General features: G+C 42.1%; 2 protein-coding genes across 4 annotated transcripts; both read left to right on the forward strand.

The window, feature by feature from the left end:
• Nucleotides 1–1,171: 1,171 nt before the first annotated feature.
• LOC306770367 (tyrosine-protein phosphatase non-receptor type 5-like) lies at nucleotides 1,172–13,416 on the forward strand (the record flags this gene model as incomplete). Its single annotated transcript, XM_079259226.1, has 13 exons — nucleotides 1,172–1,283; nucleotides 2,344–2,620; nucleotides 3,201–3,323; nucleotides 3,420–3,515; nucleotides 3,630–3,886; nucleotides 4,067–4,259; nucleotides 4,705–4,789; nucleotides 4,954–5,033; nucleotides 5,188–5,325; nucleotides 5,413–5,523; nucleotides 7,920–8,080; nucleotides 8,300–8,413; nucleotides 13,323–13,416. Exons 2-13 carry the CDS (start codon nucleotides 2,351–2,353, stop codon nucleotides 13,414–13,416), a joined length of 1,722 nt encoding a protein of 573 aa, XP_079115352.1. The 5' UTR covers nucleotides 1,172–1,283; nucleotides 2,344–2,350.
• A 4,782-nt stretch (nucleotides 13,417–18,198) lies between these two features.
• dusp8a (dual specificity phosphatase 8a) lies at nucleotides 18,199–60,438 on the forward strand. 3 transcript variants are annotated; one of them, XM_079252226.1, is made up of 7 exons: nucleotides 18,199–18,409; nucleotides 25,344–25,723; nucleotides 35,834–35,972; nucleotides 56,932–57,098; nucleotides 57,194–57,353; nucleotides 57,660–57,783; nucleotides 58,046–60,438. In XM_079252226.1, exons 2-7 carry the CDS (start codon nucleotides 25,487–25,489, stop codon nucleotides 59,286–59,288), a joined length of 2,070 nt encoding a protein of 689 aa, XP_079108352.1. In that variant the 5' UTR covers nucleotides 18,199–18,409; nucleotides 25,344–25,486; the 3' UTR covers nucleotides 59,289–60,438. The 3 variants fall into 3 exon arrangements, with proteins under 3 accessions (XP_079108352.1, XP_079108353.1, XP_079108354.1); XM_079252227.1 differs by lacking the exon at nucleotides 18,199–18,409 and adding an exon at nucleotides 18,585–18,658; XM_079252228.1 differs by lacking the exons at nucleotides 18,199–18,409; nucleotides 25,344–25,723; nucleotides 35,834–35,972 and adding an exon at nucleotides 51,572–52,220.
• Nucleotides 60,439–72,089: the final 11,651 nt, after the last annotated feature.

Here is a 72,089-nt window from a genome sequence, read left to right on the forward strand (position 1 = left end):
CTCTAAGATGACAGAAATGGATTTCTTTGAGTTTTTATGGTTTGCAAATGGAAGACACTGAAGAGTATTTCTCAAATTCTCCCTTCACTTCTGGTTAAACATACCCAACAATACACTAAACAAACACTCAGCAGCTGAAGCTGGAGGCTGGAAAAGCAGATATTTACCTGCAAAAGAAGCGGAAACCCAGGCAAACGACAACATTGTCACTGCTCTCCCAGTGCAGATGTATATTAATGTTTTTCTCTTCTTTATGCACTCTGCTTGCCAAAGCATGTGCGTGTGTGTGTGTGTGTGTGTGTGCATCTGTGCACTTCATAACGTTGGTTGCCACAGTTACCAAAACGCCAACCTCACAGCGTCATTGCTTCAGACAACCTTCACACACAGAAAAAAGAGTTGCTTTCTCTCCCATTCATCCGCTCATCTACCTGTCCACCTATTGGTTAAAAATGGAAGTCAGTTGAACTTTCTCTTATGCAACGTGATCTACGTCTGTGTGTGAGCGTGTGTGTGTGTACACTTTATATACGTTGCATGCATGCACACTGCCATGGCTACGAGCCGGCCTAACCAGCGTCATCGTTTTCAAAACCACCTTCACAGTAAGCAAAGAGAGGAGGAAAAGGATTCAATCAGCACCCCTCCGTTCCACACCTGCACTCACACGCACACAACTTCTGCTTCTGGTGTGATCTCATATTCCGCTGAGCTCACCCCATCCGCTCAACAGGGTCCAGTGGCGCAGAAGGAGAGACGGAGAAGGAGAGGAGAGCGGAGAAGGCTTGACTTCATGCATACTGATTTGATGGGAGCTATCTGAATGTGTTTCTGAGGGTGTCTGGCTTGAATCATGTCTTCCTCTTAGGGAAGCAAAGGGAAGGAAAGGAAGACGGAGCGGAGAGGAAATATTGACAGTTTACTGTGTCACCTCACATCACCATCCTCCGCTCATGATAGCACAGCTGGGAGCTGCCAAGGGTGCTACTCTGATCCATATTTGGAGAAAACCGGAAACTAAGCCTGTCTCTGTGTGACCGGGTGGATTGGTCACAGGGTGTCTCTACTGTAAATGTTACTGTGGGCCACACTCCAGATTGTGTCGACTATCGCTGCTGTATTGTAAATCTAAAACCACTGGATGTAACATTTGGCTGCTGTCTTGTGCTCTTCAGAACTGCCTCTGCCTTACAATGGCCGACGACAACCGGTTGCCACAGGATACAGGATTCAAACTGATCATGTGATCTGACTCCCTCACACTTCCTTGCCGTCTCTCATCGGTAAGTCATGTGACTGGCTGTGAGGTTATTTTAATGTTTCATGCTCTTTTTACACTGCTTGTTGGTCATTGATATAAAAAACTTTTTTAAAAAAAAGAAAAAATCCAAAGCCAGAAATGAAAACATCAGCGACACACCACCTCTCTCCCGAGCCTTCACCTTCACACGTCTGCACCGATCACGTGGTGGTAATCAGCCAAATGTACAAACACCTTCATTAATGGTTGAAGGACAAAAGTGGAGGGCAGAAAAGGGCTTTGAATACTCTGCTGACTGTCGTGTGTGTGTGTGTGTGTGTGTGTGTGTGTGTGTGTGTGTGTGTGTGTGTGTGTGTGTGTGTGTGTGTGTGTGTGTGTTGTCAGTAGATGATAATGCTCAGGACGGATGAGAGCCACTCTGTTGCCAAGGTGACGGACAGGGCTGTAAACACGCTACCCCTGACTCATCTCTCCACAATAGAGCATCTCTCCCTCACACACACATGTACTCTCTCTCTCTCTCTCTCTTTCTCTCTCTATAACACACACTCTCTCTCACACACACACACACACACACACACACACACAAAACAGTCCAATTTAAGGGAGACAAGAGGATCTGGAGATGAGAGCCACTCCAAGCTGCTTAGCTGTACATCTGAATAGACCTGTGGAATAAAACGCAACCTTTTCTGTCATATACGCGCTTATTTATAAACACACATCCGACACACTCACACCACCTAACACACACACACAGTTACCTTGTGATTGAACCAACAAACAGGAGTCTGTTGGTTTTTGTTCTCAGACTTCATCAAAGTTCAGAAAATACTTAAAAACACAAAGCAAACATCATTCACAATGTTTTTTTCTTTTGTTTGTATTTGCACAAGGCTAAACAAATAGCATTTACAACTTCTAACTGGACATTTTTCCACTCTTACTGGCTCTTTGGCCATCATGTGAGATGCAACACCAAAGACCAAGTGTAAAAAATACTAACAACTCTGAATCCACTTATAATCCAGCTTGTTTTCACTTAGAAAACAGTCAAATATACTAAACGCCTCATTTCACAGGGGGATCATGACCCGGCGGCTGAGTAGCTCCACACGTTCGCACACTGAAGACTCCATCTTTCTGAGGCCAGACGAGGACCCCGTCTGGCTGGACGAGCCCACAAAGACTGACAAAATAGGCGATGGAGCCTTTAAAAAAGATGGGCTCCTTGACTGTAAAGATGGACCCTCAGGGGGACAAAGCCCACAGGGAGAGGAAGTCTTTATTCATAAGGTGTATACGCTGGTGATTGAGATCCACTGCTGGGCTGCGCTGTTCATCATCTCCCAGGTCACGGTATGTGAACAGGTTTAAATCAGAGTGAAATAATCTCTTCAGTGTTTCTACAACACCAAGACTAACCATTCCTTCAGCAGGACGAGGTGTTTTCTCTTCGTGTTCTGTTTATAGAGGACTCTTCCTGTGTAATCGTTGCTTCTTTACATCTCTGTCTTAATTGATTCCATGTTTGATTCATAGTGGGGCGGTATAGGGACAGGTGCAACGGTACAGTAAGACAAAATAAAGATGTCCCTTCCTAATGCTGCCATGATTATTGTACTAGACAGCATGGGGTCCATTTTCATGTTTTCCATTTGCTTTTTACATGATTACCAGCAGAGGTGGTAATTCCTGGTCCAGAAAGTAGAAGTCCTGCCATGTTTTTGGATCTACCTGTACATTTAGAACAGGTGTTTTCACTAACAGGCTCATTTACCTGGCAGATAAACTCTGCTCATTAAATTCAGCTGGTTTGGTGACTGGTCGGAACAGCTGCCGGATTGTTGCTTTCTGGACCAGGAATCGCCGCCTCTGATTACCAGTAGATGAACCGTTGGAGTTGTGACGTCTGTCCTTCCTCTTTCCCTCCTCTCAGGGTTACTGGGTGTTTTTTGTGGTGGAAGGAAATGGACCGCTCTCCTCCATCTACAAAGTCCTGCAGGTCATTGACTTCTACCTTGGCTTCATTTTACCGTGCCAGCCTATATTTGGAATGGACGTAAGTGTCAGTCTTGTGTCTGTACAGATGTTGAACGTGGATATGGCGCTTTCAGCGTCAGCTGTGTGTTACTGTGTGTGTCTCTGCATTGGTCAGTCCATGGTGTTAATGAAGGAGATGGCAAATACCAAACAGCACAACTGGATCGTCCATGGCACTGCCGGCATTGGTGTGGCCATCTGCGTCGTCATGGTAAGTGGATTAACTAAAACTTTGGTTTCTTTGGGGAGTGTTTAGCTCCTGGAATGACTCATTCATCTGTGGAATCTACACGCTGCTTCTTTTCTTATGTTCATCTCCGCTCAGGTCATGCACATGGTTTGTAAGTGGCGTTACGGCACTGGCTTGTGGTCATCGGGAGCAGTGTCGAGGGACACTGGGGACCGTCGGCAGTCTGTGAGTCGCCAGCCCTCCTTCACACTGTCAGAGTGGACAGACGCCCAAGAGGATCTGCTGGACCTGGACCCTGTGCCTCAGACCCCTGTCTTTGACATGGGCGCGGACACCAGGACGGAGGGAGACGCCGCCACCCTCACCGTCACACCAGTGGGGCTTCAGGAGAGGTTAGAAAAGAGCTTTCTGCTCAGAAACACCCAGGTTAAGGGTATTTTTGGAAGTAAATATAAAAATGGTGGAGGGGTTGGGGTATGTGCTGTGTCAGTGGGTTTTAAATCCATATTTTTACATGACAAATGAGCACAAGTACTGGACACGTATACAAACTAACTGACTGAATCCCACAGGAGAGGCTCCAACGTTTCTCTGACCTTGGACATGTGCACACCAGGCTGCACAGAGCCTTACGGCTATGGAGCCCAGCTCTCTCCCAGAGACCAGTCAGCCCAGGAGTACCTCCGACAGGGAACGCATGTCCTGACCCCCGCCATGCTGCACATGAGGGCCATGGATGACCAGAGCCTGCAGGCTGAGTTTTATGTGAGTGCAGCAGCAGCAGCAGCAGCTCAGCCACCTACACTGTAGATTAGCAGAGACTCACTGGAAAAGACCGACACTGACACATATACATAGACGCGGGCACTAATGCTCACACCCACACAGGCGCAAACACCCATCAGAGCTCTGTACACACCCGTAAGCTTTTCCACCGCCTGTCAGTGGGCGAAGGATGGAGGGCTAAAAGTATTTCTGCATATAAAAACTCCCAGAGGACTCCAGTGTCTGCTAGGCGTAAAGATGTGCATTCTGGATCATACAAACATTATCAGAAGCCTTTAAGTCATGTAGAATTACACAGCAAAAGTTTGAGTGAATGACTTCATGCCTGTTTATATTATTTCTTTAGCATTTGGTAAACGGAAGGCCTTGACTTTTCTGCAAGGAGAGGTTTTTCATGCACCGACTGTTCTTTGTCTGCTGGCAGGAAACTCCCATGAACTTTGTGGACCCTAAGGAGTACAATTACCCAGGATTGGTGAGAAAGAACCGCTATAAAACCATTTTACCAAGTGAGTAACGCCGTCTCACGTTATTAACAGTCTATAGCAGAGTAATCCTGCTGCTTCCGTTCAAATAATTTACTTATGAGCTCATGTGTGTACATCATCTTTTATGCAGTATTTATATTAACACTGAGTCTTAATCACCATTTTGTCACATTTTCAATGTGCAGATACACACAGCAGAGTCATCTTAAAGTCACAGGATGAAGAGGATTTTCTCTCCACCTACATCAATGCTAATTACCTCACAGTAAGTAAACATGTGTGTTTTTATGCACATGTTCTTTTCTCAGCAGCTCAGTCACTATTAGGTTAAATGTGCTCACTAGCATTCGTCTTGCTGTTCTCTGGAAATAAATAACTGTCAGGCCCAGTGATGTTTGTGTATTGGTGTGTGCGTGCAGGGTTTTGGGGGCGAGGAGCGAGCTTATATCGCCACCCAGGGTCCCACTGTGAACACAGTGGGGGACTTCTGGAGGATGGTGTGGCAGGAGAGAAGCCCAATCATAGTGATGATCACCAACCTGGAGGAGAAGAACGAGGTCATTGTGTAGACATGAGTGATATCAATGATTATTTACTGAATCCTGGTGGAACTTCTTATCTTGTGTGTCCATTGCATCCTGTAGAAATGTGCCGAGTACTGGCCCGAGGACACTGTGACCCACGAGGGCATAGAGATCACTGTTGTCACGGTAACCCAAGAGGATGACTACAGTCTGAGGGTGTTTACTCTAAAGGTAATCCACAGGACATCTTTAAATATGTCACAATAAGAAATGTGAAAACATCTTAAAGGATTAGCTCAAACAAAAGGTCAAAAATCCATTTCATAATTTACTACCGAAGGGACCAAGGGCCGTAACATATATGACACATATATATATGCGTCCGTACTAGAAGCTTAGTGAAATCTTATTTTGGCACTGAGATGCTTTCAGTTTAGTCTTGGGTTGCTTTTGTTTCTCCACAGTGTTGTTTAAGTGCTTTTTTCTTTTTAACTTTACATGAATTTCCAGTGAGATTTATTTTACCTGTGTATATATGGTACCAATTAAACCCTTCAGTGGATTACTCGTTATTACAACTGACTGTATAACTACAGAAGCAGAGAACCATTTTCTCGTGATAACAGGACAATTTAAATCATGATTATTTAAATGCAGGGTCTGGAGTTGTTCCTGGTCCATCACAGAACCAACACAAGCATTCAGTCAGACTCGCACGCCCCTTGAGGGAATTTAAACACATTCGATCAGCCAAACATGCGTGTGTTTGGACTGTGGGAAGAAGCTGGGAAAGAACCCAAACATACACAGGGGGAGCTCCACACAGGTCTGCCCCCCTCAGAAACCTGCTTGTTGTTAATATACATGCAATATAAAAAAATTAAGTATGTACATTAATTAATTGCAGTGGATTTTATTGAATGTGTTCATAGTCTACTGGGAGCAGTGCTGGTTTCCAGTCTAAAGGTGGGTTTCTGCTTGCGCAGCGTCTGCATGAGGTCAAGTCGGGCCTGCGTAGCTGACGCAGATGGACTGTATGTTTATACTCGAGTGAAGAGTCTGCAGATGGCAGCAGGGCTGGTATCTGCCAGTAAACTCCACAGAGTTTTTTTCAATGGTTTGCTTTAGTTCCAGCAAGTATTTTCTGTTTTAGAACAGCAATTTTTTATATAAATGGCGTCATTTAGCAATGGACTTATATACATACATATGTATGTTATGCAAACAGTTACAAGACCCAACTTTCTGGAAACTCTATCAAACTCATAAAAAAAAACACTAGTAGTTCTGCGTAGCTGTGTTTGTGTAGCTGTGATACACGTCAGGTCCAAAAAGGTGCACATCAATCCTAAGCAGACCAACACAGAGCCTACGCTGGTTGCGGTGCAACCAACCTGGTCGAAGACTCCTGAAGGCAAGGACCTGCAGGCTTTGGATGCAGCAGTCTGTCTCTGAAGGAGCTCTGTTGGGACTATCAGTGCTCAGGAGACGTGATAGGCTTTCCTTCAACATGGATGAGAGCTTTGTTACTGTCTTCTTCTCTCCTAACAGCCCAGTATAGAGCTGTTCTGTAGGCTACTGAGATGTCTCAGTGTCTTCCATCACTAATCAATTCCTCTGATTTAACTTCTACCAAGTCTAAGAAAAGCTGTAATTGCTACGTTATTTATCAAACACTCATTCAGAAAATTACACATATGACACACATGACTGCAGCCCCACCCTGCGATGGACTAGCAAACTGTCTGGGGTGTATCTGGTCTTTCACCCAAAGACTGCTGGGATAGGCTCCAGCTTCCCCGCGACCCTTCACTGGATTAAGCGCTTAGGATAATGAATGAATGAATGAATGACTGTGGCCCCATGCTTCATCTATTAACTTGTTTTGTAAAGATAACAATAACAAACAGAATAGTTTTACAGGTCGACGTTCGGCTTCCGTATGAAACAACCATGTTGGAGAACAAACAATGTCATAATGTTCTGTTTTAGTATCAATCATTCCTTTGCTTTGTTGCCTACAAATCCAGAAGATGTGATACACCTTTTGTAACCACAAACTAAAGTTGTATCTTGGCTTTCTGCAAATGTTTGTATTTGTTGGTGGTTTCCGTTACGTTCTGCTGTGGCTGCTTTTTTTATTTTTTTTATTTATTTATTTTTTATTATTTACTTACTTTTTTAATTGTTGCTCACATTCACGACATTTTGTACCGAAACTGAGGTCATTGTGGCATTGGCGCTCTGTAAACCCACCACGATTCAGCTAATGCAGCCTGCATCTGAGAAGCACCATGGGATTATTATATAAATGTGCTCAGAGTTGAAAGCTTGTTGTTTGTTTATCTTTGGTTATTTTGTGTATTTGCAGCATCAGTAATTACAGACAGATTGACAACTGGGGAATAGTAGAAATGGATTTGATAGTGCAGAGTACTGTCAAGGGTAGAATAGACAGTGAAGGTTTTTTTTCTTCTTTTTTCATGTCTTGTTTTTACATTCACTGTTGTCATGACAACTGGCACCAATGTAACAATGTGGATATACACGCAATTCAACAGGCCGCTCAGAAATAATGTTTTATGTGTCTTCAAGCGGATTTTATTTCTTTTCTGTGTGGGAACCAGAGTGGGGGAGAGGAGCGCAGTCTGCGGCATTACTGGTACACCTCCTGGCCAGATCAAAAGACCCCAGACAAGGCTCCACCTCTGCTGGAGCTGGTTCAGGAAGTGGAACGAGCCAGAGAGGAAGCCCCGCCCTCCAGTGGTCCCATAATTGTCCACTGCAGGTATGCTGCTGCAGGGCCCAAATAAGAGAGAAAACAATCATATTAAAAGCCTTTTTATGCTTTGTGTGTTTTATCGTGGGAACTTAAAATCCATTTGTCAGTTATTATTTGCTCAAGAAGGATTTCCTTTTGATTATCGTGGAATTGTTTCTAATCAGGACCCTTATAAATAACTCTGGGTTACATTTTTCTCTCACGTCCGTCTCTTTTCTTTTACAGTGCTGGAATTGGTCGAACTGGCTGCTTCATTGCCACCTCCATCCTTTCCAGGCAGCTGAGGACCGAGGGTGTGGTTGACATCCTGAGAACCACCTGCCAGCTCCGTCTGGACAGGTGAGATAAGCTGAGCCCTTATTCCTGCACATGCCTGTCTTCAGGTCTGCCAAAAAAAAATTTTTTAAAAAAACAGACGTCACTTGATTTGACTACGCTCCAAATCACGAGACAACGCTCTGTGAGGTTCACCACAGAAAGGAAAATCTTCAATGTTTCTTCACTTTATCACTGTTTATTAAGAGAAATGACTTGTTTTGAGATGTTCCAAGTGTTTAATGGCTGAAAGTAAAGGCATCAAGGAAAATATACTTTTTATATGCAGCATGCATGGGTGTAAGAAAAAACAACTATGGCTCATTTTCAGGTATCACCTCAAAAAAAAGTAATATTCAGAACAGCTTTTAACCTTTATCCAGTCTAACCACACATTACAGACAGCCCTTGTTTTTAGTTACATGTGTGTTTGACGACTGAGACTCATGTCAGAGAATGTGATGCAAAAGCTTCTCCGTGCTGCAGCTGTGATAAGCTAAAAAACTAAATTTAAAAAGTACAAAAATAAGTAAATTAAATATAATGTGATACTTAGTATTACTTGAGTAAAAACAGAACAATGAATTGCAGAAATATAGAACAAACAGAACTTCCCTACTTGATCTTGATAAAAAAATAAATAAATAAAAGAAAGAAGTTGGTTTATATTATACATTATATTAACATATATATATATATATATATATATATATATATATATATATATATATATATATATATATATATATATATATTATACTGGTTTTAACACCAGTAAACCAGTGAAAATATGACCATAAATAACAAGAAAGAGGCAGCTATGAACGTGGAAAATGATTGATATGATATTTTATAAAAATTATACATACAGTCCCATTTCTGTCCTCTCTGAATGTATCCATGTAACAGCATGCCTGTACCTCATTACATGATTTATATCCTCAAATCCCCTTCATGATATGGATTTTAGCTGGGGAGGTAACAATTAACGGCAGCTCAGCAGCCTCCTCTTTCCATTGTTTTGTTGCAGCTGTATTTTATTATCTTAGTCATTTTAATCACATATAATCGGGTTTTAATGGGTCGTGACCCCACTTCTACATAAAATTGTGTGTATGCTGGATTATTTCCGCTTATAGCTTCCTGCTGTCCTTGTTGCTTGTATTTAAAAGGTAAAAAATCTCACATCTTTTTATTCCTATGGACTTAATTCATTAATGCTTTAAATGTTTGGCTCAGAAGTGGTGGGACAGCCCAGATGGTAACGTAGATAAGAAACGATGCGTCAACCTATAGTTAAAAGCTTTTCTGTGCACAAAAACTGGACCAGTCACTTTGCTCCAGCCTTAAACATCTTTACATTGGAGACTTTGCATGCCTATCTGCAGCTCCTGGATGAGTCCTTTCATATCACTGGTTCAGCCTGATTTGTGGTTTTAGTCAGTGTCTCTATTATCAGATGAATTATCAGGAAATTTTGTTATACATCATAAATTTTCATCTAGCACCACCTTCAGGGCAAATTTCTAATATGTCAAATGTATTAGCTTAAGACAAACCTGGTAAAGTCATGCAGCATGGGACATAAATATGTATTTATAAAAGAATTTAAAGCAGGGAATGACATGCAAAGGCTTTGAAAGGGTAAGACATGTATTGATTACAGAAATAAACATGCTTCAAACAGATAATATCTGGGGTGGTATTGAAGAACTACACAAAGTTTTAACAAGAAAAAGACTTTATACAACAGATGAGTAACTGGGAAAAGGTGAAAATGATCACATTGGTGGTAAAATAACAACCACTAGGTGGCGCTGAAGACTCGTTTAATTACTCTAAGTGAGCCCAGTAAACATGCAGCATGTTGTCAAACAAACATTTATTGCTTGTTTGACAGAAATAATATAATGCAACTGTGTGCTGTAACAAACCAGTGATTATAAAGCATATTTAACTGGTCTTGCAACAAAGCAAAACAAATCTATCCATGACTGTTACCTTCAGTCCTCCCTCCTCTGGTACGCCATCGCTTCTGGTTGCGTTTCTGAGGGTCCCTTTACAGCAGTTTAATTAGCCTGAAATCTGGACTGGGTCCTTAGAACGCTTTCACTCCCTCCTTATCCACCATTCTGTTGCTGTGTTTGGGATAAATGTCCTGTTGTATCAAACAATTTTAACTGAGTTTTCAACTAAGTTTCAACCTCAGTAGCTTGCACAGATAAGAAACAATACAACACAATATGATAGGAAACAATAAATATGATGCGACACAATACAATACAATATGGTATGATATAATATGACATATGATATGATATGATATGATATGATGTGATATGATACGAAACGATACAAAACAATACGATACGATATGATACGATACGAAATGATATAATACAATACAAAACTATACGATGCAAAACTATACGATATGATACGATACGATACGATACGATACGATATGATACGATACGATACGATACGATACGATACGATATGATACGATACGATACAATACGATACGAAACTATGATACGACACGATACAATACGATCTGATACAATACGAAACTATATGATACGATACGATACAATACGATCCGATACAATACGAAACTATATGATACGATACGATACAATACGAAACAAAATTTTAAGATCAGTACAAAACTATATGATATATATGATACGATACCATATGATACAATATAATAAAATATAATACGATACAATATTATACAATATGATACGATCAATACAAAACTATATGACAGATATGATACGGTACGATACGGTACGATACAATACGATACGATACAATATAATACAATACGATACAATATAATACAATATAATACAATATAATACAATACGATACAATATAATACGATACAATATAATACAATACGATACAATATGATATGATATGATATGATATGACATATGATATGATATGATATGATATGATATGATGTGATATGATACGAAACGATACAAAACAATACGATACGATATGATACGATACGAAATGATATAATACAATACAAAACTATACGATGCAAAACTATACGATATGATACGATACGATACGATACGATACGATACGATACGATACGATACAATACGATACAATACGATACGAAACTATGATACGACACGATACAATACGATCTGATACAATACGAAACTATATGATACGATACGATACAATACGATCCGATACAATACGAAACTATATGATACGATACGATACAATACGAAACAAAATTTTAAGATCAGTACAAAACTATATGATATATATGATACGATACCATATGATACAATATAATAAAATATAATACGATACAATATTATACAATATGATACGATCAATACAAAACTATATGACAGATATGATACGGTACGATACGGTACGATACAATACGATACGATACAATATAATACAATACGATACAATATAATACAATATAATACAATATAATACAATACGATACAATATAATACGATACAATATAATACAATACGATACAATATGATATGATATGATATGATATGATACAATTTGACACAATACCATACCATACAACACATTTTTATTGTCAGTGTCTGCAATTTTTTTTTATCACGTCAGCAAGATGTTTACACAGAAACATACTAAAACAGTGCACATACAAAAACTGTGTTCACTTATTCACAAATATATCATAGAAAACACACTCAATGAATTCCTCAAAGTTCTGCGTTTATTTTAAAACTAACTTGTAATTTAAGAGACTTTGGAATTTGGCATCTGCTCTTTAATGGTAGAAGCTCATACAGTTCTCTGTGTTCAATACATGATTTAAACCAGATGTTACATTCTTGGTTGGTCTCAGCATGTTTTGTTTAACAAGACCAGGTGAAACTAAAAAGTTTTAAGACATAAAATTATTGACAAAATGGGCAGCAATGAGGCGACCAGCTAAAGAAACCTGGTGTCATTATCAATGAGCAGAAAGCAACGTGAACAGAACCCAGGAGAATGAAGTCAACAAAATAAAACAAGAAAAACTCAAAACAACAGTGAAGCAAGACTGCAATACCCCAAAACCTGCCAATCAGGGATCTGTTCCAGGAAGCAGATTGTGTTGAAACTGAGCCTGATAACCCAGAGTTTCTAGGTGAGATGACGCGTACCCAAAGAGTCAAAGCAGTCTTGGTTCTAGTAAAATTTACTACTGTTTTTTTAAAAGATATCTTTATACCTTCAGTTGCCTTTATGGTTGTGTTCCCCAGCAGGAAAGAATCTAAATAAAATTAAGACTTTATTCTATTCACCCATATTTTAACCTACATGCTGCAGTTTTAAGAAATTTCCTGACTTGATCAGCAGAGCAGTGGATTCTAGTTTCCCGACTGACTTAGATGTTTTCCACCATGTTGCTTCTCTCTCCTTTGTAGTAGCAAGAGAAGAAGCAGTCGAAGTAGAAGCAGCAGCAGTAGAAACAGAAGCAGCAGTAGCAGTAGAAGCAGAAGAATCAATAGAAGCAGAGGCAGCAGTAGCAGCAGCAGAGGCATTAAGAGCAGAAGCAGCTGCATCAGTAGAAGCATTAAAAGCAGATGATGTAATAGTAGCAGTAGAAGTAGCAGAAGTAGCAGTAGAATCAATAGAAGCAGTATCAGTAGCAGAAGAAGCAGTAGCAGTAGAAGCAGATGATGGCTTTTTGCTGTGGTTGCCAACTCTGTAAAGATACTCAGATTTGATCGGAGCAGCTCAAAGCAGCCGATAAGTCAGAGTTTCTCAGTTTCTCAGCTTCATGTTGTTCATCTGAGGTTGAATTCCTCTCATTTGACGTCTTTGTGATTCTCTCCTGATACACTAAACACCAAATATCCAAACAATAACTCATACTAATTCCACATTTCTCCCGTTTTGTTGTTTTTTTTTTTAGGGGTGGGATGATCCAGACGTGTGAGCAGTACCAGTTTGTTCATCATGTCCTCAGCTTGTATGAGAAGCAGCTGTCTCACGCTGCCGAGGAGTAGAGTGAGCCTTACAGCCACACCCAGACCGAGACACACCACTGTATACCGTACCGCCTCCGGTGGTGCGCACCACTGTACCTACCATCATCTCAAACTCACCCTTTAACAACTTCACATCATACCGTCTTCATCCGAAGGCGGGCTCGTTCCGGCAGGACTGAGGGGTTGGCATTAAGTCTGTGCTTATTGTGTCTTTGAGCGGAGTAAAAACAGAACGGTTGGATCAGATGCAGCCCTCCTAAAGTCCTAATCACTCACCGTAATGTCATCAATCCACACTTTCCTGGTGAGTTGCAGCAGCCAGGCCGGACGTGATCCAAGCCGGCGCTCCCAGCAGCATCTCATCCGTGGTGTTGAAGTCGCTCTCATGCTGATGAGTCTCAGTCGTCAAGGCCTTGTTCTGCTCTCGTTCTCTCATATAAACGATTGTACAGTTATCATGATTAAACTGGAACTGCAGCAAACTCGGAGCTCTTGCGGTGGAAAACTAAGTTCAGTCTAAGAAAGTTAGTGTTGATAATAAGGGCCCTTTACAGCATAAGTGCCAGCATAATTTAAATCTACAGAGATAATCAAAATGCCAGCCTAATATTTAACACTATATTGATATAAAAGTTCACATGACGTATAATCTAGCCTTTTTTTCTCTGACTCTTAATGTAAAAAATAATATTAATAAAGAAAAAAAAAACTATTTTCAGAAGGCCTGAGTCACCTCATCTTCAGGTTGCATGGTGCTAAGTGTTCATTAAAGGCATGTGCAATGTTATGGAACATAGGAATGTAACAGTTAGGTTATTGATTAACTAATTAGGATTTGTGTGCAGTCTACAGTATTACAATTTCACCACCACTGCCTGTGCAGTCCTCATGGCCCATGCCGTTTACAGAAATCATCTTCTGTGTTAAGGCCACATAGGTGTTCACTCAGAGGCATCACAGACAGCGGAGACGCTGAGGAGGCGGAGGCCTCAATCAGAAACCTCACCATGCACACAATCTCCAGTGATATACAGAAAATTTACGAGTCGAGTAGGGAAAAAGCATTTTAAGCCCGCTGTAAAAGAAAGTTAGTCATCCTCGTGCTCTGTGATGCCTCTGCTTTCAACAGTAGCTTACACACATCTGTGAAGTAAGAAGCTCATGATTGTTGTATAGACAGGCCAGGCCTAAACTGTATGAAAGCACAATAGACCAACTAAGGTTGTCTCTCTGATGTTCAGCTGTAAAAGTTCTTTTTTTTTTTCCCCTCGTATTGTGTTTTGATTGTGTTGAGTTTAATGGATTGCATGTGCTGTATGGGACTCCGTAGGTCCACAATCAAAGCGACGTGATTGGTTGTCCTGCTTTTTGTTGTGTAAAAGGGTTTAAGCCTATTATTATACTGCTTGCTCCTAGCCAATGCTTTTGATACAGTTTGCTTTTGTGAAATCAACCAGAGATATTTTTAGAACATTTTGATACAATCCTTTCGAGTAGATGCCTTGTGTATATTTCCGTTTACACCATGATGGAATGTAGCTCATACTGTGGATCAAACCATTGGTTTATATTTGCAAGACTTAATGGAACAAAATGTGACAACTACCTAAGTTACCTTACAGTACAGAAGATAAATAGATTACATTCAGTCTTTAGTATTATTACTTTAGGCCTTTAGGCTTTGCTTTAATATGCTTTGCTTTATGTGTAAGTTTTTATTGTTTTCTTGGAGAATTTTACCTCAGACTGAGTTTTTACGCAGTCCCTACATGCGTCTGTGACTCTAGGTCACTGTCAGTTGACAACCCAGTTCAGAAATAATTGCTACGTGTAAGGCAGCTAAAACAGTGGAGATAGTTTTCTATGTAATAAAAGTTTAAAAAATAAATAAATAAATAAAAAAAACTTCTTTGATCATGAGCATTATCAGAGGATTCGTTTAACTGTGTGGACTTGGACCAATTTGTAAACATCAGCTTAAATGATACTGATAAAATTACCTTATATAAAAATAAATAAATTATAATCTATTGTCAGATGATTGACATAATCCTCTGATAATGTCAGTGTACTCGAATGAAACATTTTTATTTCGAGTGCTTGTTGTCAGTGCTTACCAGGTCCTTTTCTGATGATCATGGTGATGACAAAAAACCCAAAATGTCAGACATACAACAACCAGCAACCAGTATTTCTCTCCTCTGCTACAGTATTGCTTTAAGTTGTGAGTTTTTGCATCCAAATAAAAGTAGATTTTCATGAATATGTGTTGCCTTTTTTTTGTTCTGAGCTCCACTTAATAACACAATGCAGATTTTAAAACTCTTTATTATTCACTTGTCAGACGCGTCCAGGTGAAGACAGAATAATCACATAGTGCAGAGGTATAAATTGACCACTAGGTGTCAGTATTTACACACTTTGCTGCTTCTTCTAACACGTCATTCAAAATGTTGAGCCAGCGACACATTTCTGACGGCAGAGCAGCAAAACAAAGGCTTTTGATCAAACAAAAGAATTCATTATACTGACATGAAAACCCAAAACCCACTTATCGTATATATTCTATTCAGTGGCTCCTAAGAATGGGATGTCGAATAAAAAAAAAAAAAATCTGTCAATTGGTATCTTAAATAACTGTAATATTGAATTTCTTTTTGTGTTTTTTTCTTTTTCTGAAAGTCCTTAAACATTTTAACATTAAATAATTTTTCAGCCCTGTGTGAGATATAGATGCACCTAATATTCTTGATCTTTATTTACTCTAGAGTTTGGGTTGATCTAAAGCATATGAATCCCACTTAATACTTCTTGTTATTAAACCTATTTACTTTTCTTGTTTCAACTGAATATTTCAGTAGAATTCTTGAACCAACTTGGCTGTATTACTTGTATTTGTAACATGTGGCTGAAATACGTTTATTAAGTTCAACACTCACACCTACTCAGAACATTTAGTATCAGTTGTTTGAAGACAGCAAAAAGACTTACGGGAAAGACACGTTCAGCAGGAATTTAACCTTTTGTTTCCTGTGTTATGTGCTAAATGTTACGTTTTCATTTAGACCATGTTGTTTGACTGTTTCATTCTGTTTTAATATTAAACGCTTGGGTCGAGGACAGCTTAGAGATATTACATCCACCATGGTTTAATATAGGTGACTTATTGGCTACAGTAGAAATGAGGTAACTGTTGATCATTTGTTGTGTATTTGAGTGAGTTGACTCAAAACTGAACAAAGCTAAATTGAATTTAAAAAAAAGTACTTCAAGTAATTGTGTCCAACTGTAACAATTCATCATAGCTGCTTCTGCTATTCTTTTTTTTTACATCATCTTCTTGCATGATGCAGTCCCCAGAGCCTGATTATCAAGTGTTTGTCAGACTTAGCACAGGATCATCAGCTTGTAGATTCATGGTCTGAGACATCTCAATGTTTATTCAATTAGAAGGACACCAAAACATTTCTGATTTATTATTTAGCTTTTTTTCTTTTTGCATTTGCTGGCAGTGCAGATTTTCTGCAGATATTTAGTCTTTATTAATGAAGTATGGTATTGTAATACTATTTGGTTTAGCTGTTAATGGATAATGCCCATAAAATAAAACTTAGTTTGCTTATTTGATCATAATGTTGTATGACAATGTGCAAATAAGAGTAAAACCTTAAGTTTTCTATACTCCTGCAGACTGATAGGGATCCATGCAGGGGACTTGCTCCTGGTGTGGGTGGATCCCTAGGTATCGTTTCCTCACATCAGCACCAAGTCAGAATTTTTATCACTTAATTAATGTTTTATTTGTTTTATTAACCTGTGTTCGGTTGAAGAGACAGTTTTCAGGGAATGATGTATTTCAGGGAATGTGGGGGAGGGGTGTTTGCTCTATGTCCTTGTGTGTGTATGAGTGTGTGAAAAGAGCTTGTGTTTTTATTGTTTTTAAATGTCTTGTTATCCACTGTTTATTTTAATCCTTATGACTTGATTTTATCTTGTAAAGCACTTTGTGTTGCCCATGGCATGAAACGTGCTTAAGAAATAAAGCTTGATTTGATTTGATAGAAAATATTCACGTACCTCTGCATAACAAATTGTTCTTCACTTTCAAGAGTGCAAGCAAGAAAATTGTCTGGATGTAGTTTGTAAGAAAAAAATGATAGTCTGAACAAAAAAAGGAGGGAAAGAAAAAAGTCACATGAAGGTTATGTAAAAGGAAAACTTAATTAAATCAACAAAAATGAAAAAAGAAACACTCCATTTCCAATAAAGTATAACTATATTGTAATGTTTTACTAAATTTTACAATTAAATTTGGGATCAAAGTCTAAGCAGAGTGGCGTTGAATCTTTTTTTTTTTTTTTTTTTTTTTTTTTTTTTGCAATTGTTTTACCAATACAGTTTGCATATTAAATAAAAGCTCAGTCTCTCGCACTAAAAAAGTGAAGCTGGCTGGCAAACTATATGTATTCATTCCTTTTTTTATTGCTTATCTAATTATTACCAACAGTTTTATTATTTTCCTCCGCAGCTTTCGTCTTTCACGTGCGCGTCCCCTTTAAAAAAAGGCCAAACTGTCCCTTTAATCCACCGCGCAGGACGCTGACGTCATCCTGTCTCTAAGCCACCAACGCTGATTGGCTGGAGGTGACGTCAACTGACATTTTTTCTTTTTTTTTTCCACTCCTCAACCATGACCTCATCGCTTTGGTTCATGAAAGTACTAAAGTGCACCTCCTGTACCTAACTCCCCTCCTCCTCCACCTCCTCCTTAACACACACACACACACACACACTAACCTTTCGAGCATTTACTTAGCTTAGCTTAGCTCCTGGTCAGTTAAAGGGCCAAGAGAGCCGCTTGTAGCCGGTTTCATGCCGAGTTTGTTGAGGCTGTCACCCTCAGTCAGCTGTGGGCAACTGTCCTCCTACAACACCGCCAGGTAAACACAGCCCCCCACTCCCACTCATGGAGGCCAGTTGAATAACACGCAGCCACCGCGTGGAGCCCGAGGTGAGTGCTTGTGTGCGTTTAATCATCCTTAACAACTAATTTCGCTTTCATATAGTTCATATAGCGCGTTGCTACTCGGCAAGCTCGCTATGCTCGTGCCCCCCGCTGCTGCAGCGAGCCCGTCCACGCGCGCGCGCGCCCCCCTTCTCCTTGATGCGCACTCCCGTTTTGTAATGAGAATTAAGCCCGTCCCGGTTGAACTTATTGTTGTGATCAATATTTGGTAGCTCGTTGCCTGCACAGGTTAAGGTAGGTGGACATATTTTATTTTAAACACGCTCTTAAATATTTTTTGCTTCTATTTTCGCTTCCTTTTCCTCCCTTGCGTCCTATTCCGGATCACGGAGAGGATCATTTTCGCATATCCACGCGTCATAACAAACCAGGGCAGGCTTCCCATTGACAGAACAGCGACTGAACCTTTTTGATAACGCTCTAATTTAAATTGATTTTAATTAAAAGTAATGATGTAAAGGCAACAGACGTGGTCCGCAGGATCCAATTGTTGTGTGTAATGTAGGTCGGTTTATTATAGCGCGCGCTCACCCTCCATCAATGTTATTAAGGCTGTCACACGGGAGCCTACACACACTCCCATCTGAGCCTTTGTATGCCAAATTTCCATCGTCTGCAAAAAATTTTTAAATATTTTTATTATGTCTACGCTTCCACGCGGCTGCATTATTATGTGTCAGGTATTCTTGACTTTGTTTACGTTCTTTCTTTATATTTTGTTATTATTTTTAGTTTTCATTTCGTAATGTTATCGTGTTGGAGTCCGTGGGTAATCCCAGTTTGTTATATGAGCCTGCAGTTTTCCAGCTGCAATGCTGGGAGAATATTGATCTGAGGACACCAGAGGGCTTTATATCTAGATTTGTTGTTTACAGTATCATGGTGCTGATCTCCTTCACCAGCGCCAACTAGGAATTGATTTTTCAAAACGACATGATACCTATTACAGCACCACTCATGTTTCACTGGTTACTATAAACACCACAGATATAAAGGTTTTTTTTAAAAAACAAAAAAAACAAAAACATGAATATAAATGGCACAATCATAATTTACAACCAGATATAAACAATAAAGCTCCACAAATAATGTCTTTCAGATGTATTTGAGTCTAAATATAGACTAATGTAAACTGTTTTGAAGTGTTTATATCTGGTTGTAACAAAGTTTGTGTGTAAGAGTCATCAAATCTGAACAATTATATAGAGTTAAAATCATTTTACTTATTTTATTTTAAAATAATTGAGTATCTTGTGCTGAACCGCCAGTAAATTTCCAACATTAAATCCAACATTCCCCTTGTGAGGACTTGTTTGTTTTATGTGACAACAAAACATCTCAGACCATCAGACATGTTATTTTATCACACCAATCTGGGTTTTAAGAACAGAAAAATCCAGACTGTCCCCCCCCCCCCATCTTCCCAAAGCTAAACAGCTATTTGGTTCTGTTTTTTGCAGCCTGATCACATGCATATTGTTTTGTCATAGTTGCTTGTCAAAAGAGGTGTGTTAACACAACTTTTTAATGTGAGAGTCTGCGACGCAGTGTAAAGGGCATGCGATGCTCTGGTGATGTCATTGTTTACAGTCTAAATAAACATGTCATGTCTCTCATTGTGCGACAGCAAAGAGTTGGCTTTTTATCAGCCCACTCAAGGCTGTGGACACAAAGTGACGTGATGCAGGAGTTAATGAATAACCTGGATGGTATTACATCACTGCTGGTTGCCCTCCAGTTGCTCTCCTTGTGTTTGCTTCTCTCCGTGATGTTCGATATGGTCCACGTTGCTGAGCTTATTGTTACATGTATGTGAATATGCTTGCATGGATTGTCCATTTTATGAGGAAAAAGTTACTTTATAAACTTTTGTATTTTTTTAGGTGTCGCAAAAGTTTTCTGTTTTTATGTCAACAATAAAGACAGCAGCAATAAAATCCAGTTATTGATTTATTTTAGTGTTTTACAGCATAGGATGGAAAAATAGAGTTGTTTCGTTATTGCTGTCTATGGTTGAACACACCAGAATGTAGATCAACAATAGGATTGACATCTAATATAATCTCTTAAATTTTTAAAATATTCATTTTATTACTTCAGAACATTCAGACAAATAAACCTGAACACGTCCTGGTACATCTGTCTTTATTACTTAAACAGCTTAAAACTTAAGTGGTTCTTATTTTCAGTGACGAATTCATTAAAGACACCAATATGGGAATATTTACTCTTAATTTGATTTGAACAGTCAAGAAGCTTGTTGCTCCTTATGGACACGTAAGCTCTGCTTGCTTAAAGTGAAATAAAAGAAAGAAAAATATGCTGAAATGGTTGTCAGTTGTGTGGAAGTAATTCAGAGACAGAACAATGTCAACGAAAACAAAAAAGAAAAAAAAAAAAGGGAAGATAGTGTGTTGGAAGTGTCTCCAGTCGTTCCCACAACACAAGACAACACAAACGATCTGTTTGACAGTTTCGGTCAGAATCAGAAATCTCTGACACATACAAACATCTGATTATCAAAAAGACAAAATATAAAAAATAAGTCAATAAAAGCTGACATATCAGCTGAATAACTTCATGTAGTACTATTGTATGAATACTATGGCGATGTGAGTAAACAAGTGTGTAATATATAAAACAGTCGTCTCAAGGAAGCAGAAAAGCTCTCCAGAGTCATAAAAGGCCTTCAGAGCCCGAGAACATTGAACAGTCATCATCAAACTGGACAAATTGACCAGTTTTTTCTGGGTTCAACCTTATAGAAAATAAATATCTGTTTTGGACCAGAGTATAACAGTCTAGAGGCAAAACATCAGCTAAGTTAATCATTGTCTCGATCAACTTTTAGGCCCATTAACTGTGAAATGTCTCCATTTATTAGTAATTAATTATTAGTTATCGGCAACTTCCTTCTGACAATCCGACTTGGAGAATTTACAGACCATTACAGACGCTGTAAGTCACTTCTCCTCCCTTCCTGCGTCCTCATTCAGCATCAGCACCAATAGCATCCCATCACCACCACTCTCCGCGTGCCCCCTGACTACCCCAGCCAGGCTGTTTCTATGGCAACGACAGAATCTGCTCTGGGCCTCCACACACCGTCTATCTCTCTGCTTTCTCTCCTCCTTGCTTGTTTTCCTCCATGCAGGCAGAGCCGCATAGCAAGCTCCCGACGAGCTTATTTTGTTGTTGTTGTTTTATGTTTCCTGCCTAAATGTGAGATGTATGTCGAGTAGATGCTGAGGTTTATTCTTCATGTCTACGTGATCATCACCTAATCTCTTTTCTTCTCTGCATCCACTGTTACGCAGCTATTCCCTCTGTGTTCATCACCTCGCTTTCTCCTGTTGGCAGGTCCTCATTTCCAATCTTTTCTAATCGGATGGTTGTCAAGAAAGATGCAGAGCTCCAGCCTCTCACGACCACACATGTAAACCTACACACTCCTCCCCTCCCCATCCCCGTTCACTGCACAAGACGAAGAATAGAGGGATAAGGAAGGAAGGAGGGATCTAGAGAGGAAAAAGTGTGAGACCCTGGGTGGGAGGGGAGGCAGGCGCCATTAGACATATGCAGAGTCAGTCTCTGTGTTCAGCAGCAGCAGCGACACAGAGGAAGAGGGCAAAAACATTCCCACCCCTGCTGGATGTGTCGTTAATGGCTCGACTGAGGGTACTGCCTGTCATTACAGGTAGGGGGGCAAGTAATGGGGCAGGTCCGAATGTTTCAGGGCCTGTATCTGATAAACGTTTGGCTGCACATTATGGCAAAAGTAGAGTCATCTTACACTATGTGTTGTGTTTCCATTATTCCTAATTACAGAAATCACAGTCAGACTAGCTAAGACGAAGTGGATCAGTCTCGTATTGTTGTTGTTTTTAGAAGCAGAGCAGGTTCTGTTGCGGATGTTCTGAATGTTGAGTGATTTATTAGCAGTCTTGATTTGGCAGTTTGTGTCTTGCTGGTATCTTTGCTGTAGCGGATCTACTTTCTGACACAGCAGCAGTGTGGAAGGTGTTTACACTGCAGTTCTCCGGTTAGGTTTTTATCTGCGCTCTTGTTCTGTTTTTCTTACGTTGGGCATGTTGGCATGTACGTTCAGGCTTGGACCGCAAAAAATGATTATATCAGAGATCTATAGCTGGGCTGGAGTCCTGCAGGTTTTCAATGTTTCCTTGCTCCACAACACCTGACGAGCAATTGTACAGAGCTTCATAGGCTGTTGGAGTAGGGAGACATTAAAAACCTGCAGGGATGTGGCCTTCGTGAGGTCAAACTGAGCAGCCCTGATCCAGAGGAATGATGCAAAGCCTCTGCTGTAAGTAATGACACTGATTTGACTCATCTTATGTCATCTCACGCCATCATACGCCATCTCCAGCCATTTCGTGCCATCTTGTGACATCTCATCCCATCTCATCCCATCTCATCCCATCTTGTGCCATCTCATCCCATCTCGTGCCATCTCATCCCATCTCGTGCCATCTCATCCCATCTTGTGCCATCTCATCCCATCTTGTGCCATCTCATCCCATCTTGAGCCATTTCATCTCATCTCGTGCCATCTCATCTCATCTCGTGCCATCTCATCCCATCTTGTGCCATCTCATCCCATCTTGAGCCATTTCATCTCATCTCGTGCCATTTCATCCCATCTCATCCCATCTCGTGCCATCTCATCCCATCTTGTGCCATCTCATCCCATCTCATCCCATCTCATCCCATCTTGTGCCATCTCATCCCATCTTGAGCCATTTCATCTCATCTCGTGCCATCTCATCCCATCTCGTGCCATTTCATCCCATCTCGTGCCATCTCATCCCATCTCGTGCCATTTCATCCCATCTCGTGCCATTTCATCCCATCTCATCCCATCTCGTGCCATCTCATCCCATCTCGTGCCATTTCATCCCATCTCATCCCATCTCATCCCATCTCGTGCCATCTCATCCCATCTTGAGCCATTTCATCTCATCTCGTGACATCTCATCCCATCTCGTGCCATCTCATCCCATCTTGAGCCATTTCATCTCATCTCGTGCCATCTCATCCCATCTCGTGCCATTTCATCCCATCTCGTGCCATTTCATCCCATCTCGTGCCATTTCATCCCATCTCGTGACATCTCATCCCATCTCGTGCCATCTCATCCCATCTTGTGCCATCTCATCCCATCTTGTGCCATCTCATCCCATCTTGAGCCATTTCATCTCATCTCGTGACATCTCATCCCATCTTGTGCCATCTCATCCCATCTCCCGCCGTCTCATCCCATCTCGTGCCATCTCGTGCCATCTCCCGCCATCTCATCCCATTTCGTGCCATCTAATCCCTTCTCCTGCCATCTTGTACCATCTTATCCATGGGATGTTCCGTCCAGTCGACTACATCTCAGTTAAAGACTGTTTCTCTTTTCATTTCTGGCTTGTTTGCTTGGGATTCTCCTTGTTTTTGCTTCCTTCTTCTGCATCTTCTCTCCTCCCTGCTCTATCTCCACAACTGTTCCCTCCCTCACCTTGCTCTGGCTGCGTTGCTAAACTGGAGACGTCCTCGTTGAACAACATCCTTCGCTCCCCCCCCCCCCCCCCCCCCCTCAGCTCTCCTCTCTCCCTCCATGCACTGGTCTGCTGGTGTCAGAACACAAGTGAAAAGTTGCAGAACTGCCTGGATATTCTCCCAAGGCAGAACAGCTCAGAAGACACAGTTTCTCCACCTCTCCTCTCATTCTCTTTTTTTTCACCTTCTTGTTGGTCTTGTTGAATCTTTTCCTGAGTGCTCCTCAGAGGAAGAACATTACTTTTTATTTAAAATCAGGCAGATAAAATTAGATTTATTATCCTTTTTCCATCTTTTCAGGATGTTAACATCTCTTCTCTGACCTCTTTCTACACTTCTATGTTTTGTACTTTCTCTCTTAAACCTCCATTTAGGCTGTGGAGTAAATGAGAGGGATCCCATTAATTTTTCATGACACCACGTGCCTGCAGATGAATAAAACAACATGGCAGCATTCACACTCTGACCCTCTCACTTGTCTCATGACACCTGGTTGACCAAAGAGATTATCTTCAATGTACATGGTTATTTTTGGGTGTTATCTCAAACAAACAGCACCGCGCTTTGCTAATGGTTGAGTGTATAGCCCAGTTCTTACACACACGCAGCCACTGATCTTGTAACCCTGATTAATGACTGCATGCGAGTGCGGGTCTGATGTCAAAAAGCTGTGGTGAATGTAAGCAGGAAGGAGATCAGAGTGATAAGAAGTAATAGAAGAGACGGTTCGTAAAGTTTCTGGATAGTTTTCTGTGTCCGGACCTGCATGCTGAATTCCCCCGGCTTAATTTATCTCACGCATTCAGTTTCCTGTTTCATGAGCCACTGCACAGGAGACCTGGGATCAACAGCCACTAAACTTCACTCACACAGACACACACACACATGTCATTGTTGTGCATGTCTAATTGAACTTTTATGGCTTTTTATTTGGAAGCGTGACGTTCCTTCACATCTCAAGACTGATAAATCCTGATAGATGATCCAGCTGGCTTTTAAGTCTTTAAATAGCTTTCATATTCATGTTTAGCATTGTGGTTATTTTAATACACGAGGAGCTCAAAGACTGCTAATAAAAGATTATCTAAAAGCCCAAAAATACCTCACATATCACACTTGGGGTTGGGCATTTATGCGCAGTAGTTTTATAATTGTCCCAACGCAGCAGATGAGTGATTTTACTTGGTGTAATGAATGGATGGAGCCTCGGTGTGAGGTATAACCTGCAGCCGCTCTGATCATCCAGTCATCAGTAAATCCACACTGACTGTTGTGTTAAAATAAACCACTAAATAACATGCTCATTTCCACTTGTATGACACTTTTCTAACTGTCGCATCTTCTTCTTCTTCCTCAGGCATCATGGATCTCTCAGCGCCTGCCGCAGTGTTAGCCCTCCTCCTCTGACCTCTCCTCCTCCTTCACCTCATTTACCCCTCTTTCTTCGTACCCCATCCCTAACAACCCACCCCCAAGTCACCACCCAGGCCTTCCTACACCATGGCAGGGGAGAAAGGGCCCAACAAGCGGAGTGCCATGGACATCAAGCGCCTGGCGAGCCTCATCCAGAGAGGAACTGGCCGCTTGCTGGTGATTGACAGCAGGACATTTTCTGAGTACAATGCGTCGCATGTGCAAGGTGCGGTCAACGTTTGCTGCTCCAAGTTGGTGAAGAGGCGACTGCAGCAGGACAAGGTGTCAGTCACTGAGCTGCTGCAACCCAACGGCAAAGTGAAGGTGGGTCACAGCTTTCTAAATGTTTGTGGATTTTGGCTGGTGCAATGGTGCCCCAGATTAGGAGCCTTTTTAATTACTATACTGGTAGCCATCTGAACATGCAGGTAGATGAATATTGGGATAGATCCAGTCACAGTTTTCCCATATTTGGTGGAATTTTCCATGCTTTCCTAAGCGGTGAGGACATTCTTGTCTGATTTTCTGTTAGATGATTATATTATAAAAGAGGTTTTTTGTTAAATATATCAGTAGGAAAGGATTTCTTTTTGCTGTTTTTAAGCAATAGCACATGCACTTCTGTGCCAGGTTCTCCTTTGGGCATTACAAGGGTTTTGTATGGAATGCAAATTTAGAGAGGATTCTTGCAAGTAATGCTGAATTTATAGTTAAATGCGTGTGGACAAGTTGGCGTAGTCTTGCTTTTTAAAGTAACACCATTAGCTCAGTGATGCACCGCTTAAACACGCAGCAGGTGCAGCCGAGATAGGATGCATGTCTGAGGAAGAGTCTTGTTATGTTAAATGAACCTGGAGGAAGTACGTTGCTGTTGCACCAAAGCCGGTGATCATGTTTAAGGTGTATCTTCTATCGTTGCAGCATCGCTAAAGCTGCCTGTTTCATGCATATTTTACACCCGAGGAGCACCGAGTTAAAATCGTCAAGGTTTTGCTTGAAGCGGAGGTTTCAGATTCAGCTGCCCGTGTCAGCAAGTCGTCCCTCGTTGTCCCTGAAGTAGGCTCACTGACTTGCAGCAGCTCCGTGGTTTTTCAGGCCATTATTAACAGCCTGCCTTGTGTACCAGCAGAGCTCTGGACTGGTTTCTTCTGCGCTCGCCCGGGCCTGCTTCACATCTGTGGGGGCTATATTTGGCGGGCATACTGTAGGTTTGTTGCTTATCAGTGGCCATGAAATTGGATCCTGGCGTTTTCCATGACTTCTCCTCTGAATATGACAGCCTTTTTTCCATGGCCTGTCCACCCTTGGCACGCTGGCTCCTGTATTTTTAGTCCCTGTGTGAAACTGAGGGAAATATGAGGGGTGGAGGGGACCTTAGCAAGGAGGGGCGGGACGGTGTTTTGTCTCGTCATCTAATTTTTGTGTGCATACTTCCTCCAACAGGCCGAGATGAGCAAATAAAGATGACCACAAAGCAACTGAGGCTACTGTAGAATGTGTCCATATTGCTGGTTATTTTTAGCTATTTAACTACGTCACACCCAGCACATAAGAAATAACGACACTGAACAGGTGTCTGCCATTGTTTTCTTTGCTGTGACCCTGATTGGAAGTCTATACTTTTGTTGTTGTTGTTGGTTAACCTCCAGGTTGCCAGGAGCAGGTCAGAGTTACTGGTCACCCATCTTATTGGATGAAGGATTTATGTCCTCCTCCCTTTCTGCCCTCCACCCTGCAGCGACTATATCACTTCTGGAGTTATTTCTCCATGTCTGTCAACACAACTTCAACCCTTCAGTTACCAAAAACGCAGCTTTAAAGCGGAAAACTTAAACATCATGTCTGGAGATGAGCGCATTAACTCACAGTATATGCACTAATGCACACTTTACTGTTTTTACTAAAAAAAATACAAAAAAAATGGAAGTTTTGATGTTATACAGCATGCTTATGTTCATGTAAATCTAGCGATTAGTTGCAGGTGCTACTCTACCTTCAGTACATCTCCATCATGTTGTGTTCGGGCAGGTTTGAGTGATCATATTATCTCTGGTTTCAGTCAATCTGACATGTTTAGGTGCATTTTAAAAGACTAGTTTCAGCCAAACTAACGGTAATTTACTTTATTCTAGTATCATGCACATACACTCCCTTACTGCCATAACTCTTATTTCATAGTCTTCACACAGACAAGAATACATTAATATGTTCTCTCAGCTAAAATAACATGCAAAGATTGTTTATGACATTAAAAATATGATGCATCCTCCTGAAAGCTAGATAGAAAATCCCACAGTGTGATGTTTGACGCCTTTAGACCAAGACGTTCTGCTCACATAAAGGTTGTATTTTAGTGTGTGACGATGCATGATCTTCTTTTGCTCTGTTGATTTTAACAGGACAAGTAACAGCAGAGACAAAGCAAACCGAAACATTTTAAGATTGAGTCAGTTTCTTTACTTTCAGCGTGTTTCTGTCGCTGGGTCTGATGGGTTCATCTCTGTGTGAGGCCCTGAGCTTGGCAGATGTCACACTGTGGCACCCCACAGCGCCATGCTTCCTCCTTTCTCTCACTTTCAGTCTCATGACGGCTCTGTCTGTCTTTCTCTTGCAACCATAGTCTGCAGCCTCCCAACCTCAACCTGTTTATTTCCTCTCCCTGTCTACAGTTGCCCCGCGGCTGGTTTGTTATTATCCATTCCCCACCCCCAGTAAAGAGGATAAGGCTTGTGATTAATGCTAAGGCTGGATAAAGCTGGAACTAGCCGGGTGAGAGAGGCGGGCCTGACAGACCCAGACTCCTTTGTTATTGGCTAAGCATGACATCATCCCTTTTGTTTGACCACTGGCAGGCTGCAGGTTGGGCACGTGCAGACTAGCTGTGTGGTATTAGAGCCAGCTCCTAACTAACCCCTAACACACACACAAATGCACGCACACACACACACACACACACACACACACACACACACACACACACAATAATATTCTCTCTACCCCCACATGGCTCTGAGCATCGCCCGAAGCCGCCTCAGCCAGCCAAGACAGCAAAGGACACCATTGTGGCTCTTTGTTGAGGAAGTGAATGCAGGAAGCAGGAGGGCAGCATTGAGGGTATTCATGGACGGACCGTTGCCTCCACCTCCTCCTCCTCGGCTGCATCCTACCTCACATCCCATTGAGAACTAATAGCCTGCATCCCCCGAGGTGCTGCACTCACCCTGTTTTACAGAAGCTCCCAGTTTCTAAGCTAACTGAGCTGAATGAACATCCCCGTCCAGCACGACAGCGATCAAAACGGCGTCCTCTCCATCATAACCCCTTCAGCAGTGCTCTCTGTTAATGTAGGTCAGAAAGCACCGGATGCTGTAGGTTCTGTGGTGGAGGGGCCTCTGCTGGGAGAGTGACAGCATAGGCTTAGCTGGGATGGGGCTTCCTCGTGCCTCCTCTAACAGACTGAGGGCAGGCGGCTGGTTCCTTGGCTTAAGCCTGGATAATCCCCGCTGCTGTGACGGGGACAGCCGGCCAAGCAGGCCCGACAAATGGACCAGAGGTTTTTCCTCCCAGCAACCAGCAGAGGGAAGCTAGCGGATGTCGACATGGACGCCGTGTTTCTGATGTCTGCGAGTCTCAGGTGGAAACTGTGACCTACTGATGGCGACACATGCTACTTCTAGAATATTTCTGTTTCCAGCGTGAGTTTCTGTGAAAGAAGGCACAAATAACGCCAAAGATTCACGCATCTTTTTCGTTATTTTTAGATAATCTGCAAAAACACAATAGACTGGCCCAGATTATAGGATCAGGTGTCAGAAATATGTGATTAATCCGCAGGCAAAACCGTATTTTTTATGGTCTGTTTTCTTGTAATATCTAGTGTTTAACTAACAAAATGTAAAACTGAATTGCAGCTTAGATGTGTCGAGCTTTTAGACAGAAAAGAGGATCCACAGGATGAGTAATACTAAGAAAAATGTCAGAAACAGCTTTTTTCCTCAAGTATGAATACATGCATACATACAGATGTTGTCACTTTAGTGACAACTGATCAATTAATGTTTTATTTGTGAAAATGTGATATTATTTAATCTGTTTTAGCCCAAGTTAGAGTAAAATTATGTTTTGAAGTAGAGACATTCCTTCAGAGATAAAATCCTTTTACACATTTATAATGATTATATTAATAAATTGCAGAAAGAGACTGATTCTGCTTGGAGGAATTGGTATTTCTTTCTGTTTTTAGAGTATAAACTGTAAGATGTCTGCAGTAACTGGGAATGAATAATTGTGTCCAGTGTCAACATGGTTTAGTCTGAAAGCAACACTATAAAACTTCCCCATCTTAAAGCTCTACTTCTGGAAAACTGATACATGTTTTGTACGTTTCTGAAGCCGTCATTGCTCTGCAGCTGTAAAACTTCACTATACAACTTCTTGAATCATCATCGTCACAGCAGCAACTGGATATCAGCACACTGGCTGTTTTAAACCAGTGCCGTGACTGATACTGCACAGAAATACAGAAGACACCAAGAAAAGAAGTGAGGAACATAAAGGGTGAAGAGGATAGAGATAAGAGTCAGAATTAGACTGGTTTTTACCGGCTGGAGAGAGCTTGGAGATGAGACAGGGTGCAATTAGCCACTGTCAGGGGGCGCTTCAGTCAGTAAATCAGTCCCAGAGCTCAGAGCTTTGAACCTGTGATTACATGAAAAAGTGTCTGCATGTGTGGTGACAACCAGTAGTTTATACATGGAAATGAACAGAAGCCTGGTTATTGTTGTCGGGCAACATGGCCCACAAAGCAGGCCAGGCAGAGGGTCTGTGATCTGGTCTGTGATCTTAATTGCTAGATTGGCTGAGTGCCCTGCTGAACAGAGAAACATCTGACTGACTAATGCATTTATACAACGAAGGAGATCTCCATCAGTTCCACTGATGATACACCATATGTTGCGCTCATCCTCCTTACCAAGAGGAGAGGAAGCCGCTCTAATGACACATGATGGGAAATCCAAGATTAATTAGCTGAATCATTTTTTAATGACACTTTTTTTTAATTGTCAAAAACAGGACAAAGACACCAGTCTGGAGAAACACCATACATGTTTCACAACCACATCCTAATATAACCCAAATCACAGAGCCAAAAGGCAGGATGAAGAGTAAGTTTTAGTACAAGACAACCAATGAAGAGTGTCATGGGATGGGTTCAGAGGTGTGGACCCAAATGCAGGCCAGAGAGGCAGGGATGCAGAGTAAAGATGATTTATTCTTTAGACTAAGAAACTCTGGAGACATGAAGAAGCACAAGGACTAACTCAGACACAATGAACCCGCAAAACACAACTCAAATTAAGGGCTAGAAATACTGACAGAACTTAACAAGACACGGGTGTAAAGAATGAACTAACGAGACCAGGTAATCGAACTAACGAGAACAAAGGCTACACGGGGAGCAGAGAAAAACTACAAAATAAAACAGGAACCTGGAACATGGAAAACATCACATCATAACAAAGAGAAGCTCAAACTGAGCAGCAGCAGGACTGTGGATCTTATCTGCAATCCACAGTGGGGGGTCCAGTAAAAAATAAACCTCAAAATAAATCAATCACCTTCTTGTCTTTGGTTATTTTATCATATTGCATTGGCAGGACTGAATTTTTAGGGCAACAGGAATTATGACACAAAATGGAGTTTTTTGTACAAGATGTTCCAGTTTTATGCTCTAAAAGAAGCATTTAAAAGCTCCTTTATTCAGAGAGTCTGACCAGCTTTGGCTTGCAGCTCATTTCATCCACCTTCTGCGTAAAAATGAAATAGCGATAATCATTATTGGAACTAAAATAACAGTTGTGTAACATATAGAGACATCTCCCGTATCTAGAGTACACAAAATACAGAGCAACACAAGCTCCTCATGTGTCATCTGGCTTGACAGTAGCAGAATTGAGAACTTATCTGATGACTCAGAGCATGGATTATCCTGGGTCAAACACTGGGAATTTACAGCATGTTTCATTCATGTTTTTTCCCCTCTGCCAAGTTCAAACAGAGACGCTTCAGCCGGCGGTGGTTTTTCTGCAGAGCCGGATGTGTCACATGTTTGCTTTGATTAGGTCATGCAATGGATCATCGTTTTCTGTAAAGGCACCACTGTTTCACATCAGCACGCATTCTTTGTATGCACAGTCTGTGGTCGCTGCAGCGGAGTTAAAATAAGATTTATAAACATTTATGTTTGATCCTTTGTGTGTGAGAAGGCGGTAAAGCTTCAGAGCTGCTTGATGTGGGGTAATTGGATCCTCAGCATGCCTGACGTGAAGTACTCGGGTGTTTCTTGCATCCGAATGTGCAACGTTTGTGGGGGACGGATGTATTTTTGTGTGTGTTGAACGTTCCCTGACATTTACTGGTGTGGAAGTGTGACCAGATGAGGTGACCACATCTGATCAGTGATGACCTCACCCTACACATGCACAGAGATATCAGGGACTTTCAGCACCCTGACACATGTGCATATCCTTGTCTGAAACACACACAGATGTAACTTTGCCAGTTATTCCTCCTCCCATAAAATCAACCTAATGTGTTAAATAATCCTTGTTTTTTTTTGTTTGTTTTTTTTAAATAATTATCACAATCTTTTTTTTTCTCTTCTAAGTTAGTCCTTGTTAGGGCAGAAGTACAACTATTTTCTGACACACACATCACACCTCCTGAAGCTAACATGAAGGTGGCAGCTGTCAGTGTCAGTCAATGACATCATCTGCCCCGGAGCGATGTCTTTACAGAGCAAGAGGTCCGCGTTGCAGCATGTGTGACAGTCATAAACTTAAAGTTAAACTGCAAGGAGCCTCTGCTTGCTGCATGCAGCAGGACCTGAGTTCACATGTCACGAACAAGATGTGCAGCAGCAGCTGAACGTTTGGAAGCTCCCAACGGCTCTGACATGATAAGAAAAGCAAGTTGTGCCTTTAAAAGACCAGAAAATGAGTCAAATAGTTACACGTGCTTCATGTTTTTTGCAGTTGGCTGTATAAATGTAGCAGGGTTAGTCTGATTTGTACACGGCTGCAGGATGTTTTAACAAGTATTTTCCATAAAATTGCCAAAAACTCTGAGTCTGCTTTATTGTAAACCAAAGTGGGCTCATGCTGCCGTCATCTTGATTTCTGTGGGACAAACTGAGAAGACCCAGACTGTGCTTCAAGAATGTTGAGCCATTTTTAGACCGTTTATGCTGATGTTGTGTCACACACCAACACACACACTCTCCCACCCTGCATTGACCTTGTCGTTGGTCGGTAGCACCGCTGAAGACAGGAGAAAAAAAAGATTTTATGGTTTTCCCAAGCCATGTTTCCACTATTTAGCAGCTATCTTGCATTGCTAAGCTACCAAACAGTCATATTTTATGGTGCATGTGTGGTCTAGTCACTGTAAGGACATGGCCTTGTAGCTCTGACCATGTTTTCTTCTTATTACACATTTTTCTACACTGCAAAAACACAGCCTTAAAAAACATGAAAAAATATACAAAAATTAAGTAAAAGTTGCTTAAAATAGGATAAATTATCTGCCAACAGAACAAGAAAATTTGGCTTCCCAAAACAAGTAAAAAATACTCTTAAAACAAGATGGATTCTCTGGCATAAAAACTAAGAATTATCTTAAAAAAATAAGCATATGTGTACTCAGTTTAAGATTTTTAATCTTACTTAGAGTTCAGCTTTTGGAGTGTATATGTTAGATTAAAACATGCAGATTTCTGGCTTCTCATGTCCCTCTCTCCTTCTTCTTGCCCTCTTCCTCTGCAAAGAACAGCAGAAGAATTACATCCCCCCTGAGACCACTCCTTGTTTATGCCCTGCAGTGACGCCAGCCTCCATTTCCTTTTACAGAACGCTTGGATGCTGCAGAAATCTGTTTGGGCTGCCAGGATGATTTTCTGTCAGCTTTACACTTCTCACTCTTTAGAATCTGATTCTTTCTGGCGTTTTTACTCATCCCTCCTTGTTTCCTTTCCCCATTTTTCTTTTGTTTTCATCCCTTACCTCTCCGAGTCCTTGTTTACAGTGCCTGCACAGTGCGCGTGCCAGAAAGCCCAGCGCTGTATTAGAAGTGATGCTGTAGCACTGCAGAGGGAAGAGGGGTCTGTATCGGTGCTGCAGACGTGCAGCCAACTCCAGCTACGGGTCGCTGACCTCCTAACACTGCACCAAAATCTGTTCATATCACACGTTCATCAGGAAGTTTTATACTCGTCAGTCAAGGAAAATCAGCAACATAGATCATGTCTATGTTTGTCCTGCCATACAAACAATGTGAGATACAGAGGCAATGGAAGAGTCAGGAGACATTTTCCTTCTCTTAGCAGAAAAGACGAATTTTTGTCTTCATACGTGGATTTTATGGATTTATTTTCATTACCGCCGTATTTTAATTATTTCAAATAGAACAAGTGGCTGAGATTTTATTTACATTTTAGGGAAAATACTTATTTATTTTATTCTATTCTATTCTATTTTATTCTGTTCTATTTTATTCTACAGTCATTTAGCAGACGCTTTAATTCAAAGCGACTTACATGAGAAATAACTTTTGTTCAAGACATAGTTGTGCATCAGTGAGTTACTTTAACTGCGACGTGGTTTCTTTTTCATGCAAGAAATTAAACTTTTGTTATTGTGCAGCTGGTAATCAAGATCTTAGAGCCAACTGAGCTGTGTGTGTGTGTGTGTGTGTGTGTGTGTGTGTGTGTGTGTGTGTGTGTGTGTGTGTGTGTGTGTGTGTGTGTGTGTGTGTGTGTGTGTGTGTGTGTGTGTACAGTTGTGCTGTTCATGTATGTTCTTTTAAGGACCTTTAATCCACAGCCACTTAGATCATACTCTCAAAATAGCTCTTATCCCATTAGGATTAATTGCCAATATGACTCAAGGTTAATAAAGGTTGTGAGGTTAAAAGAAAGAGAAATAAATGTGAAAAAAGTAAATAAATCTGACATATTTATGCATTTTAAAGGCTTCATACATCTGGTGCTATTTATTTTGACCCTGTGCACGTATGCTGCAGATCATCTGTGTTTTTATGAGTATCTTCCTAGAGAGTTTTTGTCTTTTACGTCTGAATGATGAGTAACCAGCCACACAAAAGAGACTGTTCAGTTACTTTCCATCATCTGAAACCTCTGCACCACGTTCCAGTGCAATGCAGAGGACTGTTTGTGCCTTTATGTCAGCATTAGTGTTGGATTCAGGCAGGCGTAGCGCAGCTCTTAGACAACGCTGCCTTGCAGCCAGGTTGTACATATTGACCTTGTCCTGTCTAAATCACCTGCCTGGCTGTCTTCCCAAACATCTCTTCTACAGCTGCTCTGTAAGCAGGCGCATCTCATGTGCACCGTGGAGCCATGTTTATCATGAGCTGCCATCTTTAATGTGTGTTTTCCACACAGTTCTGAAGCATTTTGCTTAAACAGCAGCTATTCGCTGGTTTGTGCTTCAGAAATCCTCTTGTTTTACTGCTACACTCGTTTTTCTCTCCTCCTCCCTTTCCTCATCATCTTAATTTCTGCCTTGCATCTCATCTCCGTCACCCCTGCCCAGTCTACTCCATCATCCATACCCTCTCCATCTTTTCTTCCCTACAGCGTGCTCTCCTCCCGCCCTCCTTCTCTCCGCTCCTGTCCAGTGGCGCTTCAGTGATGCAGTGATTCATAGCTGCAGTAGGCGCTGCCTCATGGTCATGTGACCGAAGCCTGCCTGACAACATGGGGGAACAACACAGCCTGGCTGGATTGTGTGCAGCCACATGCACGTGCAAACACACACACACACATAAAGCAGGAACAACATCCCTCTGCGCATGCTCGCATCCTGTCCTTTTTATCCCAATCTGACAGAAGCAGCATCACTCGGCTGCACTGGGTGCCCTCTACTGTGTAACTACTGCTTTATGACTTTGCTGATATTACCCACCATACCAACAGTCTCAGCAACATCTGACATCTGCACTTCTCAGCCCTTATGCATTATTTATAATCCTGTTCTTTATGTTTTATCTTCATAACCTACTCAAGTCTGCTTATTGTTACAACATAAAGCAGACTAGGGAGTTTATTTTCTCCTCCTTGCTGCTGCTTCCTGGTCACGGCAGCAGAATGATCAACGGTATGAGGAAACTGTCACAGTCAGTTTATCAAGGCTCCGGCAGCGCATTGATCATCAGTGTGTCATCAGAAAGTCATCTAGCGATGCATAACTTCACTCAGCCAAGAGAGGAATCTGCAGCTCAAATGAAATGCATATAATCTGCTTTTAATGCAGGAATTTTCTAATACGCCCAAGCCGGTGAAAACTGATCATACTTTCCATTGCAGTGCAGAATAATGACATGTCTGTTCTTCATTCTTGTTTTTGCTTTGCACAGGTGGAGCTGGGCAGGAAGCAGGAAGTGGTGGTTTACGACCAGAGTTCCAAAGAAACCGGGCATCTGTCCAAAGATGGCTTTGTGCACATCCTCATGGGAAAGCTGGAGGGCACCTTCCACAAAGTCTCCCTTCTTACTGGTACGTTAAAGTGTCTGTGAGGATATTTGTGGGAGGTAAATGCTAAGCATGTTTAAGATGAGAGTGGTGTAAAAAAAAAAAAAAAAAAAAAAAAAAAGTTGCTCTTCATGGAAAAGTTTGAGACTTAAATGTGAAACATGGATCTCCAACGCTGTGTTACACTGCTAACAGGTGCACGGCTGTCATTGCACAGTTCAGCCAGCAGATGTCGCTACAGCAGATTTATCCCAGTCTGATAACACCAGTTTGTGTTTTTTTTTATCCCCACTGATGGTCTGACTTTTAGGTGTTGGGTTTGCAGGTGAAGATGGGATGAGAGAGAGGAGCATAAAAAGATTTTTAAGTCTCTCTGTTGATTGTTTGATGTTTAAGCTTCCTCTGAGTCGCTCTGTTACCGAGCTTCACTGATGTGAAGCTTAACTTCCAATCCTCTGGTCTTATTTACCAGAATGATTATCCTGTCATACTGTCCACCAAGCACATTAAGACTTATAATTGAGCTCCAGCAGGACCGTTAATATGCTCCTTGAGCTAATATCATCTTGATTGTGACGGCTGCAGCTTTTTAAGGGACGACAATACACACACATCCACCCACAGAGGCTTATGAATCCGTCCCAAATGTGTCAGCGCAGTGAGTGTAATCTGCCTCAGTCAAGACTGGAAATGAGATGGGCAGAGGCAAGCTGCTCAGCTAAATCTCTGCTCTGTTCTCTGCATCCTCGCATCCCCATCCTGCACATCCTCTCAGCGTGCTCCTTCCACTGGGAGATTACTGCTTATTTCATGACTCATTCATGGATGATGAGGATTGCCTGAAAGAACCTCAGCTTCCTAAATTAGTTGCAGTCACAGAGATGTATTCGTTGCACACTTAACGCTGCGTTCTCGCACACACACTCTCTACGATTGTCTTTTTAATCCAGGATTTTTCTGCTCAGCTTTTTATTTGAAATCAGACGTATTGTTATTAATCAAAGTTTCCATGTCAGCAGTTCCCTCCTCTTCCTCGTTATCAGTCTGCACAGCTCACCGTCGCTGTGTTTCTTCAAGAGACTCACACCTCTCCCATTTCTGTCGCCGCTTCTCTGCTGTTTCCACGACAACAGTGGCAGAGAAAGTTCCCCCAGAAGGACTCGGCCAATGGCGTTTGCTGTTGTTTGGGTGCTTGTATTATTTGGGTCAGTGGAGCTAGAACCCTGTTCCTGTACATATATGATGTTTGTGTGCTTATGCACGGTAGTAGGTGTGTAAATGACGGATAGTGCGTGGACGTGCTTGCGTGTATTTTGAGGTCATGTGAACGAGTGATGCAGGAGTGTTTGTGTGAGAGAATGCTGCAGTTTTAAAGAAGTGAAGAGGATGAGTAGGGTTGCCACCTTTCAGAAATTTAAATAAGGGACGTCCACCGCAGCCCCAAGTGGGGCGTCCAGAGCAGTGGCATGTTTTGTGCTCGTGTCTTAAGTAGCCTGAAGGAGTGATGACGTAATCAATTAATCAAACTTAAAGATTGAAATGCCTCATACGTTTCCTGTTGTGCAACATTGTTGTTTTGCAAATTAGGAGACATAGAGCTGTAATTACAAGGATCTCTACTTTGTGTGTAGAGTGTGCAACATTGAGCTTTACAAACAGTAACACCTGTGTCCACCTGTGTGGTTTCACCTGCATACAGTTTGACTTATAAACACCTTCACTGACGCTGCAGCCACGTCTCTTCCCACTCACCACTCACGTCTGTTTTTTATTCTGAGGACTTAGAGTAGTAACTAGGTAAGCTACTGTAGACATTTTTTTCATGTCTGTCTCTAGGCAACCGTGACTGTCCAACATACAGACACACAGGGGAGGAGGCTTGGACCTTTGCAGATTCTGCCAGAAAAGACATTTTTTGCTGACTGCTGGATTTTCTGTGTTTTGTTTAGTTAATTAATCTTAGATTGAGTGTTGATGTGTGAGGCCGCCATGTGTAGACTGTTGTAAAGTTATGAAAAAAACGGAACAAAGTGCGTTTCGTATTGGTTCAATCCGGGACGCAACGTTTGTCTGTCAATTAAAGGACGATTCCGTATTTTACGGGACGGGTGGCAACCTTAAGGATGAGTGAGCCGTCATCAGCCGCAGGGAATCAAAAGATACTTTCTGATCAGATTTTTTTTATTTTTTTTTTATTTTTTTTGTCATGAAGACAAGAAAATATGATGAGGAATTCTTAATGACTTTGGTTTCATTATTTCTCATGGCTGGGATATATTTGCTGTTAGCAACGTGCACGCGTGCATATCATGTCTGCCATGGATTCCTAGAGTTTGTTTGGCGTGTGGTCAGAGGTAAACACAATGGCAAATAGTTTGTAAAAGTGCACCTCAGACCTTCTTTGCAGCTACCAGCATCTGTGTGATTTTTTTTCTCGCTTTTCCACAGCAACAAACACTTTTCCTTTAACAGCTGGCAACAGATTGGTAAACTGCGGTTTACAGAAATGACATTGTGACCGTCCAATCGACCTTTTCGCACAGTCCAAGTGCTCTTTACTGCCCCCTAGCAGAGACCTTTGGCTGTGTCATTCTTCCATTGTTTACACCAGAGGCGTCCGAAGTCTGTCCTTGAGAGCTACTGTCCTGCAGGTTTTCAGTGTAGCACTAAATCAACACACCTGACTCAAATGAAATGGATCCAACAGCCTATGAAGCTCTGCACAATCACTGATTAAATTGAGTCTGGTGTGTCTGAGCAGGGATACATGGAAAACCTGCAGGATTCTGGCCCTTGTGAACCAGAGCTGGACATCCCTGACATACAAGGACATAGTGAGAGTATACGGCAAATATATACCAACCCTTAGAGACATCCATCTGCTGTCATTCCACTCAAGCTTTGGGTAGTAAAATAAATCCTGGAAAGGGCTGTCTGGTAGCATAAACATAGTCTCTTTTAATAAAGGACAGTCATTAAAAAGTCATAAAAGCAGAATTTGACCATCATGGCTGCTACTTAGATCCTTTCAGGTAATATAATCCTGTTAGAAACATCGTCTGTACAATAAAAAAACATTCTTCTCAACTAAATTGCAATCAATATTCTTCTGCTGTTATTTTACTCCTTTTCTCTTGGTTCTCCCCTCCTTCTCCCCCTGCCTCCCTCTTTCCAACCTCCCCTCTGCTGATCCTCTGATTTATGTTACTAATAATTCTTGCGATGACTTCATATCTGACTGAGGACTTATTTTCAGCCTCACATGTGCACACCACACACCCCAACACTGTTTACACTCCAGCCTCACTACAAATCAAGCGAAAGGGTAACGTAGATTGGAACGGACGAAGGATCAAATATAGTCATGAAATGACAAGAATGCTGAAATGAAATGGAGAGGATTAATTATGGAGTGTTTACTAAGCTTGTTTGGGGGAGAAATTTTTTCTGTCGTAAGAGTTATTTTTGCAGAAGCTTGAAAATGTCAGATTGTAGTCTCCCGGTTTTTAATATTATGTTATTTTGTTGCATTTTAAACAAATTTGTAATGTCTTACACGTACCATAAACCAGAGGAGTCATGTGTAAAGGCTGGAAGATAGCAAATAAACTGCATTGATCCAGAAACAATCAGCGACTCCTCTTGAGTTTCTCCCGATTCACCACATAATCAATAAGTTCAGATACAAACCACGTCCTGATTGCGGATGATGTCATGTGACCACGTCCCAGTTTGGGTCATTGTTTCTGAATGAGACAAGTGATCTGGTCCCTGCTGTCTCTCGCTGTGTAATTACTTTGAAATGTGTGTTTCAGGATGTGGTTGTTGTGGCCGTTGGAAAATGTTAGTATGTGCACGAGCTTGTGCGAGAGGACGAGTGAAGCACGTGCACGAGGGCTCCGCTGATTGTGTGAAAGTGCTGGTGAGAAACATGTCTCTCCCAGAACAGCCATATTTTTACCACAGTGGTGATCTCACCCACTTGGACCTCATGCTGATGTGTCTTTGCCTTTTTCTGAGCTCAGATTTTTTTTCTCTTTTTGTGTGTGTGTGTGTGTGTGTGTGTGCGTGTGTGTGTAAAGGAGCAGAGCACCATTTGGTTGGAGCCAGCTGTCTTCCCAGTGGGTCTAAAGTTTGCGTGTTTCCCACCAATCTGCAAGCACAAAGCCAAAGCAAAGATAACACTGAGCAGTGCTGGCTAGTACAAAGCTAGGTGCTATGTTGGCTAATGTTAGCTGCATAGGTGCGACTTCTTCCTCCGCTCCAGCTCCCGCGTTCACCTGCCAGGGTGAAACGTTCTGATGTTAGCATTTGGACCTCACGCTCCAGTTTTAGCAGATGAAGCTGCAGACTGAGAATAGAAACAGAATCATGAAAAAGTGAAAGAGAGATGAGACAAGGTGTGAGAAAAAGGCCCTCGTGTTCTCCAGATAAATAGGATTTAATGACGGCTCAAGCAGAAGAGAGGTGGAGATAAAAATAACAATGCTTTTTAATCTTTTGGATGATGTACTAAAACCTGGGAATTAAGCAAATGCAAAGAATAAATGACACAAAAAGGCCCTGACAGAACACGTTGGTTACGGAGGAGATGAAGGTGTGGGTTTCAGCCTTTCTAACGTGTGTGTTTGGGTGTGGGTCTTGACAGATGTGCAAGATTTCTCCTTTCCCAGCACCATCTGCCAGTGTTTTAGTGGGATTACTAAAGAGTCGCATCACAGGGTCAGTAAGACAATGGAGGGACAAATGAGAGCTCAAAATGGGTCTCCTTTGTCTTTACAGGAGAGACTTGAGGGGGGGAACATGTTACAGCCATCAGAGCACACACACACACACACACACACACACAGCTACTATCAATCAGACCTCAAACAATTACATGATCGACAGATAATTAAAATGCAGATATTTAGGTATATTTAGGTATATATAAATAAATATATAATCCTGCGGAGCATCTTCACACTGCTAGTTTAACCAACAATGTTGCCGTCATGTCTATAGTTCATATTTACATCATGAAATGAAGTCAGTCAGCTGTTGTGTTCAGGTTTACAGGTATGTGCTGCACTTCTAACCTCTGACTTCTGCCGCTTGGAATAAACAGGCTTAGCAAATGTTTTAGCCTCCCATGATGCATAAAGTTTAATCAGATTATGTGTGTGTGTGTTGCTTTCAGGCACAAAGGTGAAAAAAGTAATAATTCTCTCTGGTTATTCCTGCTGCTCGCAGCCTAAAATACCGGCAGACAGAACTGTAGACAGTCAATTTAAAGCGTTTTTGTTCTTCCATCATGAATAAAAGGGTTTTGTGTTGACAAGACGTGCGTTACTTTGTCTCACACTTTTCTCTTCCGCACATGAACACACTACTGCAGTTTGCAGCAGCGTCTGTCAGCAATAAGGTTGGGGTGTGCCTGCCCTGACGGCGCTACAAAGGTCAATTTAGTTACATGTAATTCTGCTGCTATGATATACAACATGGTGGTGACCTGTGTGTGTGTGTGTGTGTGTGTGTGTGTGTGTGTGTGTGTGCATCAGAGAGAGGCTGAAGAGGTGAGGTAATCATAAGAGGCCGAATCTCACAATGCAGCCGTTCACAGAGACATTCCAGTGAGCTGCATAAGGAGGTCTGTTTGTCTGTGTGTGTGTGTGTGTGTGTGTGTTTTAGTGTATCCATGCTTTTGTGTGTCTGCGTGCTTCTTTGCATGAATATGTGCATATGAAGCAGCGTGTGCACGCGCATGAGGCAATGTTGGAGAAAGCATGTGCGATCCAAGGGGGAAAAAAAGGCAGAAAAGAAGGACGAGAGCTGTTGAGGAGATGAGGTAATACTCCTCATTACATCTTGGATGTGTGTGTGTGTGTGTGTGTGTGGCCAGAGATTTTACCTAATGAGACCGGCTGTCCTGTGAAGTGTTTATCGGACCCTGCAGAGCTGAAAGTCTCTCTCTGAGGTGAATTCTTCTTCTGGAGCCCAGCAGGACGTCCTCCTGAGGAGAAACCTCACTGATGTCTGCAACGACACATGCATAAGTCACCAGGTTTTATCATTTAGTTACTAAACCGTAACTTATGACATATTATTTTATTTAATCCACAATTAGAGATGTACTTTTGCAGTGTGTATGATATGTTGAAATCTGTCTCTCCTGCCGTTGCAGGCAAGCTGTGCAACAACGTTTAAGCAATATTTACACACCAGCTTGTAGTCAGAAGACTCAAACTAATTGTGGTCTTACGCTTCAGGTCCACTTCCCCCCTTTTACAACTCTTTTCTGTGTCTCATTGCCTTTTAACCTGTTGTTTCTGCACCTCGTTGCCCCCGTCTCCCCCTTCGCCTCCTCCTTCTGAACTCTCCATTACACTGCGGGGAGCTCCACAGGATCAATGATTTCATTGAGAAGGAGCCAGTGGTGCTATTAAAGAAGTGAGCTCACCATCCCCAGGGAGGTCTGACACATTATTCTCAATGACCTCGCCCTCCTCGCCACCTTACTTTCTCCCTTGACTTCTTCCTTTCTTCACCAATCCCCTCCCTCCTCTTCCTCCTTCCTCTTCTTCTCTGTTTCACGGAGCTGAGAACAGAGCTCTATTTTTAGGCCCAGACTCCTGCGGTCGTCACATCTGGCGCCAGTGGCCTCCGTGCTCTCACCCTGGCCAGTAGATACACAAACACACACATACATGTGGACAAATGCACACCCACCAGCCCCGCCCCAGCCGACACCAAAAGACCACAAAGGTCAAGGAATATGTGATGGAGAGTATCTATGACATCACCTCCTGATCTGAAAAGTGTCACACACTTTGAGGTCGAGCTGAACCCTGACATGATGCTTTTTTATTTCTGCAGGTCTGTATTGAGCTCATCTTTTAGGTTCCCAGTTTGATGAGGTATTGTCTTTATTATTAGACGGCATACACACTTCAGCAAGCATGCAGATGCACGCACATATGGACAGGCTCTCACACACACACACGCGTATAAACACACATGATGTGGTGCGAGGGACGCGGGAGGTCTGCGCTGAGTCGAGTTTTATGTAACAATGTTCTGTTTCTGCCAGCCTTCTCACCCCCTCCTTTCTTGGTCTCATTGGCCTCACATGATAAGCTTGATGTCATTTTCCCCTTCTTTCCCTGAAAACCGGAGAACGAAAACAGGCCTTTGTATGTGTGTGTGCGCGCACAGCCTGATGCGAGTGTGTGTGTGTGTGTGTGTGTTTATGTGTCTGTGTGTGAGTGTTTATGTGAGCCGTTGCCAAATGTTTCCACCATGACGTGATCTCTCTGCTCTGCTTGCCTCTTGCTCCTCTTCTCTTTCTCCTCCATCACTCAAAGTCCTTTGCTGGCTCAGAGGGCCCTCGAACACACACACACACACACACACACACACATATGCATCCACACAAGTGAAACGTACGCATACGTATGCGCTTAAGCATGTAGAGGAAGAAAATGACTATTTCTCCCAGATCCATTCATAGAGAGATGAGCTTTAATTCCAAATTGTGTGGAGCTCGTGATGTCAGTGCAGGCACACACACACACACACACACACACACACACACATCGATGAAATGTGTACGTAGAAAATGAAGCTTAGAAGAGCTGTTTCTTACTGTTCCACTTGAAGAGGAGTAAATTCTCAGTGGAAAATGCTTTTTTTTTTTTTTTTAACACCTTTTTACCTCCGGAACAAGACCTCCCCAAGTTAATCATATACTACAATACTGAATTTCCCTTTAGGGGATTAATAAAGTATTTTCATTTCATTTAAGACGACTAAAAAGTAACACAAATTAAGATATTGAATCTCCTTTTTAAAGGTATTGTTTTCATGTTTTCTTTTATACTTGGAGTCAGTAAAGTGCCGGAAATACTTCAGCCATGGAGACGGTTTGTAACGCGTATACAGTCCGTTCACAGTGCATAACTTCTGGCTCTTGAAATCTATCTAGAGGCTCTTGGAACGTCCCAGCCCACCCCTTTCATACATTCGTCCAACGTGGAATAAAAATAGTTTGTTGAAACTGTTACCTAGGCAGTGTCAACACATCAGGTCAACAGGAGCTGAAGTTGAACAGCTAAGCTAACCCGGGCTCGGTTCACCCCCATCAGCACCTCATAACTCAAACGTCCCCGAGGGTTCGGGCCAAGCGGTCTGTGCTTTGGTCGCCGTCAGTTTTCCGCTGCATTTATACTGATGACTCTGACACACATGTGGAGTGGAAATTTCCTAAAGGCACAAGAAGAAGAAGCTAGCAATTATGCTAGTTTATCCTACCAAGGCCTGGCCTGCTTCCACTGAATTCCATTCATGCTCGGACTGCCCACCGCTGCTCCTGTCGTAGCGTCATTCCTTGGAACAATGGCGAATTCCTGTTTATCACCGAGCCGTCTTTGATGCACTTTATCTCTGGCATGCCGCAGCGCTACTTCCTTATTTTCTCATGTTTGTGGCAGGGAGTTATTTCTTCATGTTAGCTGTTAGCAGAGGTTCTTCTTGGCTGCTTTGTAATTTGTGTTTCCTTGCAGTTTGCTAACTAAATTCCCAAACAAAGAAAAAGGCTTTAACTTCAGGATTTCTTTGCCAGAGCTGATTGTTTAAATCTTCTGGGATTTAACTCTTTTTCCTGGTATGTAGACAAACATGTAACAGCGGCCTTTTTACTGTAAATACATGCTGACCACACAGAAACTTTTGGGCTGAACCTCTGCTGTCCTGGCAGTTTCCTGATAAAGGCGCCAGATTTTCCATTGCCACGGCAACGGGCTAATTTTGGAGTTCCAGGGAAGCCAAAGGCTTCGGATTGAGGAATGCAGCAGTTTGTGATCATTCCTTGTCCTCCTGATACCTCCCCTCCTCTGCGCACACACACACATAAAAACACTTACATACACACACAGGTACACATTTCGTAGATGAAGTCAGGCCGACGCTGAGAGGCTATTTCCCCCTCAGTTGTGTAACTACTTCCTGCTTTAGATAAAGGAACATCGGAGCTCCCCAGGGTGAAAGGGAGACGCCTAAAGAACTCAGCATGTATACAAATGTGTATCGTAAGGATGTGCTTGTGTATTTACACTTCGGAACAGATTTTTATTTAGACACAAGAGGGAAGTTCAAAAGTCCCACAATCAGCTCTAGAAATCATTTAACAGCATGATGTAGGCGTTGGCAGGCTGCACACACAAACAGCTTGCTTAGTTCCTTTCATTGCATCACGTCATTGCTTCTCTATTGTTCTCCGGTGGCTGACGGACTGATGTCACTGCCGCGTTGTGGATGTGACACGTTCTCACACACACACACACACACATGCAAACACGCCGTCTTCATGTCATGTAGTCAGGAAAGCCGACCTTGACCTCGGTGCTACGATACCAGTCTCAGGCTTCACTTCAGAGTCACTTCAGGTTTTTTTTTTGTCCAATAAACACATTTTCTTTCCAGGATTTTTTGTGAAAATTAAGCTTTTTTTAATCTCTTGTGCAGGAAAATAGTTTAAATAAACACTTTCCTTCCTCTGCATCAATCTGCATTTGATGTCAGAGAAAAAACCAAGACTTGCAGTCATGTTGAAGATGATTGCTTATGCTAATCATAGCACGCATTTCCAGCAGAGACGCCCTGGTACAGTCTGACGCTGCCTTTGCTAATTGCAGGACAGGTAAACAGGACAAAGGAGGACAATGAAGTCGCTAGGGACCAGATGGCGCGGCTTCCAGCTCTGCTGTGGGGACAGTTTGTGTGTCAGCCTGCCTGCTGCGCTGAGAGGAGCTAATTAACACTCAGCTGATCTGAGACCTGCCTATCAGTTTGCATGTAGCAGCACAAGCTCATCAAACTGATCTGCTGTCAGCTCCTCTCTGACAGAGCAGTCGCTACCCCATGTGTCAGACTGTCCCACATGCGAAAGAGGTGGGGGGTGTTTTTATTACTTTAAAGTGCCCCCAGGAAACCTGTGCACCCCAGCTCGGGAGATTAGCATTTAAAATGTATCACCACTGTGTTCTGCTCAGGCGAACTTGAGTAGACAAACTCACCTCAGGGGAAATCAGCATGGACAGGAGCGTGCACATTCATTATGTTTTCATTAATGCAGGCTCATTTGCATATTTCCAGCCGATATTCCACCTCTTTGCATTCACACACATGCCTGAAACACTCGTAGAAACTCGTAAAAACAGCGTTAAACTCTCGCTCTTAGCTGGAATTTACGTTCATTTAACACGTGCATACAAGGTAAACACTCAGGTTACTCATGCATGCTTACAGGAGGATCAAGTTGTGTTCAGTATTACAGTGTCACAGCCCCCATTTTAATCTACACACACACACACACATCAATTGACACCTCCAACTGGGATTTTTAAGTAGTTTATCTGGTTTATGACGCCCTGTTTGGTCATGAAAACCCCCCTTGGTGTATTTGATAGCTACCTAATTCTCTCCCTTGTGTGTATATATAAATATATGTGTGTATATAAACGTATGAGTGTAAACTTACCTCTTGGCAGATTTAGTGATGCAGTAGCTGTGGTTTCTCAGCCCCTCCAGGGGGTAAAGCTGTTTGGAGAGTCTGCAGCGTGACTGATAGGAGGAAGCGTCCCCTCCAGGCTGCACAGATAGCAACAAAGCTAGCTCATGTATGAGAAAAGTCATCTGTACACCTTTCACCCGGCTGATTTGCATTCCTTCCATTTTCTTTGGTTCATCTTCCTTTTTAACTTCCTCACCTGTACTTTTACATCTCATTAAAGCTGCTTGTTTTGGCCTGAAGGTGGATGCAAAGTGATGACATCACAATCGCGCATCGATGGGAGGTCATGTTTTAGAAAATAACCCAGACGATGTCGCTGCAGATCTGATATTTTTCTCTCAAGTTTTTAAAAAATGAATAATATTGCACCTTATAACACACCTAGTAATCAATTATTTATTGAATCCAAAGTTCTGAAGTTTTATGACTTGGTTGATTTGTATACTGCTAAATTTATGTATCTAGTAAAACATAATCAAATTCCAAAAATTGCTCCAAGTAAAGTTTACAGAGAGGGAAACAAACTTTTGTTTAAGATATATTTATATAACTTAAGGGGAACATTTATGTTTGATAGGCCAATAGTTCGGACTACGATTAGGGAACATTGTTTATCTAATAAAGGGGTGATTTTGTGGAACAGCTTGTTGTGATGATCTAAATAAAGCTACTTCCATGTTACAGTTTAAAAACATTTTCAAGAGGACAGTGATGGAACAATATTTAATAGGTTAATAATTTTCTTAACTCTTATTAAGTGGAATGCTTTGATCATGATGAAATTTTTTTTTAAAATTATTTTCCTTTTATATTAAATTACATATTAAATGAATAGTAGATGCATCTCCAACGCCTTTGGTACTTTAAATTTGGAGAGAAGGGTGGATATAATAAGCCTTGGCTTCTGCCTACATCTGGTCAAATGAGAATGATGAAATTTATGTAATTTTATGTTGTTTAAATTTTGTTTGTGATGTAAATTTGACCAAACAATGATAAATACAAAATACAAATACAAAATATTAAATGTTTTTTTGTCAGCATGGCAAGGAGATGAGGACCTAAATGCAGAGATGGGAGCCAGAGATTCTGAATCTAGATGCTTAATAAAAAAACAAAACACAACTTAACTGAGGGCAAACTAAATGGGGAGACGACCAGAAGTACACACAAAGCACCAGCAACTGAAACACTGCAACAGAGGGGTAGAAATACACACAATAACACAACAAGACACAGGTGGAATGGATGAAACTCATGGAACAGAAACAAAGGCTGCACAGGAAACAAGGCGAGCGGACTGAACAGGGAAAACTACAAAATAAATCAGGAAAGTAAAACTAAAGACGCGACTTGAAACACATCAAGACAGTTTTTTACATTTTGCATAATTTGCACAAGATGTTTTAATACTTCATCATGTGCAGGCGCGCTTTTCTAATTTAAGTCACCATGAATTTTCTATGTCTATGTATTGATTTGAGCACCCCAACCCCACACACACACAGACACACACACACACACACCTTCCACACCTCCCACACCTCCCCCACCCTGACTCCATCCATCCATCTTTCCCGCGTTCTCCTCCGGTGACTACCTCACCCCCCAGGCATGGCAGCTGTGTTCTCCTGTAGGCATTACATCACTGCAAGAGCAGCCTTGTTACTGATCCCCTGACAACCACCACTATCAACACACACACACACACACACCGTTATACATGCACACAGACATGCACAGACATGCACTTAAGCTTGTATGTATTTGGAGTAAATAACTGTTAACCCTGTTGCAGCAATGTCCTCTTCGTCTTCCCCTCACCTTTGTATCACACACACACACACACACACACACACACACATGGCTTCACACAAACACTTAAAGCTAAACACACACATTAACTCACCACCCGAACCCGCTCTATCCAGAGAATGACGTCTCTCTTTCCTGTGATATCTTGACAGATGATCCGCAGTGTTGGGTGACACTTCTGCTGCTGCCTGTCTCCGCAGGAGGAACAGGGTGACGGCTTCAACAAAATATATCAAATGAAGTAAAAATACTGAAGTCAGCTGGAGATTTCTGTCGGATATTTAGGCTTTCAGGGCTAAGAGGAAAAAAAAACAGAAAATCTACAGTCAGGGAGACCCTGAATGTGTCACATGTGCCAAACGTGCAGAGTAGGTAGATAGGTAGGTAGGTAGATATATGGATAGAAAGATAATAATTACAGCTTTTAATCAAATATTCCATGTATGTAAAGCCTCAGAAGCAAAGTAGTGACAGTTTTCTGATTTTCTTTGTCTCGTGACAGAAAAATCTAATTTATTTTTTAGTTTTAAAGAACATTTTGTGATTTTAACTATTTCTCAGGTGATAAAAACACAAAGAAACAAACTTTGCAGGTAAAAAGTGTCTATAAAAGCAATCTCTTATATTTTTATTTAAACCTGCTTACATGGATCATTTACGTTGTTTAGTTCATTGAAAAAAAATGTCTCTATTTACATTTCTATTGTTGCCACAGAAGAGGCTTTTCATCATCTATCAGGTCACATCTGTCACTTTTTTAAGAAATTATAATTTTAAAAAAGTAAATCTTGTTAAATCTGTTATTATAGCTTCTCTTTGAAGCAAAACGGGACATAAATGAAGCATAAAATGATAAATCACTTTATCTTGTATGGAAATAAAACAAGGTTAAATGAAGTTAAATGAGGATATTTTATTAAAAAGAATGGGATCAAGCAACCTGACAACATTTTGCACACATCACGTTTCTCTCTACAGTAGCCTTTTTTTTAATGTCTCTTTTAATCTTCCATCTTTAATCAATCAAACAGCTGAACTTCTCTAAGCTTCAGGTTTCCTGAGCCTCATGTCCGGGTCTCCTGGGCCCCTTTGGCTTTTTAACACCTTCTCGCTTTTTAACCATATGCCTACATGTCATACTCGTCTCCCTGTCTGTTTTGGCCATTCCTTATTTATGTGTGTGTGTGTGTAAACTGAGCGTTGTCCCGGTAACAAGCCTGGTAACATAAAGGCACGCTCTAAATCTAAGAGGGAATCTCAGAGGAGGGGGTGCCGGGAGTGACCATACCACCTATTTCTGACACAGCAGGGCACACATGTGCAGTTAATAAAACACGCCTGGCTGTCATTTATAGCGTCTTGGCTGTAATCCTCTAATTAACACACCTACTATTCTGAGCCTTGTTACCCTGCTGAGGACTAGAGGAGGAAGAGGAGGAGGAGAAGGGGGCATGATGTTTACTTTAGGAACTCCAAAGGATCTGAGTATTAAAACAGCTTTTGTTGCTGTTGGCGTCCAGCTCCGTAGGTTTGCAGGTGTTAGGAAGTCGTCCATTTTAAAGCTGCTTTATGGCCTCCAGAACAACCCATTTGAGATGCAGATCAAACCGGGATGATTGACAAGCGTGTGTGAAGTGAAGTGACTCCCGTTGAGCACGGTGTAGGACCACTCCTGCTGCAGCCAGCTGCAGACGGAGTCTGTCTGACAATGGCTATTTTATTGGGTTGGGTGTGTTTGTTCAGGGCTTGACACCCTCCCAAAAACTGCCTGCATCTGTCACAAAGCTCATCATGAGCAAAGTGACCTATTTCCTCTCTCTGCCTCTCCCGCTCTTGCACAGAGGATGACGTAAGGCCGTGTTCTCACTGCTGTGTGATCATTCAGGGGTCCAGAGTGATGAGATGAGGTCAGTCAGCATGCAGGTGGCCCCCTCGCTACACATCTTGTATAAGCTTATTTGCCCTTTTTTTTTTTTTTGCAGTGACTTAATGTGCTTTAGGTCCATCTGACCTGGTTTGAATGTAATCAGTGTACCGTGACATCCCAATCAGAGACTCAGCAGACAGACAGGGAGGACATTTAACTGACCTTCTCATGTTACACTCTGTTTTTAGAAATTACTTTGAGAAAAGATGGTTGATTTAAGCCCCCTTTTTTATGTTTTTATAGCAAAGTTAATGGAATATTTCACTGAAACAGGAAAAGCAAAATGTAAAATGTGTATTTGCATTGTGATTAGTTAACATCTGTTCTTCCTGATGCATTTCCTAAAGTCGCTGCTGCTTCTTTCTGCAGCTAAACTCGTGGCCGACATGTTTGTCATTCCATAGTTGAGTACCAGGAGTCTGTGTCCTGTCAAATGAGCTGATGGCTGCTGGCCGCAAACTTGTTTGTTCTTCTCATCACCTCTAGTGTTCTCTTCCTCATTTCGTTTATTCCATCCAGATTTAATTGATCTCCTCTCCTCTCCATCATTTAAGAGAAGAACCAGCGACATTAACCAGAACAGGAAACGTTTATACATCCCCTCACCTTTCAGAGACACAGCAGCTGTTAACACACTGGCACAGCCTTAATCCCACCTCCATCTGTAAAAGCTGCTGCACATCTAAGACATTTCATCTAGGGGAGCACTCTTTCCTATTATTCTGTACATTTTAGTTCATTAGAGGGCCAGAATCCATATTTTAAGGAGCATATACATATATTTTGGGCATAATAAGGATTTAGTTGTTTAAAAAAAAACAGTCTATTTTGTGCGTAATTAGTTACTTTTTCAGCACTCAAGTGTAGAGAATGTGTTAAAGGCATCTCTGAGAACCAGATTAAGATGCACATCTGCACATTTTCCCTCAACAAGCCCGATCTTGCTCTGTCTTCTCTGTAATCAACGCTGCATATGCTATTAAAACTGATATCTGTGTTTCTAGCAGCTCGATTGTTTAGTATTTGCTGCAGTTCTTGCTTGACAGAGTTCAGCTTCGTAGTTAGGCTACTGAGGTGGCTGCATATTTGCTGGGTGAGTAAGGAATGTGGTTACGTGCCTTAGACATTAGCTATGACGGAGCGCTGGCTCCACAAGAGAGGGAGGTAGCTGTGGAGGGAAGGAGGGGGGAGGGAGGGAGGGAGGGAGGGAGGGTAGAGTCTGAGCTCACGGCAAGTGAGCTCATTCAAACCCAGAGCTCGGGGAGAGAGTGCAGCTCCGTCATCTTTTTGCAGAGAGAGTCAGAGGAGGAGGGAGGGAGAGGGAGGAGTGTAAGGCAGCGACTGAGCGAATGAGAGCGGAGCGGCACAACAATAGTGGGCTGCTCTTGTAGCTGTGTGCTCAGAGACAGAGAGAGCGCTCAGAGGAACACACAGACGCTCTGTGAAGCAGCTGCAGGCAGATCACAGCTGGCGTTTACGTGCTTGCGTACTTTTTGTTTTCCTACTTTTCTCTCCGAGGCCTCCGAGCTTCACGAAAACCACAGAGTTGCCAAATATTGACGTGGGAGCATTCTAGGAATTTTTGCGGTTACGGCATTGGAGTTTGGCCATATGTTGACGTGAGGAGTGTGTCCACAGACATATTAGACTGTTTTATAGATATTTTTAGTTGTCTGTGGTTCATTCACTGCCTGGACGCAGGAGCAGCCGATCCAGCCGGTGGAGTTCTGTGGACTTTGTGGACACTCAGCGTCATCCCGTCCTGATATTTTTGATTGGCGAGGATTCACTCTGTCCCTGAAGGACGGAGATCCAGAACATTTCTGTCTGCGTGCACGTGCGAGGCAGCGTTGGCACTAGGGGATGCCTCTGGATGTGGTGATTGCCCCGGCAGAGGACTGCTTCTGGCCCGATCTGCAGGACACAGACATGAGGCTGAAGATCAGAGTTCGCCGGATGAAGGAGGGGAGAGAGCTTAGAGGTGTGTATCCACCTGGAGGAAAAAGGATGTGTGCATGTGTGTGTGAGCAAGTTAATAAGACCTGAGCATCCCTGTTTGGAGACCACCATGTAGAAGATAAAGGCCTGTGCATGTAAAAGATGCAGAGCGTGTGGAGAAGGATTATAGAAATGGATTTTAGGGAGGTAAACACTGTTTTTACAGGACGCAGTAGTGAATGAGGGGAAACCTGTAATGCTCTATGCACTGCAGATGCGTACAAAAGGCTCCACAGACTGTCAGGTATTCCAGTCCATGCTTGCTGCAAACCAAAGATAGATGTAAAGTGAATTTTAAGGATCCGTACCAGATCGATTCCTAGATTTACAGAAACAAGCGGGTGAATTAAAGCATCATAAGATCTGAGCCAAACCTGCTCGTTGTTTTCTCTCTTTTGTTTGTGTAGCTAACGTGTTCAGAGAGCCAGAGTAGGAAGAAGGGGGGGATTAAAAGGATGACATCATGAAGATGAGAAGCGATGAAGAGGAAAGAGAGGAGAGAAAAAGGGCTCAGAGTGAAGAATAAGAGCCGTGACCCGCAGTATGACATAGTGCTCATGCTCTCTTAGCCTGTGGTCATTGAGATGTAAAACTATTACAAAGGCTCTTTTTCCTTCTTCTGCTCCACTCTTGGCTTTTTGCACTCATTCCTGCTCTCTCTCTCCCGCTGCAGAACGGTGTCTTATGGAGACTATGTTATCAATATGTGTGCAGGGTGCACTGCAGGTGCTTAACATAACACCTTTTCACACAGAGCGATGAGGCAATGCCAAATTATGGTGCTGAAGAAAAGAAATCCAGCAACACAGCTGCACACTTTGCACATTAAAATTCATTAAAATTAACCTGCTTGTATTACTGAGTCTGAATATGAGTGCAAAGTTTCGAATGTAAGTGGGATCTCGGAGATCTGGTGTGAAGCAGTTAACCTAGCAGCTCTGCACATGTTCATGCCCAGTCAATCCACACACAGTTTCCTACTTTTTATGTTAATTTGCCTTGTTGGAAAAAGACATCACACGTTCACCATCATCAGATGAAAATAGTGCCGAAGCACTTTAACACATCACTGTGGAAACAGGCTAAATGACTGGAGGGTTTATGGTCTTATATTGCCGTGACGCCGCACTGCTGGAGCAGCAGTTGATCAAAGTGACACAGTCTCGCTATCTGTCCGCTCAGATAAAGAAACAATAAACTGTTTAACCGTCAGCCAGCATGACAGCATGTTAATCATACAGCCATTTCAGGCGGTCATAAAGCTGACACGACGGATGAGAAGCAATGACCTCATCCTCCTGGATCATCAATATTCTGTCAATCTACACTTTTCTGACAGACGTTGCTCAATCTCAACACTTTTCTTCGGGCTGCAGCTCAGCCTTTGTGGAGCTGAGAGGGACATGTGTGCAATGATGTCATGTTGGCAGGGTGAGGGGGCTCACATTGAGATGCTAATGTCCCCTCATAGTGGAGGGGACAGCTGGAGGGGCACAGAGGGATGGCGTCATGTCTCCCCTGATATGAACCACAGAGGAAAGCCACAGAGGGGTGCAGGGTAGTTATTCAGGCAAATCAATGCCCCTAGGGCTTTGTGTGTGTGTGTGTGTGTGTGTGTGTGTGTGTGTGTGTGTGTGTGTGTGTGTGTGTGTGTGTGTGTGTGTGTGTGTGTGTGTGTTTCCCCTCCATTAACAGACGAGTTAAAGAGGACACACAGAAGCTGAAGCACACACATGAGAGGAGGGGTGAGCTTGTATTGACAAGGCAGTCAATTGTACCAACAGCGGTGATGTAACAGCAGAGCTGCGATTAGGGACAACGGCCAGGCAGGTGTTTCCCGGCATCTTTCAGATTCCCACCTTTCTTTTTTTTTTTTTTTCTACACAACGTTCATATAAGCCGCGTCTTAAAACAGAAACTCAGGGTGTTGAGTGACGAGGACGGGAGGTTTACAAGCAGGGAACAAAGAAGGCCTGAGTTTTTTGGCTGAGACGGGAGCAAGCGGGGAAAATAAGCAGTTGCATAAATGATGAAGCGGGCAGAGAAGAACGGAAAAAGGAAGTCAGCGCTGGCTAGTGTTGCCGATGGCGACACAGTGCCCTCTTTCCTGCCTGTGTGTTTTCATTTTGCCAGAACTTTTTTTTTTTTTTTTTACTTTTTTAAAACTGGGTTAGTCACATCCTGTCCAAGTACATTTTCATGACTTCAGCGCGTCTGACTGAAAATGACTTTTAACTCTCCCACAAGCTCCTATCTTTCTTCCACACTGAACATTAACGTTCTCTACCACCAGTGCTCCAGACTTGCAGTTAAAACTTGGCTGCATAGTGAGTTTATCTCATGAGTTTAATGAAGCGCCACGCTGGTTTTAGCGTGAACTCATCATTCCTGTGATGTCATCGTAATGGGCAGCTGTGTGTCATGGGGTATTTTCTATGACAACAGCATGAGTGTACTGTGTGTTTTTTTTATTTAAAAAAAAAAAAAAAAATTCAGAGATGTGTCATCGTTTACTTATAGATAAATATGAGGACATGTCTATTTTTGTCTATTTTTAAAGATTTTTTCTCTTTGTTATTTTATCCTTACAACACCAAAGGGCAACAAGTCAACATCACTGTCCTTCATTGTTGTCATGGCAACTTTAAGTAGAGTGGCTTCAGGTGACAAGGTGCCAAAAACACACTTTATCCTCCGTGACTAACATCCATTAGCGACGGCCGTGTAAAAGCTTTGACTACACAGAAGGTGTTTGTGATTGCGTTGACGTAATCTCAGTGTAATGTTATAGCTCCTGAAAAAAAAAGCAGGCAAGCACTCCAAGTTCTGTCTCTTATCTCTGACTCCCATCTCACTGCATGCCAGTAACCCCCTTACTCACCCCCTCATTCACACCCACCGCGCTTTCATGTTTATTTAACATCAGAGGAGGTCAGTTGCAGTAATCATGCTTCTGATTGTTAATCCAGCCACACACCAGATCAAAGTCAAACACACTTTCTCCTCGGTGTTAAGCCAGCAAACACACACACTGTCCACCGTGAAACATCCTGTCTTGAGTATTTCTAACAACTGTCTAACAATGTCCTCACAGTGAAAGGGAAATGGTTGCAGTGTGACGTGAGGCTTTTCCTGTTGATTTAATGAACTCCAGGAATTTCGCTCTACCTCTCTTCCTGACTCAGATACAGTAAATACTGTAGGTAGAAGTTAAAAAAAAAAAAAAAAAAAAAAAAAAAAACCATCTAAGTGTGTGTATTTTCCAGCATGAGCTGCCTGGGAACAGAGAAACCAGGAAGAAGCCTTTCATGGAGCTCTTCCTCCTTCTGTTTTATCACTTAGTGACGCTGTAGTGCTTCAGTAAACAGACGCCGGAGGAGTTTAGTCAACACAGAGGAGCCCAAAAAGTTAAATGACACGAAATTTTCCCTCCTAAATCCTCAAAGTTATCTGATCATTCTTTCTGCATCTGTGCTTCTTCTCCGCTTAACCCCCCCTCTTCATGTGGAGCACTGATGTCATCGCTCTGCCGGTTGCCATTAATAACTGGAAACAGACAGGCCTTCTTCACTCTGCTCTTAAAGTGACAGCGCGTCTAAAAAAGCACTGGTCATGATGCTCCACATATCTCATATGTTCTCCCCTGAAGAATTTCCACTACTTTTGTTTTTATTTATGCCAGATGTTGTGTGTGTTGAGCACACACACTCTTGCACGCTGCTGGCACCGTTTGCTGCTACATGAGTTGTGCAGCTGGGTGTGTGTTACAATGGAGAGGGATGTCCTGCATGCACTCTGCTGTGTGTGCTGCTTTAGAATAGTGATGTCATGTCTCACTCTCACTCAGTGCATGTGGTGTTTATGTGTGGGTGTGTGTGTTTTAGGCGTGGACGCACTACGACCCAGATTGGGTCAATCAGGGCTGAAGATAGATTAGGTTCTAATCTCCTTTCTGGGTCTCAAGGTTTCCTTGAAGCACTCCCCTCCCTTTTCAGCACTCATCCTCAACACACACCTCACCCCCAAATCCTCTGTTGTCCCCCTCCCTGCAGAGTAATCATGACTGTGGACAAGTGTGTGTGCGTGTGTGTGCATACACTGTGTGGAGAGACAATTAAAGATAGCGAGAGTGAGTATTAAGCATATGTTCTCTGCAACATTATGATCTTTGTGCAGACATCTGTGTGTGTGTGTGTGTGTCTATGTCCATCGCGGTTGTCAGGGGGATGTTACAGAGCCTCTGTCCTGGCCCTGCACCTGTGGCCTCTTTCATTCCCCCAGCCTGACGCAATGCACTGCTACAGGACATGAGCTCATGCAGGAAACAGAGCCACACACACACTCTCTCTCTCACACACACACACACACATATATTTGCCAAAAGCGGAGCCGCCTGCCTCTTAAAGGGCCAGACACGCATTCCTGGCCGCCCAGCAGTTAACCTAACACACACAGAAGCACAGAGAGCCTCTTTTTTTCTTTTGCTTCTGTTTCACTAAGCGGGACCCAGACATTGTAGCCCAGATTCAACCTCTGAATGTCGGCTGAGCGTCTGTCTGTGTGCTCATGGTGAAGCAATGTTCCTGATGAGCTCGCTGGAGCTTTTTGCAGAGTTTCCAGTGCAGAGAGGGACTGTTCAGTGGAAAGTCTTTAGTTTGCCTAACCGGTTCTTGTCTTGTCCTCTGTTCTTGCAGGAGGTTTTGCAGCTTTCTCCTCCTGTTTCCCTGGCCTGTGTGAGGGGAAGCCTGCCACTGCTCTGCCAATGAGCTTGTCCCAGCCCTGTTTGCCTGTTGCTAATGTAGGGCCCACTCGCATCCTGCCTCACCTCTACCTAGGTTCACAGAAAGACGTCCTCAACAAGGTATAACTCACATCGTTGCTTATTATCGAAAGGCTTTTTACCATGATCTCGCAACAATCCATGACCGTAAACCACTTCCAACGCTGTCTCTGTAGGATCTGATGGTTCAGAACGGAATCACCTATGTGCTGAATGCCAGCAATACCTGCCCCAAGCCAGACTTCATCAGCGAGAGCCATTTCATGCGCATCCCAGTCAATGACAACTACTGCGAGAAGTTGCTCCCATGGCTGGACAAAACTAATGAATTCATAGGTAAGTAGAGCAACAAAAAAGATTAGAAACAGAAAGGGAAGAGCCTCTGCAAGGAAGTAAATTCTTTTCAAGTTATGCGTCAAAAGATTGCTGTGAAATTCAGTACAACATGGCTGCGCGTTGTCTCAGTTGTGAAGCATTCACGTGCAGCTTAGAAAACAATAGTGTATGTTGTAACACGTCTGTTCAGATGACTCCCCGTATTCTTCCGGATAAAGACTGAGACATGTCAGGGATGCACAGCGTTGCGTGTTTTGCTGGAAAGCTGTGTGTGTATTCACACTTGTTCACTGCCTTCCCCAACAGACAAAGCTAAGGTGTCAAACTGCAGAGTCATTGTCCACTGCCTGGCTGGAATCTCGCGTTCAGCAACCATCGCCATCGCATACATTATGAAGACAATGGGCTTGTCATCAGATGATGCCTACAGGTGCGTTTGCTCCTCCCTCCTACTTCCAGCTGAGCTAAGGTGTCCGTCGTGTGAAATGAAATTGTTAGAAGGCTTTGCTTTGTCCCAGTGGGATCATTTTGCTGCAACGATTGATGTTCTGTACATCCATTAAACTCTTTTTGTACATTGATTTGGAGAAACCCTCTTAAAAAACCCTTTTGTTAACATGGTTCTGTATATCGCAGTACTTCCTTTGAACAGCATTGCAGTAACCTCTATGTTTAACCATTTGTCCCGACAGGTTTGTGAAGGACAGAAGGCCGTCCATATCCCCAAACTTCAACTTCCTGGGTCAGTTGCTGGAGTTTGAGAAGGGCCTCCGATTACTCAAAGCTTTAACTTCTGATGACAAGATCTCCGAAAACAACTCCAAGCACAGCTCGGAGGTTAACGGAGTCACTCCAGGTTGTGAGATGAACGGTCACCACAGCAGCTGTGACTCATCTGTGGCAGAGCCACACATCCCAGCAGAACCCAAGCTGCCATCGCCCACATCCCTCCAGCAAGGCTTCAATGGCCTGCACCTCTCTGCAGAGAGGATCATGGACACGAACCGGCTTAAACGCTCCTTCTCGCTGGACATTAAGTCTGTCTACTCTCCTAACAGTCTGCACTGCCCCAGCCTGGCACCCACTCATGCTGAAGACGTCCCCAAACTGTGCAAACTTGACAGCCCAGGAACAGGAACCTCCAATGGTGTCTGCTCCCAGTCGCCCGTCCTAGACAGCCCCAGCTCTTCCGATTCTCCTTTCCCCTCACCAGGCAGTGGGGGCAGCATAGGAGGTTTGGGGCTTTGTGGAATTGAAGGAGCCCACCGGTCTAATACCGCCTCATCCAGAGCCAGAAGAAAAAATAAGCACAGCTGGAACAGTTCTCCAGTCCACTCCCAACCAAACCAAGCTCCACAATCCCTCAGCTTGTTGCTGGACCACAAGAGCCCCAGCCTGGACGAAAACCTGAAGGGCTCCCTGCTCCTCCCACTACCCTCCCTACCAACGGTGGGGTCTGGAGCCATGTGGACCAAACACAGAGACACTGTCCAGGCCACCACCCCTGTCACTCCAGTTACTCCAACCACAGATGCGCCCTGGCATTTCGGGGCAGAGGAAGGCGGTGAGGGAGAGATGGAGCTGGGAGGAAGGGACGGAAGGAGCGAGGAGTCGTCGGTGAGGTTTGGGAGCAGCTCGGCATATGTGGCATTTGGGTGCAGTGAAGGTGTGAGGTTACGAGACAAATCCCAGAGGGAGAAACCCTCAGCACCACAGACACAGAGAGACCACCGGGATTCCACGCCGTCGTCAGCAGTGGCCATGTCCAATGGCTCCAACAACAGCGCGCCCGCATCGGACAAGCAGTTCAAGCGGCGCAGCTGTCAGATGGAGTTCGAAGACGGCATCTCCGAATCAAGGTCCAGAGAAGAACTAGGGAAGATCGGGAAGCAGTCAAGCTTCTCTGGTAGCATGGAGATCATCGAAGTGTCCTGACACATAATGGACATGATCAGAGCTGCACCTTGGAGGCAAAAATGGACCTGATGAGACAAGAGGAAGGCGCAATAGGTGGAGCCGAGGAGGGCTTTTTCGTGCTCCTCTCATAGACAGTGTTAAAGACTCCAACTGAGGCTGAGAGTCAATGTGAACTGTTAGCAAGTGAAGTAGGAACCTCACCTGGACAGACAAAGCCTCAGATGCGATGCTCGGCTGAAGTGAAGCCTGGGGGGAGAGGAAATGAATGGGTGATTGTTGGTACTGAAACTCTTTATGTTGATGAGCTCTGTCACAGTTGCAAAGAAATTACCCTGAGCAAATGTCATGTTGCATCCTTAATATATACAACTCCTTTACTTTGACAGATTAGACACAAACTGCTTGCCTGTGGTCAAATGTAATGTGCTTCAGTGGGTGTATAGCTTGTGATTTGAAGCCCCATATTTCCTCCCGAAGCTTCACCCGTGTGTCAGAGAGCCTCAGAACCATGCACGGCTACATCCGCCCCCCTTCCCAGTGGCTCTGCCTGTCATAGATGCTGCATAACAACATCAACAGTGGACTCCTTAATGGCACCATCTCTTCACCTCAACACAGCACAAAGCAGAGAGATCCTAAAGACTTTTGAAAAATAAAACAAAAAAGGCGGTACTGCATTCAAACAATGAAGGATCCTCAACGTTTTGTTGATGAAAAGACTGAGTAAAAGACTTGTACTGATGGGCAGTATTTCCTCCCTCCCCTTAAAGCACAGTGTGTCTTTCCTGACTTTGGCTTTCTTGTTTCCAGTGTTAACAGCGCGATGGGCCTGCGGTTTCAGGATGCTCCCCTAAAAAAAAAAAAAAAAAAAAACCCTCCCTAAATGAACCCAGTCACTACTTCTGGTCACCAGTGAGCATGCACCTGAGAGGCTGACTGCAGACAGACAAATACTATATATACAATATGAATATATAGCGAGTTTTAACAGACTTCTCTTCAGTTATAGTTTTAATTTATTGTATTGGTTCATTCTGGTAATGAGAAATAATATAATGTTTTGTGGATTTGTTTCTTTTTTTTCTTTTGTTGAATTATTATTATTATTATTTGCTGTATGGTATTTATGAACACACACTCATACAAATACACACATTCAACAAATTCAGCAAGCAATATGTGCTGTTCCTTCTTTGGAGAGAGTGATGTATGACTTTGAAATGCACTTTTCTGCTTTCTGGCAGCCAATTACCATTCACACCCTGGCAACACGATGCTCCAAAAGCCAAGTTTTGCCTTTATTTTATACCTGGGTGGACGACACAGACGTCCGATTAATGACATCTGTAAAAACAGGATCTTTGTTTTGGCTCAACTGCAGTGTGAATTATTGGATTTATCACATTTGAGGGCTCCAGTAACAACTGGAAAGACTGTTTCGTTGGACGGCGTGCAGAGGGAGTCAGAGCAGCCGCACAGTCAACCATGAGGGCTTGCATAGCAACTATATGCAAACAGACACACACTCCTTAACAAGGTCAAAGACTCGCAATGGGAGTCCTTTCTGAGCCAACAGCAGTTTGTCAGTCATCGTCACAGCATGTCCCACCAAAGCTGAAACCAGACACACACGCACGTTCACCCCATACTGTATGCACTTACACTTATATTCCCACATCCAGCATCGGCCCTACACCCACCCTTTTGTTCATTCTCAGGGGATCTTTCAGTGAGCCAAGCCCAACACAGGGTACACTGCTGCTGGTACATCAGCACAATGCATGTCCATAATGCTCCCACGCTCTCTCTATCTCTCTCACTCTCTCTCTCTCTCTCGCTCTATTTCTGTCTGTTTTTGCTCTGATTTCTTCATTTCCAAAGCTTTGATTAAAACAGCAAAACACAGTGGGGGGGAAAAAAGCAGGATCTTCATGTTCTGAGTTGAAAGGAATGAAAAAGTTTGCTCTCCTGGTGCGAGATGGTTATTTATGATGTAAAATGTGTTCATTTTTTTCCTTTGACCCTTGATTAGCTTTACTCTCTGGCGATTTCTGACCTTTGACCTTATGCTGCTGCAGCTACAGTAAATTCCTGTGCCCCTCCACCCCCAAGGTTCTAGCAACCTTTTTTTTCATCTCCCTCCTTATATTTTTAAGAAACATTGTTAGAATTATTTATATGTAACAAGGATGATGCAGACTGTCCCATTTGCAAAATTGTTGGTATTGAAATTGTTATTATTATTATTATTATTATCATCATTATGTACATAGCAAACGCATCTAAGAACACAGAATTTAGGTGAGTTTTTAAAATAAAAATCCTGATACCTTAGGCTGCTTAATGCAAAAATACCTCAGGTTCTATTGAAAGACTTTTCCTTCCCCTGTACATGTTTTGTGAAAATGAGACAAAAATACAGATGAGACAAAGTACAAACTCCTCTCTGCTTCCTCTTTTTGTGTGTTTGCATGGCGTCCAAATGGAGTTGGGTCAGGCAATGCCGCAGAATAAACCGAAAACATTGCACGGCATCCAGAGTCGTGCATATGGCTATTGATTTTGTGTTTAACAAACTCCATTTGGACCACACAACATATCTTCATTGATTTTCTTTTTTTTTTTTTTTACTCTTAGTGGCATTGCCAAATGGTCATATTTGCTGGTGGGATGCTGAATTATTTAAGCATTGAGAATTGACATATAGGCAAACATGTTTTACAAAGTTTATATAATTTAAAGATTTTTTTTTTTTTTAAATTATGGAATACATTAAAATAAGCTAAACTTTTTTAATAACTTTAAAAAAAGTCCAAAAACTAAAAAATATTTTGAAAAATGTAAATTAAAAAGGGAAAATAATTTGGAAATTATTTATTCTAAGAATTTTGAACAGCAAATAAGTAGAAAAGAAATAATTTTACCACACATTTTGCACACTAAGCAAAGAATGAAACATTTATGAATAAAGTCTTGCTACTAGTCTTTCTGCCACAGACACTGAGGTGAAATTAAAATAAATTGGTCATCTGATGAAGAAAATTAAGATTTTTTTTTACAACTATTCAGATGAAGGATGCACGAGGTCTTAAAGTATATCTGTAGCAACATTTATTATGCAACAACATGCCAAATGTTGGATTAATGTTAAAATTAGCTAGCGAAGAATCAACTATCTATACACCCACTCCCTAGTTGAAAGTGGTCATAATTAATGGGACAGAAAGCAAAATTTGATCATTTTCGGATTCAGGGAATTAAAAAAATCTATATGAAGAACAAGAGATATAATTTTATTTTGAGTACAGGAGTGACGTTACAGACGTGCCCAGCTCCGCGTTTATCAGCCGGTCCGGCCGCGTATTCATGTACATTCATGTGAGTCGCCGTCTTCTCTGTCCTCTTGCAGCTCTCAGCCCTCCATGTTAAAGGATCGGGGTTAGGGTTAGGCTTACTAACCCTAGTGGCAGAGAACATAAATTCATTTGAAGACAACAAGGTTTTGACTCTACTTCTAAAGAAACAACAGACATTTGGAGAGAAGTTTACACATATATAAGAGTCACAGAACTTGATCAACATTGATTTTTTTTTTTTTTTTATTAGAGTGTGATGTCTATCACTATAGACAATCTTTTTACCTTCGTGTGTAGCTCTGGTGTAGCTCCCAGATGTGCTCGGGTAATCAGATCTGCTTGGTCTTGTTCTGAAATCACACTCAATTATTAATCAATAGATATTTTTTCTTTTATTTTGTAAAATAGTTTTCCTCAGAAGGCAGAATGTAGCACAACTGTGGTTTGTAGCTGGCTAACAGCATGCATTTGCTCTAGCCCACCTACATCCGTTAGCTGATTGGCTCCCATTAGCTCGGTTAGCTCTTAGTTACAAACAGCTCGGAGTTTGACAAGTGTCAATTATTCAACCCCCCCAATTCACATCCTCCTGCTCTGTTCTACCTCTATGCCCTTTTTCTGTTTTACCGCAGTGACAACATTAATTAAATTTTAAATTAATTAAGTTAAATTAATTAATTAAATTAAATCAAAATTTATTTGTAAAGCACCTTTCATATATAAAGTAGTGCAAAGTGCTTTATATATATTAAAAAACAAGTTAGAAAAAAACAATTAGACACAATCATTCACAAACATACTGAACTCACCCTCTATCCCAACTCTAAAGTAATGCTCTCTCTCTTTAACCAATAAATATAATAAAAGAATAAACATCTGGGTCGGCAAACTGTGAGGAAACAATATCCTGAGGATCCTTTCACACCAGGGGCCAGTCCACCTACAACCATAGACCACTGGAACGGCTATGATTCAGGGTCGGCCCAGATTCAAACCACAGCCAAATGGCTGCAATGCAAGGGCCAACCTGTAAATGGCCGTCTCCATGGCAACGACCCAGCAAAATGAGTAGGCATAGCCCCCAGTGTGGAGGATACCCTTGAGCAAAACGCTGGAATGACAAAGCTTAAAAGCTCAAACAAGACTAAAAGACTTGGAAAAAAAATAGCTAGGAGCAAAAAATAACTAAATAAATAACGTAAACATAAGAATAAAATATTTAAATAATAAAGTGATATAAACAAGTGAATAACAACAGACCAACAATGAGAACAACAACAATAGATAAACAGCCCTTACACAGGCTAAAACCCTGATAAGATCATCTAAAAGCTAAACTAAAAAGGTGGGTTTTGAGCCTCTTTTTAAAAACATCAACAGTCTCTGCAGCTCTGAGGTTCTCCAACAGGCTGTTTCACAGACTGGGACTATGATTATGGAAACAGGCCTGTTTTGGTTGTTACTTTAGAAACATGTAGTAGGCTGGTACCAGAGAACCACAGGGTCCACAAGGGCTCATATATTTAAAAGGCTGCCAGTTAAGAAAGCCCAAGACCATTAAGACATTTAAAAATTACTAAAAGAATCTTCAAATCTAATATAGAGTATATAGCGTTTATATCTTCCCAGTCACTGTTAAAATAAAAAAAGAGCAGTGCATCTTTGATTTTTAGGAGCTCCCTTTTTGGAACTAAAGAAACCAAAGAGAGAACCCTCACAAGGGAGTCAACACCTGGAGAGCACCACAGTTTGACTCAGAGCTAGCTCTTCGTTTACTAAAGTAACGACATAAATGTTATAAGTTACTTCAACATTTTCCACAAAATGGGGACTTTGTACTTTTGAACTTTGTAATTCAGTTGCAGACAAGTAGAACAATTAAAGTATCTATTTTCAATCTACAATTTTTCTGAAATCAAACAAATGTTTTTAGATTTTTTGGAATTCACTTTGTTCTGTTTACAAGTTAGCTTGTAGCAACGTACGTTATATAGGACAGAAAGGGGAAAGTGGCTAGCTCAGTAACAAAACACACCCCCAGACTCCAGTTTGATGAGTCTTTTTGTTTCATGTGCAGGTAAACACATGTTCAACAGAAACAAAAAAGGTTCAGACATGCTGGTTTATTTCTAATTTCTAGTTCAGCTCAGCTAGCCTGATGCTAGGTAGCTAGCTAGCTGAAGCCAGCAGACTTGTCATCTAATTCTCATCCATCCAGCATATGGGTTTCTCACTGTATTTGGCAACCACTTGTGAAGACGAGACTTCTATCGGTTAAGCTTTTCCACATGGCTAAAGAGAATCAGAGCTCCCCTCACAGGAAAGTGTGATGTTAACCACTTACGTCATGTAATGAAGTCCAGTGCAGTGTAATAAATTTTAGATGAAGCTTATTTCTTTGTGGAGTCACAGATTAACAGGAGGAAGTATCCTGGACTGCAATGTAATGAAGTTCCCTGTATATTTTTTTTTTTTTTTTTTTTTTTTTTTACAGCCCATTTACAAAGATAAAGAAAATAAACTGTGTGAGTTTGATAAAAGCTGGTTTATGGTGGATCTCTGACGTTGTTTGTGAGAAACAATACAAAGGTCAATGGTGTTCTCTGTTTGCTCCTAGTTTGACTCACTGGTACTATCTGTGCTTCCTCTTCCCTCTCCCAACACATACACACACACACACCCCAAGGTTTTCAGGGTTTTCCCCGCCAGCCTCACAACTTTTCTGGTTCCACCTCATCCATGCGTGTCACTGACACACAAGAGGGATGACATGCTGTTTGCCAGCGACGTGAAGTATTTGAACAGTGCTCACCTTCAGGGCATGAGAGAGTAAGATGAGGTGGTGTGTGTATTTGTGTTAGAAAAAGAAAAAAACAAAGAGGTATTTGCCCCCGGGAGGATACATTGCACACTGATGTTACTAAAAAACAGTCCAAATCAAACAGGGGGCCAATGGGGGCTTGACTACAAAGGCAGTTTTGGTTTCATGATGTCATGGTGGAATTTCACCGCACTTAATCAAACATCTCTCCACGACCAAAGCATCACTCCCAAAGCTCCACCGCTTGGTTGTATAAAGCATAAACAACCAGTGTGTTGCTTCGGGGCCGACTGGGGCGAGGTGTCGATTCAAGACACAGAAATATGCAACAACCTGCAAAACCAAATGGCTTTTAGTCTTTTTCTGTGGGCTCAATGGGAGACAGGCTGAGGTAATAGCATTAGCATCTCCAGCTGAGCCCCTCTGGTTGTACAACAGTATGGCCAACATGGGAATTTCCCCTCAAACAGACCACCTCACAGGTATAATTCAAAGCAAATCCCACTTTCCCACATGTATTCCCTCCACCATCAGTTTCCTACCTTCCATGCTGATGTGAGTATTTACCACCTGGATCATACCTGTTACGACCCAGACTCTGCCAGGGCAATTGAGCCGCACAAAAGAATAACTTGTGGCCAGGTGTACATGTGGACCAAGACAGATTTATTGTCCAAGGGGGAAGACGAGGCAAGAATAGGCCAGGAATGGCCTCAAAATAGCCAAACCAAAAGCAAAACAAGCCCGTAAAGTGGTTATCCAACAAAATACCGCACTGGTTTAACTATTCCAAAACAAAAACTAACAGACATAACAGGACTGGATTTTATACAAAGCCAAAAAGTCCTTCCAGAACTACAACAGGTTAGCGCCACAACACATGCTGAGGGCAGACCACTACTGAGCCAGTGGTAGCCCTTAAATGAAAGACTCCTGGTGTCTTTTAAGTCCTGGTGATTAGTGGAGTCAGCTGAGTCCGGAGTTCCAATTATCCAATGGGCAGGGTGGAGATGAGCAGGTGACATGAAGGACCAATCCCAGCCAGGAGGCAGCAATCAGAGTTGTGTTTGAGCAGGAATCCCAGCTGAAGGTTCAGAATTAGTAAACTGAAAAGTAATACAGGCAGCCGTAACACCAGATAATCACTTTGCAATAAAAAAAAAAAAATGAAAAAAAGCTAAATAAGTGCATGTATCTAACAGCCTAAAAGACTTTTTGTCTATTTCTTTATCATATATGTGGACAAACAATGGTAGGACAAAGTTAATAAAGCAGCTTTACATATGGACGCTACTTTTCAGGAAAGGACTGCACAGTGTAGTGATGTAAATGTACATCATCCCACCAAGCATGTCCATGTGGGGTCCATGAGGGTTAAATTTGGGCAGCAGATAAAGGTCCAACATGGATTTGGCCATGGCTCCTTCATGCACATATGGGTTTCAAGTTGATTCTGACAAAGTTTCAGCTGGGGCCCAACTTGGAGCCCATTTAACCAGCCCACATACCCAATTAGTGAACCTACATCCCTTATGAGACTCATACAGCTCACATTGGTTTTACCAATTGGGTCCATGTAATTGAAACCACATGGGTCTTGAATTATGGAGCCTACATAGGTCCTGTGCAACTCACCAGTAGAGCCCCAGCTAAAACCCAGTCAGACCCAAATTGAAGCCCACATAGCCAAACACGAGTGAAGCCACCATGCAAACTGCGGCCAAACCCAGTGACACCCCTATTTGTACCCCAAATTTAACCCTAATGGTCTCCACATGAATCTGTTGGCTGGGATGAATACACACCTGAATTGGTGTTACTGTGATTGTGTTGTCAGCATCAATATGTGGATTGATACTTCTGATACCAGTTATTTATGTTCTGCAATTTATTTTCCAAATAAAATATTGACGTTTTAGTCATTTTTGGTAGATATATACTTTATTAGTAACTGGAAAACAGTTACACAATAATTATTTGTAACATATTAACACATAAACAACAAAGATTTTGCTTCTGTCACAAGTCTGGCATTTCTCAGCAAGAGATTCTGTATATGGATGCTTTTTCAGAGTCAACCGAATCCACCAAAAACTATTTTTTAATTTACTTATAAAGATTCTGACTGTCTTTAAACATCATGTTCAGATTTGATACATGTTAGATATAACCACTCAGTCATTGTGTCTAATATTCTGGTCCACACTCCTCACCAGTAATGCGCCAAATCATTGTGTGCCACCCGCCAAAAAACAAGAATAAGTTGTATGTATTTAACCAAAGTGGCGTGGAAAAAAGCTGCTTTGTGAGGGATTTTCCCAATACATGAAGTTTTGGCTTAAACTTTAGTTGGTATGGTGTTGGAAAGAAAATCAGTGGTATCGCACATCGCCAGCTGTCAGGTGATTTGAGGCAAGTGTGGCCTGTTAACTGAAGACTTGCTTCATTCTGGCATCGTCTCGGCTGCAGTAACACAGTTCTCACGTAGTAACGTTTGCCAGATTTGGACCATTTTTGTCTTACTGCTAGGATAATTTACTGCACACATATCAACAATGGACGACAGTGTGGTTGGAAAAATATCTCCTAAATCTTTCCCAAAACAGTCTTCCATACTCTCGTGGAAAAAGCCATGACGTTGCTGATAAGCAAAAACGTACTCGGACTTGGGAACTGTTCTGCAACACAAATCTGCCTGAAGTTACGCTAAACTCATTGTAGTGCCAAATGGGTTTTTTATCATGTTAATTCACATAATCTACCATCATTTAATATAATAAGTTAAAAAAAAAAAAAAAAAAAAAACTCCACTTAGAAAAGTAATGCCATTATAGTATGCAGAATAGATTTTAGCGTTGTCTTGCTAAAACTAAAAAGTTTTCCCTGAAAGATTTTGAACTGGATCACACAATGCTCTAAAACCTTTCTGGATATGTGACAAAAATCTGATTACTTGACCGATTTAAATGAGCTTTTTCCCAGAATAAAATAAAATCATGCCTGGATAGTTTTTCTTTTGCATGATGAGCCTTTAACTTGTATTCACAGTCTGGTGAGCACTTTGCACTTTGTTAAATCTCTGCCTTCCTTTACCTTTAAGAAACTCTGCCTCTCTGAGGTGCTCTTGTTAAAGCCAAACTAGCCTTTGGTCAAATGTTTTTGGCATGTATTGCAGCCACTAAAATGTAGATGAGCTGTTACTCTTCACTATTTTCTACATTTTAAAAGGCTTCAGTGTCCCACATTTTCTGGAATTGGGTTGTTGATTATTACTTGAGGGATTTCGTAAATAAAATTTTGAGCCACAAATGTTAAATATATCACAAAACGCTCACATTCATGCATGTGTGATGCAGAACAGGTCAGATCCATCATCTGTGCTGGCTGTGAATTTAAATTGTAAATTAAATCAAGATGCTGAACATGTGCATGCGTGCGTGTTGCACATCTGTAAGCGTGTTAGCGAGCATGTGTGTGTGGGTGTTAAGAGTGTGTATCCTCCCTCTCAGAGAGGCTGATGGGTACCAGACGCATGCTGAAAGGCTGCCTGGCGCCTGCTTCCCGGCCTTCTAAATGGAAACAGTTAGGAACCGTTACGTCAGCAAGCTACGGCATTCTCTCTCTCTCTCTCTCTCTCTCTCTCTGCTTTTCCACACACACACACACGTCCAAGTGGACACACACGAACTCACCTATCATTGCAGAACAAGCCAGACTTTCTCTAGCTTCCTTTCTGTATTTCTTTAATTCCAAGCACACACTCACATCACAAACGCTTGCTGCTCCAACGTTGCGTCAGCACGGCATTCCACACTTTTCCACACGTCACTGAAGTTGACCGACTCCCAAACAGCATTTCTTGCCCTGTTTTTCCCCATGGAAATCTCTTGTCCTTATATAACCCTGCAGTCTGCTTGTCCTACTGTTTCTCTCATCCCCTGATCTCTGTCTCACTTTTCCAATCTCACAGACAAGCAAGCAAAACATCTTGCTTGCTTGTCTGTGACTGTGGTAGCTCCCCTCTCCTCTATGCCAGGCCGGCATAAGCCTTGCAACCAACACCTCCTGCTGCATGAGCACGCTCATAATTCCATCTTTATTATTTCACTGCAACCGCAGTGAAATGAGCCAAACGTATGAACGCAGGGAGATCATTAGAGCATTTTGTTGAGCAACAGGCATGTGTGAGGCCTGTGGTGAGGAGGAATCCCTGGCTGGCTCTGAGGCCCAGCAGGTCTCAGGTAATCCAGCTTAATGCAGTTAGGGTTGTTATGGCCACCTGCGTATTACACACCGCAGCATTACAGCAAGACAAGAGGGGGGTGTCTAGACGTGCAAATCAGCAGAAAACAAAGGCTGAAAGAGGCAAACTGTTCTGTCTGGAGCCTTTAATATGAACAGTGCAGGAACTGCTCCCAGAAACAGGCAACAGGTAACAATCAGGCATCCTTCTGGTTAATATGAGTTAAGATAAGTTTTTAGAGAAGCTGGAGTATGTCTGGGTGATGATTTGTGCACAAAGCAGCACCAGAAAGCAAACACACACACACACACACATTTATATTCTGATTAGTCAGGCAGGTGTTGTGTAACTAACTGCTGCCACCTACTGCTAGTTCCCCGTCTAGCTCAGCAGCTCGGTTTTGTCCTCTGTCAGGAAGGTGAGAAGCGATCAATACTTTTGTTCCATGAGTGAAAGCCGACGGCAGTTTGAATGTACATCAGTCTATCAGTCCTCAAGTTTCGCTTAGCTTCTGAGAAATGAGAGACAATGTGAGAGTATTTTCATTTCCTGCGCATCATACGCTGTGTGTGTGAACGTGGCACCCCTCGTCGCTGTGAATGAGTGTGTGTATGTTTGTTCAGAGTGCTGACTAAAGCAGCTGGACGTGCTGACATCTGTCTCTGTCTTTCTAACGGTGGAACAAACTGCAACTCTCTCCCTCTCTTTTCACCACATCAGCCCCATCAGCACTCTCTGCTCAGCTCCGAACCCCATCAGCATGTCAACACACACACACACACACACACTGTTTCTGCTACTGTAGTCAGCAACACACAGCACCATGTATCTCATATCCCCGCATCTGCACCTCCAGAAACCACATCCTGGACCACCTCGGAAGAAAGCAGGTCCTCAGATGGATGTGGTATCACAGATACAAATTCATCTCTCTATAAACCCGGATGAAAGAACAACGTACGTAACTTTGGTTGCAAAGAGTACAAAGACACATTTCTAAAGTGTAACTGCACCGTTAGCTGGAGCACATCTAACTGCTGGGTTTCAGTCCAGAACACTGATGCTGCTCCTTCATGCTGGTCGGACTCAGTCATTTCTAAATACGACCAGAAATCTAAAAAATGTTAGACATGGAGTGCTACTGGGCACAATGTTGGGCTCCAGATGGAGTGATTGCATTGGTCAGCTGGCCTGGGAACAGCATGGGACCCCCCCCAAACGAGTTGGGAAATGTGGCCAGAGAGAGGCGAATCTGGGCTTCCCTGGGGAGCCAGTTGCCCCCTGAGACCTAAGCCCAGATATGGATGGATAGATGGATGGATGAATGGATGGATGGATGGATGGATGGATGAATGGATGGATGGATGGATGGATGGATGGATGGATGGATGGATGGATGGATTTGACTGAATGAATGAATATCTATTTTTAAAGCTACGGTTGGTTTAACTGGCTGAATGCCGTCTGAACTTACTGATCTGGAGTCAAAAAGAACCATTTTGCAATAAAACTACACAAAAATTAGGCAAACAATTGCATAAATTTGTATAAGAGAAGAAGCATTTTTCATCTTAGAAAAAATTAAATATTGTTAGATTAACGTATTAGTATTTTAAAATTCTCCTGGATAAAATAAAGTGAAGCTTTACACATTCAAATATCTACTTTTCACCAATAAATATACCATGTGGTATATTGTGGTATATAGCACGGATGTGCTGAGTTTGCTGCTTTTTTTATGACTAAAAACTCCGTTTGAGCCTTACCAGGTGTGACGGTCCTGTTTTATGTTGTTTGTTTTGTTTTGTTGTTAGTGTCATATTCATTCCATATTTTTAGTGATTAGTCCAATATTTATTTTCAATATTTAAAATATATTTTTGTTATCCAAATTTTCCAGACATGTTTGGAGAGCTCCTTGGCCTTTGCCCTTTGCTCAGTGGAGTTGCAGGAGTATGAACACTGATATTACCTTATGCTTGTACTGGTAAATACACAAACAATATTATTGTTTTTACCTTTTGTAAAAAGAAAAAATCACTTTATTTTTTTGATTAATTGTTTCGATTCATTGCATAAACTGTGAACTGCAGTTTTGAGCAGAATTTTTAACCTGTTTTGTCCATCGAGTCCCACATTATGGGACTAATTTTACATCATATGATAATGCTGTTTGGTTTTTTTTTTTAAATCACTTTATCACATTTTGGATGAAATAACAATAATACTGAGACATATTTTTCATTAAAGTGGATATGTTGACTATAAATAAACTCAAACTGAGACATTTAGAGAAGAAGACTACTCTCCTGCTGCAATCACTCGTCCATGATTGGGTCTGTTGATGGGAAGAACTGCTGTAACAATCAGAGAAGTGATGACTTATATGTTGCTAATGC

Source organism: Telmatherina bonti, assembly GCF_933228915.1.
Source record: "Telmatherina bonti genome assembly, chromosome: 2".
NCBI classification, from domain to species: Eukaryota; Metazoa; Chordata; class Actinopteri; order Atheriniformes; family Telmatherinidae; genus Telmatherina; species Telmatherina bonti.

Coding starts and splice junctions, on each gene's coding strand:
- dusp8a (XM_079252226.1), top strand. CDS start 25,487: ATGGCAGGGGAGAAAGGGCCCAACAAGCGGAGTGCCATGGACATCAAG. Junction 57,099..57,193: donor AGAAAGACGTCCTCAACAAG/GTATAACTCACA, acceptor CTGTCTCTGTAG/GATCTGATGGTTCAGAACGG. Junction 57,354..57,659: donor CAAAACTAATGAATTCATAG/GTAAGTAGAGCA, acceptor CTTCCCCAACAG/ACAAAGCTAAGGTGTCAAAC.